The 67,587-nt window shown below is 57.3% G+C and overlaps 5 protein-coding genes across 9 annotated transcripts; 2 read left to right on the top strand and 3 right to left on the bottom strand.

Annotated features, from left to right (window-relative positions):
• Window positions 1-19,543: 19,543 nt before the first annotated feature.
• LOC117650670 (ataxin-1-like) lies at window positions 19,544-35,661 on the top strand. 4 transcript variants are annotated; one of them, XM_034394242.1, is made up of 6 exons: window positions 19,544-20,019; window positions 29,678-29,873; window positions 30,615-30,701; window positions 30,860-31,555; window positions 31,633-31,798; window positions 32,937-35,661. In XM_034394242.1, the coding sequence occupies exons 2-6, from the start codon at window positions 29,686-29,688 to the stop codon at window positions 33,567-33,569; spliced, it is 1,770 nt and encodes a 589-aa protein (XP_034250133.1). In that variant the 5' UTR covers window positions 19,544-20,019; window positions 29,678-29,685; the 3' UTR covers window positions 33,570-35,661. The 4 variants fall into 4 exon arrangements, with proteins under 4 accessions (XP_034250133.1, XP_034250132.1, XP_034250135.1 ...); XM_034394241.1 differs by having other exon boundaries at window positions 30,836-31,555; XM_034394244.1 differs by lacking the exon at window positions 29,678-29,873 and having other exon boundaries at window positions 30,836-31,555.
• A 1,102-nt stretch (window positions 35,662-36,763) lies between these two features.
• Window positions 36,764-39,662, bottom strand: LOC117650533 (homeobox protein Wariai-like). Of its 2 annotated transcripts, none has more exons than XM_034394035.1 (8): window positions 39,508-39,662; window positions 38,965-39,170; window positions 38,781-38,865; window positions 38,592-38,693; window positions 38,355-38,505; window positions 38,139-38,254; window positions 37,816-38,036; window positions 36,764-37,703 (listed from the first exon to the last, which is right to left on the bottom strand). In XM_034394035.1, exons 2-8 carry the CDS (start codon window positions 39,019-39,021, stop codon window positions 37,230-37,232), a joined length of 1,206 nt encoding a protein of 401 aa, XP_034249926.1. In that variant the 5' UTR covers window positions 39,022-39,170; window positions 39,508-39,662; the 3' UTR covers window positions 36,764-37,229. The 2 variants fall into 2 exon arrangements, with proteins under 2 accessions (XP_034249926.1, XP_034249927.1); XM_034394036.1 differs by lacking the exon at window positions 39,508-39,662 and adding an exon at window positions 39,261-39,476.
• A 217-nt stretch (window positions 39,663-39,879) lies between these two features.
• On the top strand, window positions 39,880-41,606 carry LOC117650535 (phosducin-like protein). Its single transcript, XM_034394038.1, has 2 exons — window positions 39,880-40,025; window positions 40,127-41,606. The coding sequence occupies exon 2, from the start codon at window positions 40,136-40,138 to the stop codon at window positions 41,003-41,005; it is 870 nt and encodes a 289-aa protein (XP_034249929.1). The 5' UTR covers window positions 39,880-40,025; window positions 40,127-40,135; the 3' UTR covers window positions 41,006-41,606.
• On the bottom strand, window positions 41,229-43,690 carry LOC117650534 (phosphotriesterase-related protein). Its single transcript, XM_034394037.1, has 7 exons — window positions 43,321-43,690; window positions 43,078-43,237; window positions 42,806-42,996; window positions 42,551-42,709; window positions 42,312-42,476; window positions 41,945-42,162; window positions 41,229-41,858 (listed from the first exon to the last, which is right to left on the bottom strand). The coding sequence occupies exons 1-7, from the start codon at window positions 43,340-43,342 to the stop codon at window positions 41,718-41,720; spliced, it is 1,056 nt and encodes a 351-aa protein (XP_034249928.1). The 5' UTR covers window positions 43,343-43,690; the 3' UTR covers window positions 41,229-41,717.
• A 9,190-nt stretch (window positions 43,691-52,880) lies between these two features.
• On the bottom strand, window positions 52,881-58,961 carry LOC117650936 (LDL receptor repeat-containing protein egg-1-like). Its single transcript, XM_034394587.1, has 3 exons — window positions 58,835-58,961; window positions 54,525-54,674; window positions 52,881-54,009 (listed from the first exon to the last, which is right to left on the bottom strand). The coding sequence occupies exons 1-3, from the start codon at window positions 58,915-58,917 to the stop codon at window positions 53,721-53,723; spliced, it is 522 nt and encodes a 173-aa protein (XP_034250478.1). The 5' UTR covers window positions 58,918-58,961; the 3' UTR covers window positions 52,881-53,720.
• Between the last annotated feature and the right edge of the window lie 8,626 nt (window positions 58,962-67,587).

Here is a 67,587-nt window from a genome sequence, read left to right as displayed (position 1 = left end):
TTATGTACACGCCGCGTCTCAATAACAAAAAGCAGCATTGGGGACACGCGGCGTGTATATAATATCGGTCTTCGGCGAATCGCACAGTCCACAAAATCCGTCGTGTACAAAACGTTTCGCTTGCTTTTCCCTTGCTTATTTGCTATAGCGCTACGGCGCCGGAAACATCTTCTTCAATTGGCAACCAAACTTTTCACCGCGCTCGAGCGCCACCGCCACGCGCCGCGCGGCGCACCCCTTCCAGGAAGATTCAATCACCGTGTTGTGATTGCGTCCCGCTCGGCTCCGCGGCCCCGCTCGGCTCCGCTCGGCCGAGACCGAGGAGCCGCTGCTCGCTCAGCCTGCTCCCCCAGACGGGGACGAAACGGGTCGAGATAGAATTATTAGATTTTGGCCTAAGCAGCCAATTACGTGGCAGACTGTCCCTCTGGCGCGCGGGGCCTGGCGGGCCTGGCCGGGCATCCGAGATTTCCCCATCGTCGCCCCTCGGGGCCGCCGGGCCTCCCGCTCCGCCCAGCCCGTCGCTCCGGGCGAGGGGCGCAATTTCTGGGACGACATCGAGGTATCCGGTGCACAGTGGGCCGGAAGACCGGTGGAGGACGGTCAAAATCCCGGACGCGTTTTGAGCTCCAGAGTCACCGAATGGGACTCGAACCGAACGTGTGACCCCACCAATGGATTGCTCTCCGAACGAGGAATCCATTGGTGGGGTCAAACGTTCGGTTCGAGTCCTGTTTAGCGACTCTGGAGCTCAAAAAGCGTCTTGAGTTTCGACCGCCTGCGCCGGCCCCCTGGACAACTGTGCGGCCTGATTGGCTTTTAACCGGAACACCGACAGTGCACCGCCGGCATTGTCCAGGTGTCCACTGGTGTCCACCTCGGCCGCCTCCACGCGCCTCCACGCCGCCGCAGAGACACGCGGAGCCGCAGACGTCACCCCGACAAACAGCTGTCAATTGCTGTGACAGACCGGACAGTTGACGAAATGGAAGGGGCGGCAGCGCCGGCAGCGCGGCAATATCTGCCGGCTCACTTTCCTCAAAGCGGCGCTCCGTCCACGGCGTGCTGCGCTGCAAGTGGGAGGTTTCTCTCTCTCTCTCTCTCTCTCTCTCTCTCACTCACGGGGCGCGCCGTGTAGGTGCGAGAGAGACAGACCGACGGGACCAGCCCCCCTTGGAATCCGCCTGCAGCCGTCTCCAGTGGAGTTTCCCCGAGTTTCGCGAAGAGCCCCCCGACGCGGCGACGCGACGACGCGCCGCCCGCACGCTGACTGCAGCGCGCCGCCGTCTCTTTCCCACTCTTGGGGGTTCCGCAGGGGCGCGAGGGAGACGGCGGCGACGGCGCGGCTCGGAGGCAGCCCGACGGCAGCAGCAATACGCGTAGAGAAGAGCTCCTGGGAGGCAATAAGCTCGCGAGTCTCACGAGGCTGCTCCATTTTGAGTGGGCGGTTGGAGCCACCAAGGCGGAGCCCACGCGGAGCCTCGTTCGCGGCCTCGGCACCACAACCACAGCCAAACGCGAAGGGTGTGCGGTGCACGCACCCTCGACACCTGCACCAGAAAATCATGTCTATTAGTACGTCGTGTTGCGCTCCGAAAAGTATCGAGTTTCGGCCAAAAACTGCCCAAATTGGGTCTTGTTTGCTATGCCAAGAGTTAGGGGGCCTCTGTGAGTAGCACTACCCCCTTTCTCTAAGCCTAGTCCACACTTGAAATGTGCAGACTGCAACCTCCACCCGCACGCCGAAGTGTGGAGAAGTTACTCCGCTCCAGGCAGCGCGGAGTTGACAGTGCAGCAGCCCTTGCGAATGTGTTTTTCGCGTGCTGTGAAAGGGACAAGGGATGCAGGTATAGCAATCAGGCCCAATCAAACTGGTGGCGACGCAGGGACGCGTACACCGCGTACACCGCACGCGGCAGCGCGGGCAGCGCGCGCTTCCCGCGGCATGATTGGGACTATTGACCAATTTGTAATCGATACAAGACCATACCAAAACGAGCTCGTGACTCTTTTCACTACGAACGCACCACCGAACTCCTCCGCGACCATTTTACGGTGCTGTGAGTCGAGACGAAAATTGTCGGTCAAAACAGAAAAACGAGGCGCGTGGTGCATGATGCGGCCGAACGAGACACGCTGCCCGGGCCGCCACAGCCACAGGCGCAGGCCGCCTGCCTGGACTTCGCGGAACACGGGTGCGCCTGGCGCCACGCCATCCCCCGCCCCGCCCCGCCCCACCCCGCCCGGTCCAGCGCTGCGAGACCACGATGCTGAGTGAGCGGGCGAGCGGACGGACCGCGGCACGATGCGCCTGCACTGCAAGGAACGGGAGCCGTGGACGGGAGTCTGGGGAGGAGAGACGAGTCCAGCTGGACCACACGACGGCCCAGCCGAGCCGGCGAGCCGAGCCGAGCCGGGCCTGGCGCGCGTGCAGGGCGCAGGGCGCTGCAAGGGCACGGCTATGCACAGCGCCTTGAACGCTGCCAGCATGCCCGCGGGTGGAGGGACACTGCCAAGTACCTTCTCAGTTTCGAGCATAGACATAGTACTACTGGTTTCAACTTGAACGGAGTAAATTCTCCACACGTGACGTGTGGAATATTCAGTCTCCACACTGTACAGTAGCTCACAGAAGCCCCAGCTCATGGCATGCTGCAACCGTGGACAACTCCAGACTGCAAACCCCACACCTTCCCATTTCGAACGTGGAGTTCTCTGGTTTCACAGTGGGGGCGTGCCGGCATGCCCGCCCAGCGTTGATAACCTCGCGTGCGAGTCGGGCCGTGGTCGAGCCCCCCGGCAACTGAGAAGTATGAGAAGCAGACGTGACTGCGGCACTCCGGCCGCCCCATCAGGCTGCATTCGGCCTTTGGGCTAACTCGGGCCACTGCACTACACAGTCACACCGCCCCGGTCCGCCCCGGGGCGTTAGTTTGGTTGGGCTTCCCTGGCGGACAGTGCCACGCCGCACCACGCCGCGCCCCGGCCGCGCCACGCTACGTACGCCACGCCACGCCACGCCGCGCCCCCCGGGCAGTCCAGCGCTGCCAAGCCAAGCACCGCGAGTAGGCTAATGGCACGCTATCGCACTGTGAAAGGCTCAGTGTGAACGCTCTTGCTGAGAGAGAGAGAGACAGAGACAGACAGACAGACAGACAGACAGACAGACAGACAGACAGACACAGACAGACAGACAGAGACAGAGATGATGGCTGCTGGCCACCTCCCGGGGGCGTATGGCGGCTGGGCGCCGCTCGGGCCACGTACGTATCGCGCTACTATCGCCACCAATATAAGTTTCGGCGGCTTTAGCTGCGCCGCGCTGCGCGCTTTGCGCGTCTGACCGAGGGGGGCCGCGGGCGCCGCGAGAAGGAGACGCGGCCGTCGATCGGAGTCTCCCAATAAAGGTGATGAGCACGCTGATTCCGCACGCAGCGCTTTGGTCGCTGTCTCTCTCGCGCTCAAGGGCCTGGGCCTGCCCGACGGGTGCGAGAGAGACAGGGCGGTTGGTCTCGGAATCCGCCAGAGCACGGCGACGGCCGCGGAAGCCACGAAGCCACGCTGCGGCCGGGGACAAGCAGGGACAACCAGGAACCGGCAAGCAGCCTCGTTCTGGAAATTCGTGCCTCGGCCGTCGGCCCACTGCGCCCGCTCCACTGCACACTCTGTCTCGCTCGCACCTCCGCGGGATGCCCCGCGAGGGTGACAGAGACGGGGCGACGAAAACGACTCTCGGAATCAGTCTGCAGCTCCGGCGTGCGCAGCGTGCGTCCCTCTCGCTCGTTTGCCAGTAGCTGGAAGTCGGGGGCTTAGTGGAGCCCTGTGTTTCGAGTTGCTGGGGGCGCCTCCGCCTCGGTCGCCTCGCCGGACTGCCCTGCTGCCCTGCATGTCGCTGCAGAGAGAGGGAGAGAGAGAGAGAGAGAGAGAGAGAGAGAGAGAGAGAGAGAGAGAGAGAGAGAGAGAGAGAGAGAGGCGGACCCGTCTCAAGCTTGGGCAGTTCGGCGAGCCGGGATTAGCCAGCCGGAGTGCTGCTGCTGCATTGTCCTTCGGGCCTTCGCATGAAAGGCCCGCCCGGCCCACTGTTAGCGCAAAGTGAGCGAGGCAGGCGAGGCGACCAAAGCGCTGCGTTTCGTTGCCATTGCCATTTCCAGAGAAAGGGAAAGAGACAGAAGGCTGAGCCGGGGGCAGCGCGGAGCGCATGCGGGGGCGGTGACGAGTAAATATTGTGATTCGGGTGCCCGGCCCGCGCCCCGCCCGGTGGCTATGCAGGTCGTGTTTGCCGAGGCGGGGATTCGTTCAGCCCGGCCAAAACGAGTTCGGCGAGAGGACCAGCGAGAAAGTCCGCGTATTATTTCATATCAGGCGGACGAATATTCGTCCCTCCGGAACTGCGAGTGGGAAAACTTTGCTTCACTGCGAGAAAAAAAACGACAGAAAAAGCATGGAACATGACCGTCCGCACCGTCCAACCATACGGAACTGTTGTGCTTTCTTTCCGGACCCGATTACGTCACTTCATAGGGAGAACCACCACCGTACTTCCATACTTTATTCGTCTGTGCACGTTTTCCACAAAAAAAAGTACGTACGGAATTTTTAACCGTGTCTAGAGCCGAGAGCCTGTCAACGAACATTTATGTCCTTAGACACACCCAACTACGTACGAACTCGAAAACGTTTCGGGTTATGGTTCGGTGGACGCCCTCGCCGAAGTCCAACGCTCCGTCGCGCTGTCTCTCTCGCACCACGCGCACCCCCGCGCCAGCCTTGCCTCTGGGCAGAGTACGTATCAAGTGGTGCCGGTCAAGAGATATCGCTGGGAAAAGTGAAAATGCCGGCTTGTCTTTGATGCAAGACCCTTTTGGTTGATCGAAAGTTAGTCCAATGTAGGTCCGGGTCCAATAGGTAAGGGTGTGGTCGAATTGCAATCGGAACCCCACATGGCTCCCCCACGGTCTGTTCGTTGACGTAACTTCGAGCCTTTCGTAGCCATGACGGCAAATCCCTACAAATCCACAGCTGCCAGCGTCAAAGTGTTCATTTTTCGCTGCCCGCTGTTTAGTCCAAAAGCGAGCGGCAACGACATCAACTGCTTTTTGTTTTTGCAGTGGCGCGTCAGGCACCAGTGTGGGGACCGGTGTACCAGAGTGCACTCTGCGTCCTCGCCGCTCATTATTTTCTTCTGGAAGCAGCGAAAGCCTCGTCGAAAGCAAGCGCTCTGTGCATTAGCATTGGCATTGTGTGGACGGGGGCGGGGCCGGCAGGCAAGCCGGCAGGGCAGTTCTCGAGAACGGCGAATTTGGAGGGCAGGCTGTAGGGCAGCAGCCGGACTGGTCGGCAGGTATCGCCTCTGTGTGCACACTGTAGGCGCGCGCCCTTTTGTTTTCGGAAGGCCTTACAGTGCACTGTCGGGCGCTTCGCCGTACTGCCCGGTGCGCCGCCCTTCGCGCGGCGGCGGCCCCTTTCCGAACGCGGCCCTCGCCGCTCCGTCTCTCTCGCACCCCGCAGGCCGCAGGGAGCTCCGCGCGAGAGCGAGAGAGACGGAGCGACCAAAGCACTCACTGTTCGGAAGCAGGCTGCAGCGTGGGGAACCCCCCGGCCCGGAGTCTCTCCTCAAGAGAGGGGCCAGCGACTCTCGGTAGCAGCGAGTTCCGCGGAAGGGGCGGCCCGGGCAGGGAGGGGCAGGGACGACGACGGACAGGACGGTGGCCCGGAGGAGTCAGCTGACTGTCGGTTCGGCAGGCCACGCCACGCCGCGCAGCGCAGTGCCACGCCACGCCACGGCCCCGATTGCTTTTGTCCTTCCTTCCCTCTAATGACTGTGGATCCAAGTAAAGCTAGCCTACTTCGAAAGGGCCGTCCCCTCGAACGAAATAAGCCCGTCTTATTAAGCCCGTCTCTCTCGCACTCCATGCATGGGGCGCCCCGCGGACCTGCACGTTTACGTATGTCCCACTTGTCCTTCCGTGTCCGACCTGCGGCATCCATTATTGAAAGATGCCTCTGCGACTTCGGTCAGGTGGCATCGACCCATCCCGTTCGACCGGCCAAATTGGCCCCGTTCGGCTAGTTAGGCCAGCCTTTGATAGCCTTATTTGGCTGGTCGCTGCTTGGCCTTACCTTACCTCGTGTTTCCGCGAGTTTTCCAAAAGCATTGGGTTCCCAGAGTCGTTTTCGTCGCTCTGTCTCTGTCGCACTCACGAGGCGTGCCGTACAGGTGCGACAGAGACAGAGCGACGAAAACGACTCTCAGTCTGCAGAGCGTGTCGATGACGATGACGCCGAGGGTGTCCGGTGGCGGCGCAGCGTGGTCGCAGCGTGGTCGGGGCGCGTAGGCGCGCGCCGCGCCAGTCCCCCGAGACCGTCCCGTACGCGCAGAGGGCGTTCGCTTTCCTCTCTCTGTCCCTCTCGCACCCACGGCGCTTCCCACACGAGAAGGACAGAGCGAAGAGGCTCCGGGTGAAGTCGGCACGGCGCCGAACCAGCCCTGCTGGCCGTGCACTGGCCAGCAGGCCCGGCCGGCGTGCGTGGGAACCGCCACACTGCAAGCTCTGCAAGCCGCAGACCGATTCCGAGGGTCTCTGTCGCACTCACGGGTCGTGCCGTGGTGGTGCGACAGAGACAGGGCGGCGAAAACGACGACTGCAAGGGAACACCACTGGAAGGCCACCGAGTCGCCGCACGCCGCGGACACTATCCGCGGACTGCATCCGTCAGCGCGGCGGGCGCGGCGGGCGTCGCGTTGCGGCGGGTCGTGGGACGAGGAACAGAACTACCCTCGGCCGAAAAGCGCCTCTCCTTTCGTTTCGTTTCGCGTTTCCGCATTGCTTCGTCGCGACACCTGATCCAGTCACGTACACGGGCACGTCGCAGGCACGTCCAGCGGCCCTTCACCGCCAGGGCGACGACGCCACGCCCCTCGGCGCGGCGCCAGCCAGCACACTGATTCTGAGAGTCGTTTTCGTCGCTCTGTCTCCGTCGCACCTGTACAGGACGCCCCACTCTTTTGGGGGTGCGAGAGAGACAGAGCGACGAAACGATCCTCCGGAGTCAGTCGGCAGCCCGCCGCCCCACCGCAAATCCCTTCGTTGTAACGTTTCCTCGCCACTCCAAAGGCTCTCCTTGAACTTCTTTGAACGCCAGAATTTGGCCTTCCGGTCCCGGATGGCCCTTTAGGTTGTCGCGGCGGCGGCGCGGTGGCCCTCGACCGCGAGCACCCAGAGTTTTCCCCAGTTTGGCATGCTGTATAAAACGAAATGCCTTTGTAAAGTTTGAACAGTGTCCCCCGCAAGGTGGAGACCGCCGAGGAGCTCTGCTTTGCTCTGCTCTGCTTTGCTCCCGTTGCCATGGAGACCGAACCACAAGCACGACCAGGACGACCAGGACGGCGCTCCTGGCAGTGCGGTTGCGTACCGCCTGCACCCCGCACCCCGCGCCGCGGCCGCGGCCAACCCCTCGCTGCTGGAGGGACCTATTTTCCCACAGAAAACTCTTGGCCACGGCCACGGTCTGCAGGGGGGGGGGGCAGAAGACCAGCACCAGCGGCCAAAACTCTAGAAGCGTTTTGAGCTCCAGAGTCGCTGAACAGGACTCGAACCCAGAACGTTATCCCATCAATGGATTCCTCGTTCGAAAAGCAATCCATTGGTGGGGGTCACACGTTCGGTTCGGGTCCTATTTAGCGACTCCAGGCTAAAACCCGTCTCGGATTTTGACCACCTCCACCGGTGTTCTGGCACACTGTGCTCTCCAAGGGAAGATCTTTTCTCCCAGAAAAACCCTGGCCAATCCCCTGAAACAGAAAGAATTTTCACCATGATATGGAAAATCTTCTCTATAAGACTTTTAGAGTGGACGAGAGTGTTTGCACGTTCAGATTCCAGATTCCCTGGCCCTAATCCACACGTGACTTTCCGCCTGAAGTGACTGCACACGTGACTTGTCAAGCCGCCGGCCCAGGCTCTGTTCTTGAACCGCGCCTCCTCCAAGCTCGGCGCAGTGATCTTTCCGCGTGCTAAACGCACGTGCACGGCGCGGGGCCGCGGGGCAGCGGCTAACAGTGAACAGTGAGTACGTACGGAAACGGCATTCCGAGAAATCCGAATCCTTTCAGATTCCCCGACTCCAGCCGCCGCCTCCAGCTCCACAGGCTCCAGCAGGGACCTCGGCGGGGCCGGCCAACCAAAGTGCACGAGGCGGCGAGGCCGAACCGGAGCTGGCGAGCTGGCGGCTGGAGCAGCAGACAGACTCCGAGCGTCGTTTTCGTCGCCCCGTCTCTCTCGCACCCGTAAGGGACGCCGCATGAGTGCGACAGAGACAGAGCGACGAAGACGACTCTCGGAATCAGCCTGCAGTCCCAAAGAGGAGAACACGTCCCAGACCTCTACGCGAGCTTACGATAAAAACCGCATTCCCCTCCCCCTCCGCCCCGCCGGTCCCGCCGGCCCCGCGTTCCTTAGAGCCCCTCTTTCATTTCAATCCGCATTCCGCGTCCAGACCGTGCCGCGCCGCCGTGCCGTGCCGAGGCGGCGGGGAGGCGTGGCGGCGCTGTGGAGAGGCGCTCTGGAGAGGTGTGCTGGAGAGGTGTGCTGGAGAGGTGTGCTGGAGAGGTGTGCTGGAGAGGTGTGCTGGAGAGGTGTGCTGGAGAGGTGTGCTGGAGAGGTGTGCTGGAGAGGTGTGCTGGAGAGGTGTGCTGGAGAGGTGTGCTGGAGAGGTGTGCTGGAGAGGCACGGTAGGCGGCCGGCAGGTGTGTAGGCGTCACGGCACAATCCCTGCCCTGCTCGCGGCCCTGCCAACTGCGGTGCTATTCCATGCTGATTCCGACCCCAACAGAACAGTGGCGTACGACGTTGTGTCTCCGTCTCGCCTTTGACGTGGCTGCCGCGGCCACTGCCATGGCTGCGGTGGCGGTAGCTAGCCCGTCCAGGCCGCAGCCGCACAGCCTCCACGGGCCAGCTTTTGAATACTGTACCACGTCGGGGAAGGAGGACGGCGGGGCCTCCCCGATCACGGGGGCTTGTCTAGACGCCTTGATCCCAGCGGCTATGGTCGGCACTGTCAAAAAACCAAGTGTGGGGAACTCCTCACATCCTGGAGTTGGGGGTTTGCAGTCTCCGCACTGACAGAGCCCCTGTCTATTGGCACGGTGCAAGCGGGTAGAACTCCACACCAGGTGGAGACTGCAAGCTCTGCACTTCCGAGCGCGGAGACTGCAAATTCCACACCTCCGCGTTTCAAGTGTCGAGTTGTCCGCACTTGGAGTCAGTTCACTGGTCGGCTCGGCGCATTGGCAAGCGGAGACAGGCACAACCCACACCCACCCCGCCACCGCTGCTCCTGCCGCTGCTACGCGACAGAGGCAAACGGGCACGACCCCGTCGTCGCCCACACTGCCAGCCATGCTGCCAGGCCTCTCGAGACCCCTCGTCCGCCTCCGGAGCATTCCTCAGCGAATTACCTCCCGAAAGCACGGCAATATCAAATATCTTTCTGGCGGAATTAAAGCGCGCTTTTTAATTCCGCCGTCTCCGTCTCGTTGCTTTGCTTTGCTTTTCTGCCTCGTCTCGTCCCGAGCGTCTCAAGGGTTGGCGAGCTTGGCGAGGCACAGATTAGCAGATTCCCGTCCCGCCGTCGTCCTGCCGCCGTCCCGCCACGGCCGCGGCCCATTCCGCTGTCTCTCTCGCACCTCCACAGGACAGGCCTCCCCGTAAGAGAGAGAGAGAGAGAGAGAGAGAGAGAGAGAGAGAGAGAGAGAGAGAGAGACAGACAGACAGACAGACAGACAGACAGACAGACAGACAGACAGACAGACAGACAGACAGACAGACAGACAGACAGACAGACAGACAGACAGAGAGGGCGGCGAAAGCGCGTTCGGCATCGAGGACGCCGCCGAGGCTCAGCGGGTTTCGGGTTTCACCTTTTGTATGACGAATCGAACGGGCGAACTCGATTACTCGATCCGCACCTCAGGGGCCCCCTTCGAGCCTTCGGGCCCTTCGGGGCTGCGCGTCCCTTGCACCGTCCACACGCACGGAGGCCCCCCTGCCACTTTTCCATCTTTGTCCTTTCTGTTTTACTCACGGCCCGCGGGGACGAAACGGAGCGACGCCCGCGGCCGTCCGCCGCCGGCGTGACGTGGCACCTGTATTCTTTGGTCCGGTGGTGCGGCAGTGTAGGACCCGTAAAGGACATGCACCCCAGCAGCCAGACTTCTCAGCGTGGCGCCTCGCCCTGCGGGAGGGAGAGAGGGGGGGGGGCACGCGGCTCACCTTTTTCTGCCGCGATACCTACGGCTCTTGGTTGGTGTTGGTAGTCAGGTTGTAGTTGTTTTGCAGGTAAACGCGGCGGTGACGCACATCGCGCCCCTAGAGAGCCTCTATTTTGAAAGAGAGGTGCCAATGTCACGTGACCTATACGCCTTCTGATTGGTTCCAACCCAACCGATCCCCGAGCCGTAGCGAGCCGAGCCTGAACTCGCGTCTGTAGCGCTGCCAAAGACCGAGAGCCTAGTCCACTTCGGGATTTTTATACTTAATTTTTAAAAAAATAGAAGTCGTCAAGTGTTTGTGTGTGTGAGGTTTAACTCTACTGGTTTGCAAATCCAAGAAAAAATACTCAACTTGCCCTGAAACTAACGCTATTTTACGAAAATAATAATTTTAACCAACATAACCTCACTTTCTTTCCCGTGAAACACAGTGGCATCTACTCTTCTATTCGGGGTTTTCCTGTATTAATTAGTCTTAAATTTGTCTTTGCTTTACTAAAATACATCGCTCAGCCCATTTGAGTAATTAATAATCCACCTGACTCCTCGCTTTTAACTTGACAGCATTACATTTTCCCGCGTTACTGAGCTCTGCCGCCAGAAAAGTGGGTTTCGACCAATCAGAGCGCGGCGGAGAGTCGTGGTGGGAGAGGTCACGTGACATTGGCACCTCTCTCACAAATAGAGGCTCTCTACGCGCCCCTTGCAGCACTTGCAGTGCGGCACCCTGCCTGTGTGCCCAGCGCCTGGAGCGCCGCCCAGCGTGGTGTGTGCGTTGCTCTCCAGAGGCACCACGAGGGGAAGGGCGTGCCGTGGCCTGCGGCCTGCCCTCGACGCACAGTGGGCCAGAAGACCGGTGGAGGCGGCCTAAACTCTGAACGCGTTTTGCGTTCCAGAGTCGCTAAGCAGGAATCGAACCGGTCGTGTGACCCCATCAGTGGATTCCTCGTTCGGAGAGCAATCCATTGGTGGGGTCACACGTTCGGTTCGAGTCCGAACTCCACTTTTCGACACTTTCGTCTCAATGTCTCCCTCGCACACAAGGGCCGTCCCCACACGGGTGCGAGAGAGACGGAGCCACTGGAAGGGACGCAGCAAGCCCCGAAGACCCAGACAAGCCCGAAGATTTTGCGCGATGTTTGCGCACCGAACTGATTCCGGACTGCGCTTCGTCGCTGCCTCCCTCTCTCTCGCACTCGCACGGAACGCCCCGGGGCCGCCCCTGGGCCCTGTGTTCGGCATGGGTCTGCAGGTGCCCGGGACCCACGGCCCAACCGGGCCCAACCTCGGGCCCAACACACCCGACAGTCCTCCAAGCGCGCCTTGCGCGCCGTACGCGCCGCCGCCGTGCCACACACCGCCCGCTGGGGCTCCAGGGCTCCAAGGCTACTCCAGGGCCCAAGCCTCGCGCTGACTGGGGGAGGGGGAGAGGGGGTGGGGAGAGAGGGGCAGGGAAAGGGGACAGGCCGCCCGGCCGCAAGGCCTTCTCCCTCGTGCCGTGGCCTTGCTTACGTACCTCGCTCATTCCAAACGCCATTTCTTCGTCGTTTTTGTCGCTCTCTTCTGCGTTATCGTTTTCTTTCTGACTGGCGGCTCGGCTCGGCTCGGTTTGGCTCGGCTCGGCCGCGGGGTTGCCGTGGAAACACCGGCGTTCCGTTCTGCGGTTCTCCTCCTCCGTCCCGTCCGATCTCGAACAAGTCAGTCCAGGCGGCAGGCACGTCGCATTTCGCGCGGCGCTGTGCCCCGGCGGCCCCGGCTGTGCCATACGCCACGTCAATCCTGGCTTCCCGGGGGCCGGGCCGCAGAGATTGACTCCGCCAGTCGTTTTCGTCGCTGCGTCTCTCTCGCACCTGCACGGTTACGCTGCGAGTGTGAGAGGGACAGAGCGACGAACAAAAACGACTCTCGAATCAGACTGCCGGGCCGCACTGGACCGTCACATCCCAGCGCTCCACCACGCTCCGCCTGACAGCCCCTCACTGTCAACTCTCCGAGTTTGAAGACCGCTAATTGGTGGCTCCATTCGGAAATAACTTCGGATTCGTCTCTCCGTCGCGCGGCTTGCCACTTCGCGCCTCGTGCCCGGAACGTGGACCGCGAGAGTGCACTTTTGTGTGAGTGTTTGTGTGTGTTAGTGTGTGTGTGTGTGTGTGTGTGTGTGTGTGTGTGTGTGTGTGACGCTATTGTTGGAAACGCACACACGACATGCAAACTCCGCCGGGGTGGTCTGTGATGACTGACTGCCCTCTCGAGGGATGAATCAGGAAAGTGCACATACAGTATGTGTTCACAGGGTTTTTTTTTTTTTTTGGGGGGGGGGGGAGTCGGCTTTCGGCGAACAACCAAAAGTTTTCGCGGCCGAGTTCGTGCGACGCTGCGACGCGGCTTCTGCTATACGACTTCACGAAATTCCTCACCTTCCATTTTATTTTCCTTTTTCTGGGGCCCCTTTTTCTCGTTTTTTATCTCCGTCATTTTTTTACGTTTTTGTTCTTTTTCTTTCTTTTCGGGGTCGCCCTCCCTCCGGGCGGCTTGAATGACCAAGGGGCTGACTGACTGAGCGGGACCGGGAAGGGAACACAACAGCAGCGGCAAGCACATCGGCGCTCCTGTGAGGCGAGGTGGCGCCGCCCCCGCCGCCCCCGCCGCCCCCGCCGCCCCCGTCGCCCCCGCCGCCCCCGCCGCCCCCGCCGCCCCCAGCAGAAAGAGGCTTGGCTGAGGCTGGGCTGGACCTGCCTGCAGACTGATTCCGAAAGTCTTCTTCGTCGCTCTGTCTCTCTCGCACTCGATGGGGTGTCCCGCGTCGGTGCAAGAGAGACAGAGGGCGACGAAAATAATGACTCTCGGAATCAGTCTGCTGGCTGGCGGGAGTGTAAACCGATATAGTATCCCCTCCCACGACCTCACCTGCCTCGGGGTGCCTACAACGATACTATGCACACACACACACACACACACACACACACACACACACACACACACACACACACACACGGCAATGCAGTTGGCTTCGCGCTCCGCTGCTCGTGAAATCAATAACCAGGACAACAGGACAGCGGGGCATCCTGGAGCCCATGGGTCCGCCAGGGGCACCAGGGGCACCAGAGGCACCATCCTCCCTCGGGGGCTCTCGCAACGGCGGGACGCACAGGTACGTAAGCGCACTACACCGCAGGACTACAGGTGGGCGCCTTCCACTGCCCTGCTGGTTGCATTCCGCACACACGGACCTTCGTCGCTCTGTCTCTCTCGCACTCATGGGTGCTCCATGGGGGTGCGAGAGAGACAGAGCGACGAAAACACGCAATCTCAGTTCGATGCCCACGAGTCCCAGGTTTTATCGAAAGTCCCCACGCTCTCCACCTAGTACGTATTAGCAGGCTGCAAGCATCCGAGTAGAAGTTCCTGCGGGTGCTGTCTCTGTCGCACTCGCGGGCGATCCGCAGGGGTGCGAGAGAGACGGAGCGAGTAGCGAGTCGCAGCTACACCCAGGTGAATGGTTTCTTGAATAATGTTAAGTAAAAGATTTGAGATTCATGTTTTGAAATTTGGGCGTGATTCAAATCACCCCATCTTGTGTCAAAACTGGCCGAAATCAAGTCCGCGCCCAGACATCAGCCGATATTTTGGCTGCCGACCCCGGAAACCCCTTAAATTTGCCCATTACAGGAATCCTTTGACAGAATCCAAGTATAAAAAAAATATAGTGTCCTGCTTCCGACATATCCTAACTGGCGACCGGGGCTGGCCCCGCGAGCGGACGGCAGCACAACGCGCGCAGCGCGCTCCTGCGGTAGCTGGCGGAACCACGTCGGGCGGTGACAAGGCGCCAAAGTCGTTTCTGTGGTGACCAATCTAATTCAGCCATATTTCCTGTCGTTTTCTGTAAGGAATCGTCACAGAGTCTGCCATTTCAATTAATCCCAGACGCGTATTTCACCGCAGGCTCTATATTCAAGTCAACCATAGCCTTGGCTGCTTCAAGTCAAATTTCTTGAAACAAGCCCTAACGGAACAAGGCCATGATAGACTAAGAACAGATGTGAGAAATTTCAAGTCTGAAAAATCTTGAACACTGTGTCGCTATCAAGGCTCCATCGTGCCTGAAACAACAAAAAATGACTTGTTTCAGGCTTCTCGTGGACTTGTTTTAAGTCCGAAATGACTTGACCCACGACAAGACGAAACAAGGCGATATCTGACTTAATTCAAGTCTTTTCTGGCCTTGAAGCAATCAAGGCCCAGTTAGCCTTGTTTCAGCCAGCCCGACTTGATTCAGGACACCTTTTTTCTGGGTGTAGTCGCGGCGATCCGCACCACCAGGGCGTGCGGCAAGGCAGCAAGGCGACATGTGATGCAGGCGACACGGGCCGGGCGTGAGCGGCAGGCTTGCCATGGGGCTTGCCATGAGGCTTGCGGTGGAGGGGACCTCGGTGTCTTGGCCCGAGAGGGGGGGGGGGCGTAGTAACACTGTAGTATACACCGCGCGGCCATTGTGTCCGGCCGGCCGGGCCGGTCCTGCTCGAGGTGGGGGAAGGGTTGTGCCTGCCTTGGACTGCCTGCACACTGATTCCGAGCTCTGCTTTCGTCGCTCCGTCTCCCTCGCACCTATGGGCCCTGCCGCCCGGCCGCCAGGGTGCGAGAGAGACAAAGTGCTCAGCCCGCTCTGGGCGCTCTGGGCTGCGGACTGATTCCGCCCCGTCTCTCTCGCACCTGTGCGGGACGCTCGATGAGCGAGAGAGAGACGGAGCGACGAAGACGACTCTCGGAATGAGTCCGGGGCCGCACGCTGCCGCACGCCGCGGGGCCCAAGTCGTGGATTCCTCGGAGCGTGCTGACACAGGCCGAGGCCTGGCTGAGGCTGACGCCGCTCGGGACGCCGTGGCCACAGTGTGGCTGCCCCAGGCTGCCCGGGGCTGCGGTGCTGCGGTATGCGGTGTAGTGGCTCTGACTCGGATTGAGAGGCGGACGGACGGACGGACGGACATGGGCCTGCAGCCGCCTGATTCCGATGGATCTTGTCCGTCGCGTTGTCTCTCTCGCACTCCTGGGGCGCACCTCAGAGGTGGAGATGTGGTGGAGGGAGAGGGACACAGCGACGAAACGACCCCTCGGAATCGCTCAGGAGGAACGCGAAGGAAAGGTGTGTCTGTGAGTGTGTGTGTATGAATGTGTGTGTGTGTGAGAGAGAGTGTGAGAGAGAGAGAGTGTGTCTGTGTGTGAGTGCGTGTGTGTGTGCGCGCGCTCTCTCTCTCTCTCTCGCGCACTTGTGGTGCAGCGAGCGAACTGCGGCATTGCCAGACATTGCCAGGCATTGCCTTGCCGCCTCGGTGTGATTCCACGAGTGTGCTTGGCGCAAAGTGTGTGAGTGGTGTTCTCGTCCGTGTGCGCCCGTGTGCGGTGGTGTCTGTGCGGCGGGGCGGAGTGCATGCAGCGGGCGGGAATGCACCCCTCTGCTCTCGACGGACGGGGCGCTGAGCGGGGCTAGCGGGGCCGCGGGGCTAAGCGCGCAGATCCGCCGCTGCCTATCACTCGAATGCCTGCACTGCAATGCACTGCAACGCACTGCAGTGTTTGGCTGTTGATCAGAGCGACACACGGTGAGCTCGTTGTTCTCCTGCTCGCCATAGTTTCGAACTGAACTTTGGCCCAAGCTGGCGTCTGGCCGTCTGTCTGCGCCGCTCAACAACGAACCTCCCCCTCCCCCCTCTCTCTTCCCTTCTCTCTCCCTCTCCCTCTCTCTCTCTCGCACACCAGGTGCCGCGCGGGGCGTAGCGAACGCGCGCGCCAATCTGGGGATTATTTTAGAGCTTACCAAACACAAACACACACACACACATACATACACACACACATGTACACGCACACATGCACGGGGTGCTTCACGAGCTCTTCCGATCTCTTCAATAGGCCCTACGGTCATCAGCGTAACGTTACATTGGAGTTTTACCGATGAAGCTCACCCCCCCCCCCCCCCCGTCTCTCTCTCTCTCTCCCTCTTTCCCCTCTCTCTCCTCTCTTTCACACACATTCGCACACAGAGTGTGGGTAAATGGCGTGCCACTCCGTCAACGTTCGCGGGGCGGAGTGGCCCGAAGCCACCGGCCGCGGGGCGGGGCGGGGCAGGGCGTGGCGGGTTGGGGCGGGGGGAAGGGCACTGTGCTTTGCTAGGCCTTCTCTATTTTCAGAACTCGAGTGTGGCAAACAAAAGGCCGATACCGACTCAACAGCGCGAAGCGCGAAGCGAAAGCAAACGTCGCGTCGCGAGCTTTTGGCCGCTTGGGCCGGGCAGCCGCGCCGACGACGAGCCCGCCTTTGCCGCCGCGCACCGCGTCGCCATGGCGACAGAGAGCGACAGGCAGGGGCTGTACAGTGCAGGCGTCAACACACACCGAGTTGGGGCCAGCCCTGGGCCAGCGGTGGTGGCCGACCGTCGCGGGCACTCACAGGGTAGGGCACTCGGCACTCGATGCTTTCTCGGGGGAAGCAGCGAAAACAAGGATGGTACACACACACAAGTGGCGGGGCACTGTCAAACCGAGGGAGCGTATGCGGCGAACGCTTCTCCACGCGTGGAGTCTGCCTGCAGTCTCCACCAGAGACTCTCTGTCCTCAGTCAGTCTCCACCGAGGTCTCCACACTGCATGGCTATGCCACCGCCAGGCTATGCGCGCAGTTTTCCGAGCACAGCCTGAGCCGTGCAGTGCAGGGCGAGGGCGCTTTGTCGTGGGCGTGGCGCTCTGAACCCATGTCGCCCCCCCCCCTTTCCCCCCGGTCCGGCGTCAAAGGAGCCCCCGCCCGGCTTACCACGGACCCGACTCTGGCGGCAGGGAAGCGGCAGCGGCGAGATCTCTTTTACCAAATCGACCGAATCCTTTCGGGACACTTTGAAAGCGTATCAAGTGTTCGGCGGAGGCGGGTCTCGTGTGGTGCGGCAGGGCGGCGGGCGGGGGCTGGGCTCAGGACGACAGAGTGTTGGTGTGTGCGGGGGCGGGCTCAGAGGGATGTTATCAGAAAACCGTTACAGTTTGATTTTTTAGGGCACGAAGCTGTATAAGTGGTAATTTGGGGAAGAAAAGTATACCACGTGCGTACCGGAGAAAGAAAAGAGTCCAGGCGTGCGTCAGAGGCAGGGCAGGGCAGTACTACTCGCGAGTGCAGCACGGGGTCGATCCGCACGGGGCAGGTGTACCTTTGGTGTACCAGTGGAGTGCTGGCGCACTCGGGGGGGGGGGGGGGGGGGGGGCTGCACTTCGGGGCCACGGGGACCAGTCAGTTTCCTCCCGCCGGAAAGGGGAGGACACGCCGCGAATGACTTGCACAACGTGCCCGCGGTCGGTCCCCCTATATTTTGCAAACAGGCACGTTGCCCTGTTTGCACCGTTTCGTGACTCGGGTCACATTTTTCCTGCCGCCGGCGCGGTGCAGTGCCGCAGTCACGCGGCCATGGTCACGGAGTGTGTCACGGAGGCTGCTGCCGTGTGTGCACTACCAGTGTGCACGTGCTGGCGGCGTGCTGCCGCGTTGGGCTGCCGGGCCGTCGCGCCTTTTCGGCGCACCTGTACGGGCCGCCCCGTGAGTGCGAGAGAGACGGGGGGGGGCCCCGCCCTTCGGGGAGGCCCGCCCCCCGCCCCCGTGTGGGCCCCCTCACCCCCCCGCCCGCGCCCCCCGCTCCCCCAAGGCCCCGTCGTTCGGGGAAACCTTTTAAAGGCCCCGCCCCGCCTCGCGCCCCCCCCTCCGCCTGAGGCCCCCCCGGAATCGGAAAAAACCCCCGTGTTTTTTTTTCAAAAGGCCCTTTTTCCAATAAAGCCGGGCCGCCCCCGCTGGCTCCCCCCGCTCCCTCGCCACTGTTTTGCCTTTTTTTCCGGCAAACACCCCGCGAGTGGGAGGGGGAAAAAGGGGGGGGGGCCCTGGGGTATTTCCCTTCGCCCCCCGAACCTTTTCAAAACGGTGGCTTTTTCCCGGAATGAAGGGCCTTTTTGAAAAAGGGGGCTCCGCCCCGTCGTTCCCCCCTCCCCCCTTCCCCCTTTCTTTTTTCCTTTTTTCTCTCCTTAAAAAAACCCCCCCTTTCACCTAAAGGGGGAAAGGGAAAAAAGGGGGGGGGAACGCGGGGTTAGAAAATTTCCGCCCCCAACCATGGCTTTTAAAACCCCGGCCCCGGCTATTTAAAAATGCGGGGCCCCTTAAATCCCAAAAGGGGTCGGCCTTTATTTAATTGTAATCCCGGGGTCCTGTTCCTCCTCTTTTCCTCTTTCCCCCTCCCCTCCCTCTTCCCCCACCCACCACCACTCCCCCCACCCTCCCCTTGCCGGGTTTTTCCCCCTAAAATTTTCCCGGGGTTTTCGGGCATGGTTGGAAAAGGGGGAAATTAGTACAATTCATTACTATCCTCTTCGAAGTGCAGAGTTTCCAGTCGCCATACACTTCACGTGTAAAATTCTCCGCGTTTGCGTCATGCCCAGAGATAGTACATAGGGGCTCTGTCTCCACACTTGAAGTGTGGAGACCGCAAATTTGGTTTCGCAGTGTACCCACTGAATACTGAATGAATCCGCAGCTGGCTAATTGCGAACTGTCCTAATACTGTACATACACACGTCGCTCCGTCTGTGTTCGGCGTGCGTGAAGTGTGCTCAGAAGACTGACTCCGAGAGTCCTTTTCGTCGCCCTGCCTCGTCTTTCTCGCACCGACACAGAACGCCCCGTCAGTGCGAGAGAGACAGAGCGACGAAAACGGCTCACGATATCAGACCGCAGGTTCGCGCCGTCCGCGACGACAAGCCGTCTTTCTCGCCCTCACGGAGTGTGCCGTAGGAGTGCGAGAGCGACGGAGCGGGTTCGCTCGACGGGGTCAGGCTGGGCTGGGGCAGGCTGGGGCAGGCTAGCTTCGCGAGGCGTGCCCCCGTGTCGCGGTGCGCGCAGCCAGGCGCAGCCATTCACGCCGGCGCGGCGGGCCTACCGTGTCGCCGCCGTCTGGGCCGCGATTTTTGAGCCTGGCTATACTGGTGTAGTACGGCACGGCGCGGCACGGCGGGGCACACGGGCGGCGGCCCGGCGAAGAAGGGGCGGCTGGCGACCACTATGCATTCTACTACAGACAGTGGCGCGGGGCTGCGGGGCGGGGGGCGGGCGAGAGGGGGCGGGGGAAAGGGGGAAAGGTGCTGATGCTGCCGCCACCACCGCCGCCACACGCTTCCCCCACTCCCGCTCTCTGCACAGCGCCGCCCGGTCGCCGCGCCGCCAGCCGACGCCGCCAGCCAGCAGGCAGCCAACACGGCCCAGCAGCAGCAGAGCAGCCAGCCAGCAGCCAGCCAGTCCAGTGCTGAGTGCCGCCGTTGTAAGACGTGTCTGGACGTGCCTCTCGCTGCGGATCTGCCGGAGAGGAGACCGGAGTGCCACCCGTCGTGTCAGTGTGTTTGTCAGTGCGTGTGTTTGTGTGGCGTGAGTGAGCGAGGCGGCTGTGGTCCGTTTGCCCGCGACCCCGACGACTTTGGATACACAACCCGTCGAGCCGCGCCGTTGTGCGTCGCGTCGTCTCCCCGAGGACCTGCGCTGAGACCTGCTTGGAGGAGCGCCGGAGCGGCTTGCGTGACGCCAGCCAGAGTGACAGTGCGCACCTGTCGTGCCTTTGTGTGCGTGTGTTTGAGTGAGAGTGCGGATTCGGATTCGTAGCAGCTCGTCGCCGGCAGCGCGACTCTACAGTGCTGCAGACGCGGCAAGGATTTTCTCGCTGAACGGACTATGCTAAGGTGAGTCGTAGGGTCGACCAGACTAGACCAGACCTCGTCGCCGTCTGTCTGTCCTGGCCGCTCTGATCGCGGCTTCTGCCTCGCTGTCTCTCTCCGTCTCGTCGACGGCCGAGCGATTCGGATGATCTGGTTTGTCGCTCTGTCTCTCTCGCACCCCTCCGGAAAGCCCTACGAGTGCGATGGAGACAGAGCGACGAAACTCCGCTTCTGAATCACTCGCCAGAGAGGGCAGAGAGATAACTCAGAATCGGTGCCTTGCACGGCGGGGGCCGGCCGGCCGGTCACGCATTCGTTGTTTTGCGTGGAAACGTTTGCCTTAGAGAGACCAAGTCGAGCAAGTTGCCTGGAAATGGGAATTGCATGCGTTGGGGGAAGTCCAGCTGGCGGAGTGGCGCGCGCGCTGCTCTGCGCCGCGCAGGCCGATTTGGGCACCGCTCTCATCGCTCCGTCTCTCTCGCACTCATGGGGCGTCCCGCTTGGGAGCGAGAGAGACAGCCTGGAAAGCAGAGGGCGCAGTGGGCGCGAGGGTCGTGTATTTTGCTGGCGGGTGTCAGGCTTCACTCTGCCATCCGTCCTGGCGCCCAGCGGCGGATCCAGAAGCAGCCCGAGGGGCCAGGGAGGGTGCCAGAGCGCCCTGAACGGTCTCAACACAGCCTGAACACGGGTGGAGGCGGATTGCTCTCCGAACGACGAATTTATTGGTGGGGTCACACGTTCGGTTCGAGTCCTGTTTAGCGACGCTGGAGCTCGAAACGCGTCTAGAGGTTTGGCCGGCCGCGCCGGTCTTCTGGCAAATCCACAGTGCGCCAGTTGGCGGCGGCGCGCGGCGCCCTTCGCCGTTCTCGGATTGTTGTCTGTGGCGGTGATTTTGGAAGAGGATGGCGGGGCGTGGCGCTAATGGATATCGCGACGACGCTGCTCTCGTCTCGTCCCGAGTAATCAGCTTCGCTTGTTTTGGGTTCCCGGACCAGCGCAGCACAGCGCGGACCACGGAGCCGCTCGTTCGGAGTAGAGCAGCCTGCTGCAGGCAGGCGGCCATGTAATCCGCCTTCCGAGAAAGGGCTCGGGGGCGGGGCGGGGCGGGGCCGGGCCGGCCCTGGAGTGACCTATCCCCTCTGCATTGTCTGGCGCGGCCCGGCCCCGGCCTGCTTGGCCTGCTGCACAGCCCTTCGCGATAAGGCCGATGGACTCCCCGCCAGGACCAGGACCGCCAGGTCGGCAGGTAGATTATGGAGGTACAGGGTGTTCTGGGAGGCGCGCTCGAAGGTCAGGCGGCCAGCAGACTGATTTCGAGAGTCGTTCTGCCTCTCTTGCGCTCATAGGGGGACGGGCCAGCCCCGGAGGCGGCCGCAGCGAGACGAGGTGCCCCCGCCGCCCCGGACAGCAGCAAAGACAACTTCGGCCCTCCGGTCGGGTCGCCTCTCGAGCTCTCCGAACTTGCGTCACGGGCTCCGCTGCGTCCCGCGGGCTGATTCCGAGTGTCGTTGTCGTCGCGCTGTCTCCCTCGCACCTGTGCGGAACGCCCCGCGAGCGGGGTAAGGAAGGAAAAGCGACGAACACGACTCTGCCGCCGCGGCCGCCAAGTTGGAGAGTTCTTTCTTGTTGGGGGCACGCATACCGCGCGCGCTCCTCCACCTCGACAAGACCACCGCGCCGCCGCCGCGGACTTCTGTTTCCGCGCGGTGCGGCTTCGCCCTGTCTCTCTCGCGCCTTACGGGACGCCCCGCAAGTGCGAGAGAGACGGAACGACGAAAGCTCTGCCCGGAAGCAGCCTGCAGCTGCGCGGGCATCTTGACTATGTGCGCCGAACTGGTGAACTTTCTTTAGCGACGGATTTTTCCACCGGGCCGGCCCTCGGACTACCCCACCAGCTCATCCAAGTTGGATGTGGAGCCAACGAGGACTGTGAGTTCGAAACCCTAACTTGAAATCGAACTTGCCCCTCCCGCAGGGTCTCAGACTCGGCCCCGATGCGGTCCGTGTGCAGTGTGGGAGCGAGCTTGCACGGCGAGTCGCACTTTGCCCCTGTTGGTAGGCAATCTTCGCCCGGATCCGCCCCTTGCAGGCCGATTTCACACTGCACAGCACGTGGTCGCTATGTGTCTCACAGGTCGTCCCGTGAGTGAAGGAGAGAACTCGTCATGCTTTTACGATGGCCCTTACACATCATCCCCGCGCCAAGCCAGTGCACTGTGAAAGTTTGTAATGCGCGGAGGTGTGGCTAAGTGCAGAGTTTGCAGTCTTCACACTCGTGTGGATCACTCCACGTCTGCACCGTGCCCAGGGATAGGGCTCTGTGAGCTGCTCCACACTTGAAGTGTGGAGACTGCAGCCTCCAGCCGTCTCTGTGCAGTTCTACACTGGTTTTCAGTTCTACACTGGGTTTGACGGTGTTGGAGGGGCTTGGGAGGGGCAGGCGACGAAAGCGCTGGTCGGAGTGGCTGCGCTGGACCGCGGCACGAGAGGCGTGGGGCGGCCTCGGGGGCGGCCGACACGTGGCCGTCCGCTTCCTCGCCGACGTGGAGGAGGCCGCGGCCTTGGACACGCTGCTGCAGGCGAGCGCGCCTGCGTGACCCGGCCAACGCCATGTCGGCTATCACCGGCTATCACCCCGCCAGCCAGCCAAGCAATGTGCGGGGCGGTGCGCGCGGCCGGCCGCGGGGGCTTACTTATAAATAGCGAGATAACACACGTGAGTCACGGGGCGCGGTACATAGTGTTGGCTGGCTGCAGGGCTGGCCGGCTGCAGGGCTGGCCGGCTGCAGGGCTGGCTGGCTGCAGGGCTGGCTGGCTGGCTGCCGGTCACCGGAAGCCGAAGAGAAAGCCCTGCCTCGATAACGGCCTGGCCGCCGGGATTGGCTGGACGGATGCAGACTGCCCCTGGCAGATTGGCTGGAAATGACGTCATCCCTCGGCTCGGCCCGCTTGCCCGCTTTGTGGCGTCACTGTGCAGGCCGCGGGCCGTCAGCCGCACCCGGCTGCATTACCAATTTTTCCTTGTTCGGCCCCTCCTTTGAGGAGGTTTCTTTGATCGCAGCGGCACGCCATGGCCAGTCCAGGGCCGGCCTGGGGAAAGACCAAAGTAGAACTTTTTTGTCTGCTGGCGCTGACAGGGGCAAAGTGTGTCTCTTTTGCCTGCCCTTGAGGCAGCTATCTAGGAGCCATGGCGGGCCAACTTTCCGATCTCGCAACCATGTTTGAAATTTGACCGTTTTTCGGTTTTCCCAGAAGGCACGGCAACCGTTTTCCGACCGATGGGGTTTGAACTCGCCTTGTAGTCAAGATAGTCAAATCGGCCAGAGTGAGGGAACGGGTGCTTGCCGCGCCGACGCGTTGATTGGGACAGCCCGAAGCGTTGCCCCGTGCCGGCGTGCCGGTGTGCCGGTGTAGACACACGCACATGTGCGCCTCGGGCGTGTCTGTGCGTGCGTGTGCGTCACGCGGCAAGCGGTGTGCGCGCGGGAACGCCCCCGGCGTCACGATGACGTGATCGGAACGCGGCGAGGAGTCTCCCTCTCCCGGAGGAGAGAAGTTGCCGGCGGGGATGGGATGCAGCAGGAGTCAGGCCCTTTTTCGTTGGCCGGCGGATTGTTTGACTTCGCATTGGCGGAGCCAGAGGTGTCCTTTTCTTGCCCGGCGGGAGGGGGTGAAGTATCACATTTCGCGCACTCACAAGGGCAAAGTATTGCCTTTTGCATGCCTTTCGGGCGTCTATCTAGATGCCGTAGCGTAGAAGGGAAGTATAGCATTTTTACGTGGGGTTTTCACTTCATGTGTTCTCCCCGTTTGCATCCTGCCAAGAGATACGGAATCCGTGAGCTACTCCACACTCGCAGTGTAAAGACTGCATGAAGTGTGGAGAAGTACTCCGCATCATGAAGTGTGAAGTGTTGGCATTTCGGCATTCTTCCTGCAGGGGATTGGATGAGTGGCTTGCTGGTTCCGGACGCGGTAGCGCGGTCAACCACTCCGCGCGCCGAGCGCCGTGCGGGTAGGCAACCGCTAAGCCTCGGCGCTGGCGCGTGGCGCTTGTTGTCTACGCACACGGCGGCCACCCACCCCCTTACGGTGTGCGCGCCTCCCCGCACCCCGCCGCGCCCTGCGCCATTCATGGCGCTTCCGTCCCTCCCTCGGGGCCTTCCGCGGCGCGCTGGCGCAGGTGCGTTCCGCATTGATCCCACCCCGCCCCGCCCCGCCCCGCCCCACCTCGCCCTGCCCCGCCCCCCATTCATGTCGCGTGAGCCGCACGCTAGGCGCGTGTCTAGTGCCGCTGGTCACGCTGGCGCTGGGCAGGACGACGACGTTGGTGGCGATGCCCCCGGGCTGCCCTGCAGACTGATTGCGAGAGTCGTTTTCGTCGCTCTGTCTCTCTCGCACCGCTACGGGGCACCCTATAGCAAGCCAGTGCGACGCAGACGGAGCGCCGAAAAGAAACCCCCGGAATCAGCAGCGTGCTGGGCCTGCCCCCCGGGGTGGGGCGACGACCTGGAACGCGGCGGGGCGCCTCCAAATTTGGCCGCGTCTGTCGCTATTTTGGTGCGGCGCCGTGTGACGCCGTGCGACGCCGTCGCGATAGCGACAGACTTCCGGGGCGCCGCCGCGCCGGGGTCACGGAGGGGCCGAGAAAAGGGGTTGATTTACGGAGGCGGGGTGGGGCGAGCCCTCGCGGCGTCTCGGCAAAGAACTTGACGCTCCCCCCTCCCCTTCCCCTCCCTCGACCCGATCTCATCGACGCCGTCTTGCGCCGGCCACCCCTTGGAGAGGCCCAGGGCGGGAGGGGAGGGGGCGGAGGGGGGAGGTCAAATCTGCATCCATCATGTGCAAATATTGTGGGCAGGATTGGAGGAGGAGTGAGCAGTGGCGCGGCAGCACCGCGCCTTGGGCTTGGGTTTGCTCAGGTTTGCCCCGCAGCTGTGGCGTTGGGGGTCGCTTTGGGTTGGCGGGTGCTAGCCCTCCCCCCTCCCTTTCCCTTCGCCCCGCCCGGCCTGCCCGGAGGGTGGGCGTGTGGGTTGGAGCGTGGGTGGGTTTACTACAGGCTTGGCCCAGTCCTGGGGGTTGGGGTGATGAATGGCCGTGCGCCGCGCGCGGGCCGCGCCCCACTCTACGCCACCAGCGCTCTGTCTCTCTCTGAAGGGGGGGATCGTTGTTGGAGAGTACGTGAATTTTGTTACGAAGAGAGGAGAAAGGGAGCGAGGAGACGCAGAGAGAAAGAAAGAGAAAAATTGGAGGGAGGGGGATGGGGGATTTGCGGAGTGCTGGAGTGTCCAGAGCGTGGTGGGCGTGCTTTTAGCTGCAAACTGATTCGGAGGGTCGTTTTCGTCGCTCTGTCTCTCTCGCGCCTACACACAGCACGCCCCATGAGCGCGAGAGAGAGACAAAGCGACGAATTCGACTCTCGGAATCAGTCTGCTGGTAAGCCTCGCCGCTCGCCCGACGCCCACGTTGCGCCCGGAGGCGACATTGTCTGCCTGTCCGCCTGTATGCCGCGCATTGAGCCAGAGAGGCGGCCAAAACTGGGCCTGGAGGAGCCCTCGGCTGCCCTCGGCCCGTCATGTCACCTGCAGGGCGCGGCGGCGAGGCCTTCTCCGCGGCGGCCAATCGGACGCCACTGCGCACGGCGCCCCTCGCCTCCTCGCCCACCCTCCCTCTCTCTCTTTCTCTTTGGCGCCCACGCGCGCCTCGGCAACCCTCTCCCTTTCTCTGTCCCTCCGTCTTCACCTTCTTTCTCTATGCTTTTCTCTATGCTTCTCGTTAGTGTATGCTGTTCTCTCTCCTTTTCTTCCTCTCCTTTTCTCTCTCTCTCTCTCTCCTTTTCTCTCTCTCCTTTTCTCTCTCTCCTTTTCTCTCTCTCCTTTTCTCTCTCTCCTTTTCTCTCTCTCCTTTTCTCTCTCTCCCTCTCTCCTCTCTCTCTCCTTTCTCTCTCTCCTTTTCTCTCTCTCCTTTTCTCTCTCTCCTTTTCTCTCTCTCCTTTTCTCTCTCTCCTTTTCTCTCTCTCCTTTTCTCTCTCTCCTTTTCTCTCTCTCCTTTTCTCTCTCTCCTTTTCTCTCTCTCCTTCTCTCTCTCCTTCTCTCTCTCCTTCTCTCTCTCTCTCTCTCTCTCTCTCTCTCTCTCTCTCTCTCTCTCTCTCTCTCTCTCTCTCTCTCTCTCTTTTTCTCCTGGCGCCACCTCGCGCCGCGCCCCCTCTCAAAGGCTCCGAGAGGGCGTGGGCGGCACGACCCGGGTTTGTCTGGCTGCAGCTCGCTCCAGCTCGCTCCAGCTCGCTCCAGCCGGGTCCGACTCCGTTCCTCGTCCGAGAGGCCGAAGGGCGCCGAAGGGAGGAAGGGTGGGCGGGAACTTCTTTCTCTCGTACTACTCCACGACCCCCTCCCCTCGCGCTTCGCGCTTCGCCCTGCTCCCCCGAGTGAATGGGCCTGCAGGGCGTAGCGGCGTAGCGGAAGGGCGTGACGGGGAGGGCGGGTCGATATACGGCAAGGGCAAGGCCGCCAAAGGGCCGCCGAGGGCCGCCCGGTGAAGCGGCCAAAGCGGCGGGCCCGGCCCGGCGGCGCCCCTCCCGCGGTGACGTCATGCGTGGTAGGCACCCCTCTGGCGCCACAGCGGGCCGCTCTCTGTGTCTCTGCCTCTCTGTCTGTCTGTCTCCCTGTCTGTCTGTCTGTCTGTCTGTCTCGCACTCATTAGTCTCTAATGCGGGGTCCGGAAGGGTGGGGGGGCTGAGGATGGTTCCGCTGATCGCTGAGGACCGTCTCCCTCGCACTCATGGCGCGTTCCGTGAGGAGGTGCGAGAGAGACAGACCGACGAGCAGCGATGAGCGGAATCAGTCCGCGGAGCGGCGGAACGCCGGTCGGAATCAGCCTGCAGAGGAGGGGGGAGGGAACACCCGTGCGGCTGTGGGTTGAGGCGGCTTGAAGGGGTGCTGGTGAATCACCGACATGAGATAAACGATCAATTGCGGTCAAGTCGTTAATATAGGTAAGGGGCGGCACTTTTTGCCTAGGGGCGAAGTGCTGCTCTTTGGCTATGCCTTTCAGGTGGCTGTCTGTGAGTCGAGAGGGATTGTCCTGTCCTAGTGCTCTCCCATGAGTGCAGTCGAGTGTAGGTGCGGTCGCTAAATTGGACTGCTGGCCGTCGCAACCACTTATGCTTCGCCCCGCCGTCCACTCTGACCGTGTCCCCGGCGAGGCTGGCCGAGGCCTGACCTGCCGGCTGCCGGCCAGCGCTGCCCTGCTCGCCCTGCTGCCGCTTGACGGATCATCGGGCCGATAAGATAGCCTCGCGACAGGCTGTGGGGCTCCGCGAGCTCCGCGTGGTGCGGCGCGTTATCGGTCGGGGCGTTTGTAAACGCGTACTCTTTTGCTTTTGTTGCTTTTATTATTGTCATGTTGTTTGCTTTTTTTTTCGCGCCTTATCGGGCCGCAACGCGCTTGTGTACTCGGAAGTTCCTCGGCAACTGTTATCGCGCGGCCGTGCCGAACGTTCAGGAGGAGCGCGCGCTAGATAGAGGAGGCTCTCGAAATGAATTGGCGCCTTGTTGCAAAGGGCGGTGGTAAAACCTCAAGCCCGCCAATAACTCACCCTGGAAGCTCGACGTGACAGGCGGTGCCGGGCGGTGCCTTACATTGCAGCCAATCACGTGCCCTCCCTCTGCGAGGCAAGCTTGAAAGGCGCCTCTCTATTGGCGGCGAAGCCTGGACACCGTCAATGCAAAATGACGGTCAGTGGAGAACGGGAACGTTGTACAGTGGGCCAGAAGACCGGTGGAGGCGGCCAAAATTCTAAACGCGTTTCGAGTTCCAGAGTCGCGAAATGGGATTCGAACCGAACGTGTGACCCCACCAATGGAGTCGTCGTTCGGAGAGCAATCCATTGGTGGGGTCACACGTTCGGTCCGAGTCCCATTTAGCGACGCTGGAGCTCAAAACGCGTCTAGAGTTTTTGCCGCCTCTGCCGGTCTTGTGGCATTGGCGCCTTAGAGTGTAGTGCGGGGCGGCCGGCCTCTGCGCCGCTGCAGCTGCGACAGCGCGCTGCGCGTCAAAGACGAGACTGTCAAAGAGGGGCGGAAATGGAATTTGTCGATCCGTTCGCGCTGCGCCGCGCTGCTCGCCACTTTGCCGGAAGCTCCCCGCTGAAGCGCGCCATGATTATGCAGGGGCACGAGGGAATCGGGTTTTTGTCGCTGCTGCCCCCTCGTGCCTCTTTTCGGGGCAAGTCTATGCCCTGCCGAGACTGAGGCGCCACCTCGAGGACTGGGCGTGGCGTGGCGTTTCGGGATTGGTGCGTGGAGTGGAGACTCGGATGGGACGATGTTTGCGGCGACACTCGCCCCGTTCGGTGTTTGCTGGCGGGGGTTCGCGGGGGCTCGAGACGCTGAGCCGCTCCAGGGGCCTCTTGCTTCGTGGATGGAACGTCTCGCTTGGGATTGGTTTCCAAGGGTGCACAGTGGGCCAGAAGACCGGTGGAGGTGGCAGAAATTCCAGACGCCGTTTGAGCTCCAGAGTCGCTAAATGGGACTCGAACCGAACGTGTGACCTCACCAATGGGTTGCTCGCCGAATGACGGATCCATTGGTGGGGTCACACGTTCGGTTCGAGTCCTGTTTAGCGACTCTGGAGCTCAAAGCGCGTATAGAATTTCAGCTGCCTCCGCCGGTCTTCTGGCCCACTGGGATGGGAGTGCGAGAGAGAGAGGGGGCGACGAAACGATATCTTTCGGAATCAGTCTGGTGGTTTGGACTCCGCATTGATCAGTCGGTCTGCTGGGGGGAGCATCGTCTTGCGCAACTGCCCTCTCTCACGCGCCCTCTGGTGTAGGGCAGTCTCTCTTTCTCGCCCCCATCGGTGTGAGAGAGACGGCCGGGTGGTGGCTGGGTCGCTCGGCGGGCTGCGCGTCGAAAGCAACGTGGCTGACCCTGGCGCGCGCCGCCGTGTCGTGACGGGTCACTCGCATCCAAACCGTGGTCGGCTCGGCGCGAACTGCAAGTGCGTGGTTCCGTGCGTCGAGTGAGGAAACCTTGATTTGGGTGCGTTCTCCGCACCGTTTTGCTCCAGACACGTTCCATTCGGCCAGGTTGCTCAGAGTGACGTGCGTTCAAATTTTGAATAAGAGGGAAGGAGTACGCCGAGGTGGAATGTATCGCCATTTGTCAACAGTCCAGGCGGCTGTCTGGGGGGAGGTCATGCCCCTCCTGCCAACCCCTTGCGCAGTTCGCGCTCGCCGCGGCGTCGCCACCCGACACGGCCAGGACGGGCAGAAGCGGCGAAGCGGCCCGCACAGTGGGCCCTCTGCCGCCGTGACACCATGGTGACACCCGAAGCGCGGCCTCACACATCAAACAATGGGCCCCTTTGAAACTAGGAATCCATCGGCACGCGTGTGTGATGCCAGCCCCAATTGAGAACTGTACACCAGCGGTCGAATTCGAGTGTGGGCAACTCCTCGCTTCCTGGTGCGGAGTAATTCTCCACACTTTGGTGTATTGCAAAGGATTTTGCTCCATAGTGCGAAGCATTTCTTCGCATTTCATGTGTGTGGGATTCTCCTTGGCTTCACAGTGTCCGAGTTTGCGAGCGAGTTAGCGCTTGCCAGTCACATTTGGCCGCCTGCTTGCTTGCTGGCTCGGTGTTGCTGCCTCTCTCCTTGACCCTCGTCGTCCTCCTGTTGCAGGCTGTGAGATGCTGTCCGCCGGACTTGCAGTGGAGCCGGCGCACCGGGTGAGCCATGGCCTGGGCTCCTCGCTGGGGTCGGGCCTGGGCTCCGGCCTGGGCTCCACGCTCGGCGCGGGCCTGGGGCCGCCGTCCCACCACCCCATGCTGCAGGCCTTCACCGGCGGCGAGTTTCTGCGGCCGCTGCCCCCACACAGGTGAGAGTCGCCTTGCAACCGCCAGCGGACTGAGAGTCCGTCTCTCTCGCACTCGTGGGGCGGCTCGTGTTGGTGCGAGAGAGACAGCATCTGAAAGATCTGAAATGACTCTCGCGGAATCAGTCTGCAGACGATAGACTTTGTAGTGCCCGGGTAGATTCAGATTCGATGTGCAGGATACGTTGAGGCGTGTCCGTGGACTGCACTGGTAGAACTGCTGCGTACTTTGGCGCGTAGTGCGAGAGGTAACCAACAAATGTGACGTCATATTCGTTCGAATGTGAATTTTGTCACGTTCGTTCGAATGTGAATTTTGTCACGTTCGTTCGAATGTGAATTTTGTCACGTTCGTTTGAACGTGACTCGGCCGTTCAAGTAGGGTGTCACATTCGTTTGAATGTTGGTCAACATTCATACGAATGTGACATCATATTCAAACGAACGTGACAAAATTCACACTCCAACGAATGTGACGTCACATTCGTTGGCTACCAGTGTAGTTAGTTCTCCGTGCCGGTCCTCCCCGGCCTGTCCAAATGCATGGAGGATTTCCTCTGTACGCTTGACTTGATGCGTCAAGTCTTCGGCGTGCGGTCAAGCGTGCGGTTCTACTAGTGTGCCATCGCATGCCATCGTAGTGTCGAGTCGTTCGTTTACAGTATTGTCGAACATAGTTTCTTTATTTTGCTTCTTTTATTTATTTTTGCCCTTTTGCTTCTTTTTTTGGCCTTGGTCAATTAGACCTGGAGAGCCTGGTCCAGGGGCTGCGATGTTTTCACCACCCAACCTTTATTGGTTACACCACCAGCAGCAGCAACACATAGCAAGGTGAGTTTCCCCCCCTTCTTCTAGGCCTGCTCTCAGTTTCAGCAGCCCTCGCGTTGTGTCTCTTAGTGGCTGTCTTAACTCTAGTATTTTCTTTATGAATGATTTTTGGCAGATTTCTAATCTGTTTTCTGCAGTGTGACCAACTTTGTTCTCTCCAGGTACGCCGCCACCTCGCACCACCATCGCGTCTCGACGGCGACGCCCAGCCCCCAGCAGTCACCAGTGGACCGGCGCTCGGCGCCGTCGCCCGCCCCCGTCAACCTGACGGCGCACAAGGAGGACAAGGACAGGCTGTCGGGGCACAGTAGTCACAGCAGCCACAGCAGCCACAGCAGCCACAGCAGCCATAGCAGTCACAGCATGGGCTACTACCAGCACTACCCCATGTACCCGCCACCGTCGCCCTACTCGTCGTACACCAGCCGGCTGCCGCCGCCACCGGACGCGCCCACCACCTTCTCGCCGCCCGCGGCCTCCACCGCCCCCGCCGCCCCCCTGGCGCCGCCGCCCGCCCCCAAGCCGGCGCCGTCGTCCAGGTCGACGTTCAAGGTGCCCGTGCCGGGGCCGGCACTGTCCTCCAGCCGCCACGACGCCAGGCACCGCGTGATGGCGCCCCCGCCGCGGCACCTCCCCTCCGCCGCCGCGTCGTCGGCGTCCGTGGCCGCGGCGTCGTCCAGCTTGCCGTCCATGCCGTCACCCCCCATGACGTCCATGGCCTCCCCGGCGCCGGCGGCCGCGTCCAGGGCGCAGGACTACCGCTCCCCGCCGCCGCAGCCACAAACGCCGCCGCGGCAGACTTCACCCGGTGTGGCTGCCACCACCCTGCCGCAGTTCTGGAAGGGCTCTCTCATCAGGTAAGGATGGCGTCCACCGCGACCGCCCGCTCGGCCATCGCCACGCGACGTCCCTAACCCTGACCGTGTTGCTGCAGGCTGGCTACCGGGGAGCTGCGGAGAGTTCAGGAGATGAAGGCGGAGGACTTCGTGGCCTCGGCGAACAGGAACCCCACCGTGAGGGCTGACCCCGCCACCGTCGTCAGGATCGTCACCCAGCTCAACTCCAGGGTGTCCGTCACGCTGAGCGTCGACGGCAACGAGGTGAGTAGAGTACACTGTGCAGGCCCGTGTCCGTCGTGATGTCCGCGGCGGCAGTGGACAGCCAGAACCGTTTCAAGTGGCACCGGCTCGGCGCGGCGACCTTCGTGACGCGGCGCACGCGCGCACGCCGACGGGCTCTCGCATTCAACTCCTTTGCTCCGCGGACCGCTGAGGTGCCATTTGGTGCATGTGCGTCCAGCTTGCCTCGGTTCCCTGCACCCTTTCCCTTCCACCGTCTCCCCGCCGTGCACCGCATTGCACCGCGTGCACCGTGCCTCTGGGATCCCCCTCTCCCTGCTGCTGCGTTCCTTACTGCCTGGTGCAGGCTGTGCAGGCGGCGGCAGGTCTGCAGGCCGGCAGGATGGGTTGATGACCTCTCCTCTCCCAGTTCCTCTCTCCGCCGCCCCCCGCCCCCCGTCCCCCTCTCTTCTCTCTGTCTCTCTTGTGCCGGCGCCGCGGTGCGCGGTGCCCGCGCATCACGTTGCACCGTCTCGCGGTTTGCTGAATTCCGTCCTGGGCGTCCTTGAAGACGCACAACAACTTCCTTCCGTCCAGAAGGAAGATTCTGGACATCCCTGCGTTTTGCTAGTGCACGACGGGTGTGCTCAGTGGATTTGCCAGAAGACCGGTGGACGCGGTCAAAGTCCCGGACGGGTTTTCGGCTCTAGAGTCGCTAAATGGGACCCGAACGTCACTCACGTTCGGTTCGAGTCCTGCTTGGCGGCGCTCGAACTCAAAGCGCGTCTAGAGTCTTGGCCGCCTCCACCGGTCTTCTTTCTGGCCCACTGTGGTGCGTGGAGCCAAGTGTTGCACGGAGGGTGTCGAGCGTGCAAGGTCAATGAATCGGAGGAGCGGGGAGGAAGGGCCGAGATGGAACTGGAATGTGGTAGTCACTGAGCCCGGAGTGTGTGGAGGGGGAGGGGAGGCAAGGCGAGATCGGAGATACGTTCTCCGTGGAATGCGGATCGAGATTGAAATGAAGATGGCCGGGCACCGGCCAGGCCGACCTCTCCGCCCGGTGCAGCCCGGCTCTCCTGGCGATGCGCGATGCGGGCCCTCACAGTGGAGTGACTCGACCCACGTCGCTTTCGTCCTCGTTCCTCGACCTCTGACTGACCGTCCTCCTTGTCTGTTTCAGTCGGAAATCGAGACCTCCTCGGAGCACCCCTTCTTCGTGTACGGCTTCGGCTGGTCGTCGTGCTCGCCCGAACGGGCGCTGCAGCTGCTGGGGCTGGACTGCCGGCAACTGCACGTGGGCGACGTGGTGGTGTCGCTGACGCAGCGCCATCAGGAGGAGCAGCAGGAGCAGCAGCCGCAGCAGCCACAGCTACAGTTGCAGCCGCCACCGAGGCCGGCGCCCAAGGCACCGGCTGCGCGACGACCAACCAAGAAGCAGCAGCAGCAGCAGCAGCAGCAGCAGCAGCAACTACAGCAGCAACAGCAGCAGCTGCAGCTCCAGCAACAACAGCAGCAACAGCTTCAGCAACAGCAGCTGCAGCAACAGCAGCAACAGCTGCAGCAGCTTCACCAGCAGCAGCCACCGAAGCAGTACCACCACCACCTGCTGCTGCCGCCGCCCACAGGACTGCCGCGGATTCTGCACCTTCCGGGGCCCGCCTCCACCCCGACGGCCTCCGCGACCTCCTCCAGCGTGGACGCGGCTGCGGCCTCCAAGAAGCGGCGCTGGTCCGCCCCTGACCAGCTCGCCGCCGCCTCCGAGGAAGGCCCCTCGGCGGTGCCAGCCTCCAAGCTGGCGCGAGTGCCAGAGTAGGGCACCTCGCGTCAAATCCGCTTCGCTATGACGCGTCCTGGCGGTCGACCTGGCGGCCACAGCCAGGAGCCAGAGCCGTCGAGCGAGTGTTACAAGTGCCCTCGGCTGCTGGTTCTGGCACCTCTCATCAACGACGCTGTGGAGTTCCTAGCATCGCATACCCAATGCTGTGTTTTGTTGTGATCTCACTGCTCTAGAGTCCCTGGCTGGAAACTGACACAAAGAACGCTACCCTCTCAGCCTTTCCAAAGCAGGGGAGTGACGACAAGAAGGACAGGCCAGGGGCTCTGATCTCACCGCAACCTTTGTTTTGTTTCTTCTTTTTTTTTTAGTTAGTGCTGTGATGCGTTTATGAAACGTGTTCCAGCTCATGACTTGATGCCATGGTCATCAGACCGCATCTCTAGTGATTTTATTCAAATTCATCTGTTCGCTAAGATCCATTGGAGAATAGATATTGAACCATGTGTTGGTAATCCAGTGATTGCAGAGATATTAGTAAGTTATTCTATCTACATATGTATAAAGTCTGTGTAGGTGGCTTGATTCTTTTATTTTTGTTTTTTATCTTTTGCTCATCAAACCTGATAGAACTGAAGACAACATCAGGCTCCAATGTCTGGTTTAGTTGTCAATATTGCATTAATTTGTAGAGGCTCTCTTTATTGTTGTGTAATGCATTTTTATTGAAATCGTACAAAGACTTCCTTTTGAATATAAATATATTGTGTTTTAATTTCTAACTGTAATCATTTATTTTGACTGAAAAATGCCTGTGTTATTATTTCTTCTGTTGCAACTTGACCCTTTTTTTTCTTTTTTTTTTTTTTCTGAGCAATATTTTTAATTTATCATCTAGTGTGCTGATGTTGATCAAGCCCTTGGGCAATACCTGGTGAATGACTGTGCCAAATCTATTGCCATACAAAATGCCTCATTTTAAGTTTAGATCTGTGAATGCACTTAACATGGATTGCGTACTTTTAGTCTCCTTAATTGAAATATGTTGCTCTGTTCACGCTAAAATACCTCATGTGTTCGAGTCTTGATTTATTACGCTTTCTCTGTTAGTTGTGGTGCTTCTGAATTTATGCTTCTTATTGTTCACATAATATTCTATGCTAGGAATTTGCATTCAGTGTCAATATTTTAGAGTATACATTTCTTCTCAATGTTTCTGTAATTTGCTTCGTAGATTTTTTCTTAAATAATCATTTTAAAATTTGTAGGAGGTGGTGTAGTTGATTTGAGGCTGCAGAGCTTTTGGTTTTGATGTTGTGTGCAATTAGCATTTTAAAGGATCTATGCAATTGTAGAAATGAAATTTTGTTTCATAATGCAGTTACCAAGTGCATCAATATCTAATAGCTTTTAAATTCTTTTTGTAGGTATTCAATTATCAATCTCCTGTTCCTTAGACTTTGTGTGTCAAATGGTTTAGCAGATGCAATGTCAATGTGGCTTAAGAATCATAATTGTGAAGCTTCTTAATGATGACTCTATGGGTGGGTAGCCCCTTCTCTTGTGCCATGCAATAGGATTTAATTGTGAGCAGCAGCTTCAACCAAATTATTAAATGGATATTTGTAGAGCCTTGTGGCCTCTTGGGTGATCTCATTGCTGAGTTCAATACTCTTCTTTATTTCATACCTATGTGGTAGATTTTGGTGCTGTTAAGTTCTTACGATAAAATATTGAGTATTTGTCTCCTTGCTAGCTATTATATTGACAATTATGGTCGCTAAATTTTAAAAAGTTAAATATTTATAAACTGTTAGTTTATCATAAATTTAAAAACACTAAGAATGCTAAGTAGAATTAATAAGAATCTGTACATAAAGCATAGTTATGTAACTTTTACCTTCTCCATGTTTTGTTAATTTCTCATTGCATGTGTTGATGTCTGTGATTTACATTATTTGTAAACTTATTGTTGCGACTCGAGTTACAATGTTGGGTCTTGGCCTGCAGGAAGCTTTGGACAATTATAAGACCTTTAATTGTATTTTGATGGAACTGATTGTACATTTTTGTTTATGAAGCATGTAAAGTGTTACCCACCATTAAAGCTTTATGTTAAATTCAAAGAGTACACGAAACTTCAAATTCATTTGCCATGAATCAAATCCCTTACAAATGTTATACCCAAGGCACAGTAACTTAACTCCCTGTGATACACCCTGTGATAATTCAGGGGTATTCCTTAAGAATCTCTCAGAATCTAAAAATCTCATCATGTTAAGATGAACATAAATCAGTCAGTGCCTCTGGCTCAATGGGCTGAGGTGTCGGTGTTCAAATCCCGGCAGGATACTGTATGGCTTCTATTTTCCACCGCAGCGCTGCTTTTGCAGCAGCGTGTCAAATGGGTGGCCTACCATGACGGCGCGGCTAGCACTTCCAGGCTACAATAAAGACGCGAAGCAAACACTCGTCCGTCCTCTCCCTCTTAGGGTGCAGAAGAGTTCCTGCCGTCGGCTCCCACTCCCCCAGTGTGTCAAATGGGTGGCATGGCATACCTTGGTGGCGCGGCTTTAGCCTCTAACACACAGACGTCATGTGCCCGAACTTTTTTCACATCTTCAGCAAAAAAATTAATATGATCCTAATTTGGAGTACCATGTGCTGGAGTACTCCCTTAGAACTCCTGACACCATTTTGATGACCATTTCGGCCCTTTACAGTCTTTTTCTGACAAAACTTGAATTCTTTGAGCGTGCGCCGGAAAGGCATCGTCCACAGCCTCTTCACCGCAACTAGAGGGCCCACAGGCGCCCCAGGACGGTGAAATAATGGTGTTGCTGTTTCTTCACGATATCTTTGCATTCTGTCTTGATCTTACGGCCTGATCAACAATTAAGCGAGATGAGGGAGGAGGGACATTCAATGTGTAAGGAATAAAAAATAACAAATGAAATGAAATTTATTCAAACAAATGACATTGGGAAGAGAGGAATGTTCACAAAGCAGTTGAGTAGCAAGCGCTCAGAGAAACAATCATCTACAATAGTGTATGGCAGCAGCTTGATTCCCCGCCATTATTCCACTTTACAATTACACATTAAGAATCAATAAGTACATAATTAACTACTTACTGATAAATCCTTAAGTTCAAAACAAAACAAAAAAAAAAAAAAACTCTTAAGGCTACAATGACATTTTTGAAGGGATAAGAAGAAAAGTGACAAACTTGGTCAGCATGTGTGAAGAGTCTCTGAACAGTATGTCTTTATTTAAGTCTTGATTAATTGGTTGGCCTCTATTCTTGATGTCCAGAATTTGAGCAAAACAAGAAACTCTACAAAATGAATTATAGTCATAATATAAGGATTCAGTACAAGATGAAAACTCATTACACGAAGAAAACATTCTTAAAATTATCACAATGATTTTATGTCTTACAGATCAACAAGAGTTCTTAAGTATGTACAAGACAAAGACATATTTAAGAAAGGGCAAAAAGGGCAGGAAAACCAGCTTAATGTCATTAGCAGACAACTTAAGTGGACTCAAAACAAGGTTGAGGTAAGAAACCAAATATCACTGTCTTTCCCCCAAAAAAAGAGATGACACTATTAAGCTGATTTCACTGCAGAAGGCAAATATCACAAATAATGTGCTAAAATGCACAAAAAACTTAAACACATCAAGTAGATAATTTCAGTTGTTATCATAGTTTTTCTCCCTTTCCCGTGTATGGTAGAGTTGAGCCACCCCTCTCTCCATCCGGCGCATAGCTCTTCTACGAAATGTTCTATGCCGCATTGGTCCTGCCTGCGAATCTGAATCAGCCGATGGCATCAACGAGCAGAATGGGGTACTCGGCACACTGCTTGAAGGTGAGAAGGCATTGGAGAAAAATGAAGCACCAGTAGGGCCACTCGTAGTGCAATTGTTATTAAATACGCTTGTGGCATTTGCTGATCCTTGGGTTTCATTGGCACTGCTTGCACTGCTTGCACTGCTCATACTATTCAGACTGAGACCAGATAAGCTGTCTAACAAGTCCCTGACTTGAGTTTCCACTTGCTCTTTCGTTTCACTTAAGTTCAAGCGAGATGAGAAAGCACTCAAAAGATCAGCCTCAGCTTCTTGCCCTCTTTTCTGAAGAAAGAGTTTTATCATTTCAACTATCTGTAAAAAGAAATGACACTTTTGAAAAAACAAGTTACATTGTGCTGCATGCAGCTGCATATAAGACAAATATTCGAAAGCTGTATTTAATTATTAGGTAGTACATACACACCTGCAAAGCTTGATTAGATACATATGCATTATCATATACAGGCATTTCTGCAATAGTTTCAAGGGACTGCTTAGGAGGGAAAACAACTTGAAAGGACTGATTTCTGGCACAATTTTCAGAAGTGCCATCACCGCTCATATGTTTCTGAAGAAGTTTTAATTTTGACTGAGCCAATTGCAGTGGGCTGCGCCCGTGCAAGTCAATAGTGCATACATCAGTTCCTACAGTAAAAATAAAAGAAATTTACAAACAGTACAAAATGCCCTGTTACAGTAAAGAATTTAAAAAAAATCAGAGAAGAAAATCCAAAACAAACTACACACCTGCTTTTAGCAATAATGTAACAACAACAATGTTATTAGTGCAGGCAGCTAGATGTAAAGGGGTATTGCCTAGTCGGTCACGTTGATTGGGGTTGGCTCCATTCTCTAAGAGTAACCTTAAAAATCCAAATAAAACGATAAATAGAATTATACTAATAATAAATACAATAATCTTAGGCCAAGTGAATTTGTAGAAGAAGATGAAAACCTGTTTACCTTACTATGTCTGAATAGCCACTGCATGATGCAAGGTGAAGGGGTGATCTACCCATGGAGTCCACACAATTTGGGTTCACACCAGAAAATAAATAGCTTTGAACTAATTCAATATTGTTAGTAGAGACAGCGATTCTCAACTTGCGCTCAACTGTAAGCAGCAGTAGAAGGTTTTAAAAACATATTTAGATAAGAATGTTGGGAAGCAGACCACAAATATCAAATAAAGTACAATACCTAGACCATCAGTCCATTCCCAATTTTTCCATTCACTTCGTTTTTTAGCCTGATCTAATAATGCCCCTTCATTGAGCCGTTTCATCATTAACAAAGATCTCCCTGGAATAACAGAAGCAATAGAAAAAAGGTGATGACTGTTTTTCAAGAAGTGTAACAAGTTCAAAGCATCCATCATACAGTACTTACTTTCAGGGTCTCTGGCAAATCCTGGAGGAAGACCAGATGATGGCAGCTTAAAAGGTGGTAGGCCAGGCCCAGATAAAAAGCTTGTCTAAAGGAACAGATAATATAAAGAATAAACTTCCAACATATTTTGTGATCTTAGAAGTTACAAAATAGTTTAGTAGTGAAACCTTTAGGTAAAACTCACCATTCTCACTGCATTTTCTGTGCTACTGAACACATTTTCAGGGAATAATGGAAACATTTTGGACACACCTACGGTAGATATTTGTTCAATTTTGTCGATCTTGTCTTCTGATTTGCTGTCAAAAGGTCCATCATTGCTTTCATTACCAGTTCGACTCCAGAGTCATTTGAGGCCATGGCCCCTTTTATGACAAATTGTGATTATTCCTGAAACATTGGGAATAGTTAATAATGCTGCAAGTATGACTAAATGGAACATATATAATCTGAAATAAAGAAACTGATTCCAAAGTTTACAGAACCACAGTCCACAGGTAAACATGATAAACCGATATTCGAATAGGTCGAGAACGAAGACTGTGAATACAGCAGAAACTGCAGTCAACTAATGTAACTAGGTGTTGTGACTGAGATGTTTGAAGGCATGAGTGCAACTTAAATAAATAACAAATTTTCATGAGAGGTAGTTTCTTAGTTTGTTTTCACAGTGGCCGTATCCCTGTGCTACTTCACATATATCCGCACCCAAGTCAATAGGACTGACCTAAATTAAATCTCGATGTTCCTGAGAGAAACCAGACACCACACAAAGTGACTAAACGTTTCAAATTTTCGTTTGAACATCATAAAAAAAACATTAAAATAGGTTTTGTAACATGAAAATGAGAACACAATCAGTAACACTTTGCGATTGCGATTCCGCCCAGCTAGCCTCACGAAAAGACCCATTTACATGACACCAACTTTACGGAAAAACATGAAAAACTAGGCTATTTTAATCTGCTTCCAAGTCATTGTAGCAAAAATCCTTTGTTCACTGTTAGTGTAAAAAAGTGTGCGTGAAGGGCTGTCGCTGTACTTTGCTCTGAGATCCAAAACGGGAATGTGGTGTTTATTGCTTGTTAGTTGGGGGTAGTGCACTCTTGGTGCTCGATACTATCGAAGGAGAAGGGGAAGGGGTGTGTGAACTGGTGAACTTCTTGATTTGTAAACAAAAATCAATCGAGGGTTTGACTTGTTTTGACAAGAAGTGATCGGTTCTCTTCTCATTGCAAGCCCATTGTAAGTTCCTCGCTGTTTGTTCATAGCAGAATATTGTAGTGCGACCCTTGTTTTCCAGCACAGGTAAACCTCTGAAACTGTAAAGTGTCTCTTACCAACAGGCAAGGAAAATGGCCACACTTGAAGACAAGATTCTAGGAGAGAAACTTCACAACTACTGCAGTAGTAGTGAAGACGAAGACGAGAAGTCAGGCTCTGGAGATGAAGAAACTGGTGGCAAAGAGACTCAGCCTTCCAACTCCAATGCCTTGCCACAACCTGAGCCTTGGTCTGGCTCATCGACAAACACTGGCCCGAAAGGTGTGATCAAGGATTGGCAACGATTCAAGCAGTTAGAAACAGAGAAGCGTGCTGAACAAGAAAAAGAAAAATTGGAGCTCATTAAGAAATTGTCTCTTACATGTCAGTCAGCTTTAGATGATGAGAAGGATAAAGCCAAAGCTGAGCAGCTAGATCCGGAGCTTCAAGAGCTTCTTGAGGACAGCTTTCTTCTTCAGTATCAAGAGAAAAGGATGAAAGAGATGCTTGACCAGTACAAAAACCTCCCGTCATTTGGGAAGCTGATTTCATTAAATGAAAGTGGAGAATTTTTGGAGGTCATTGATAATGAGCATGCCGCAGTGACTGTAATCATTCATATATGTGAGAATAATATTTCAGGATGTCACTCTATGAATAGTTGTCTTGAATGTCTAAGTGAGAAATTTCCGAAGGTCAAGTTCTGCAAAATATTAAGCTCTGTCGCTGGAATGAGTCAACGTTTCAAGTCTGGAGGGCTTCCTGCTTTGTTGGCCTACAAGGGAGGGCAGCTTATAGGGAACTTTGTAAGAATTACAGATGATCTTGGCTCTGACTTTTCTGCCGAGGAAGTTGAAGCATTTCTTATTGAGCATGGTGTGATACCAGACCAATCTTGTATTCCAAAAATTATACAGCAGTCATCATTAAATGATGACGATGACGATGAAGATGATGACTAGAAAAATGCCTCTTCTTAAATGTTGCTTTTAGACATTTTAAACTGTATAAATCTATGATTTTGTAAGTGATCTCTTGTTGATGTTGCATGTTGTTAGAAATAACTATTAGATCTTTTGTACCAAGCCTTGTATAACTTCGAACTGCACTCTCATTATTATATCCATACAATTACATTCTTAAGTATTATATGTAGTACTAGGTTTAAAGCAACTTCTTCCAATGTGCGTTTCAACATTTGTCTTTTATTCTCTTATTGAGTTAAGGAGTGGTAGAGTTTTTGGTTTGCACAGTGCATGCAAATTGAGACTGTCGGGACCAATCCTCGTCCAGAAGCCAAACACTTAAGCCTTATCTATGTATTCTTACACGTCTGCCAAATTTTTTAAAATTGTGAAGCATAATATGGACCCCTTGAACTAGGTACTTCAATTGAGCTAAATGTAGAAATTTCTAAGGACTGTTACTTACATGTTCCCCTTTTAAGTTTAGGTTGTTCTTGAAAATGAAATTTTCTTACCTAACTCTCTAAAAAATATATTTCTATGTATTCTTCTACTGTCAAACTTAACAAATAAAAAGATTGCTATATCATCAAGGCAACTGATGCTGTTATTAATTTCCCTGACCCTCCTCTTCCTATGTTACATATATGACTCCTGAAGCATTCAACATAGTTCCAATAATTCTACTGAGTACAGTATAGCTTTAGCTTCATACTCTGTGACCAATTAGCCATGCTTTTGGGTTTTCAATAGAAATGGTGTCAACATCTTGCTGACTGAACCCTTTCAGTAACATTTTTGGTACCACATTTGTAAAAAGATGTGAATAACCATGTCCTCCATATTTCACCTGAAAAATTTTGAACACTTTAAAAGATAAGCCTACAATATTAATTTAAAAAAACAACAAAAAAACAAAGAAATGTTAACACCTACCAGTCTATGTCGGGTGTGAATATCATGAGACCCAAGAAGTTGAGTGATTTTTCCCTCAGCTTTCAACCATGAAAATATTTCCACCCTCTGAGCATCGGATGGCATATCCTGGGTGGGGTTTAGCTGGTACCATGAACATTCTGTGCCAAATAAGTCCAGTTGACAAAAGCAACCTAGCTCAGCAAAATCAAGGAAGTGCTGCTTTTCATCAAATGTACCTGTAATTGAAATAAAGCGACATTTTTGAATTTTTAGAATTAAAAAAAATGGCCATAGCGACCAAGGTTAGAGAGAGAGAGAGAGAGGACTAACTGAGACAGTTAAATCACGAAATGTCAGTATTATTATCGATCAAGGAATGACTTACGATCCAAATGGGACATAATGGCTCGATTTGCTTTGCCTCCTGCCTCCAAATAGAGGCGCATGATTTCAAATGGAGCCTTGTTATGCCGGCCTGGATGAAAAGTAACAGCGCATCCAAGAGTGTTTTGTGCTTGGGCTGTAGCTCGAATGGCCCGTTTCTCAAAGTCTAAAAACGGAAAAATTTACAAATGGCAACTTAAATAAAATCCATTTATTGCACATAAACATAGGGTGAAGTACCTGTAATTGGCCATACGCTGCCCACCTCTCCAATAAATCCACATTTAACACTGGGGTAGTCGATACACCCTACTGTCATCTCTGTTATGATAGAGTTGTATAACTCTTCTTCTCTCATGCAGCGGACACTCTCAGGCTGAAGGTTCTCAACATAGTATCCTAGACATTTTTAAAACACTCATAGAACAAAAATTCTTTGGGTTTGGCATATAAATTTTGAGGTTTGTACTCCTGGAGATAGAAAAATAAACATACCACATCCAGCCAGAATATTCACTCCTGTTTGACGGCTAACGGTTTCCATGAGTTTAATCTTTCGTTGAATTCCATGGCTTGTATTTTCCACAATGGTCCCACCTCCAGCAGATTTAAAGAGCTCAATATCAAATAATACTGCAGCATCAACTTCATTTCCATAGAAAGCAAGATTCTCTCGGCTTCCATACCTGCAACAACCAAATAAAAAGTTCTGGTACACCTTTAGCAGAAACAATGAAGTATATTTCTCCACATAAGAGAATACATACGGGTACTGCTTGACCAAACCAATGTTCTCAAGACACAGGCTTTTTTCTATGAACGGCTTCAAAGTGGGCGGGGGCGGTATGTAGAATTCATCGAAGTTCAATGACAAATGCTCATGCGTGAGAGTTCGTCCAAGCTTGCCAGCGTCCACTGGCCCCAACACTGTGAGCAGCCGTATTTGTTTGACACATTTCAAGACCAGTCCAAATGACAGCGAGCGTGAAGGGTTTCAGAGACCAATTTACCTGTCTGGACCACAGAGGCCATAGCGGCGCGTTGGAGTAGGGCAATGTCGCACTGTCACCGTCCTGCTCGTCAAGTGGGCGCGTCGCAGGCTCACCTCGCCGATGGTGGACCGGTTCAGCGGCAGACTTGGTGGTGTGGGGATTGGGATTGGGATGACGGGAGGCACTGACTTGGCCGGGCTGCCTCGCTTCAACGCCACGTTGCAGGTTGCAGCTGTCGCAGTGGACGCCGCCACAATGGCAGCACCGCAGAGAGAGTGCCTACATTCAGGCGCCTTGCCTTGCCTTGCCAGCCTCCGCGACTGCCGTCGTCCGTGCCGGTGCCTGCCGGTGCCTGCCGGTGCCTGACAGCTCTGCGGTCCTGCCCTGCCCTGCCTGTCGCTCGACGCGGAGCCTGGCGGAGCCTGCGCCCGCTATCAGTCCGTTATCGCTGCATGACTGCGCAGTCATGACTGTCTTGTTCTACTGGGAGTGGTTAAGACTTAACGTCGAACCCGCGGTGCAGCCTCTGACCAACGCCCTATCGTGTTAGTTCGGCATTCTCCTTGGCCTACAGAGATTCAGAAGATCGCTTTGTCGCGCTGTCTCTCTCGCACCCTTACGGAGTGCCCCATCAGTGCGAGAGAGAAAGAGCGACGAAACGACCCTTAATCGCTCGGCAGGCGCGCCTGCGGGGGGCTGGGGCCGCCTGGAGCGCGACGGCAACGAACATGAAGTAGTGTAGTGTCCACAGTCCACGAACCCGGCCCCGCCCCCGCCCCTGCCCCGCACACCCCGCGCTGGCAGTGGCGGATCCAGAGCCGGCCAGAGGGAGAGGCGAAGCGTGTCGCTTTTTGACTGCCTACCTTTCAGGCTAAAAAGGCACTCGTGTAAATTTTTGTCAGAGTGTCAGAAACATGTCTGAAATCCTGATCAAAATAAGCGCACCTCTGAAATCTGACTCTCTAAAAACTTAGTCTGACGTTGATGGCTCGAGTTCTACAGAATGTCAGAATAAGTTTTCATCTTTCAGAGGTGCGTGAATTTTGATCAGGTTTCCAGACAGGTTTCTGACATTCTGACAAAATTTACACGAGTGTGTGTGTGTGTGGAGGGGGGGGGGGCATTGTCCCACTGGATCCGCGTCCGAGTATGCCTGACAGCTGCTCCGACCAACCTTCCATGTGACTCGCAACCAGAAAAGGAGGAGAAGGGGGTAAAACCACGTGTCGCAAAAGTACGACCCCTTGGCGCAGTCTGTCCCCTCAGTCTCCCTGCCGGCGGCCGCTGCCTGCGCTACCCGCGACCCGGAGAGCCCCCTCCCAGCCCCCTCCCTGTTGAGGCCCGGTGGCGCGGACGGACGGTGGTGCTCAGGGCTGTGGACAAACTGGACACGGAAAACCACTTAGTCACGCGGCCAGCAGTCCGACTCCGTTACAGAGCTCCCCGTCTGGCAGTCCCTCTCGCACCCCTACCCAACGCCCCGTGAGTGCGAGAGAGACAGAGCGACGTAGTATTCGAGCATAGAGCATAGTATTCGAGATTCGGGAATGAGCCCGCTGCAGGACATGGAGTGGCACGGTTCTGGCGGGAAACGGGACGTTCCGCGCCGCCGCTTCATCCCACCAGTCGAGCGCTCTGTCTCTCTCGCGCCCTTAGGGGGTACCCCGTGAGTGCGACAGAGACAGACTGACGACGCGCACGCCACGAAGAGCCGTCCCAGTAATGCAGACTGTGGCGAGCAAAGGTTCACGAGTGTCTCGCGGGTCGCGCGGTGAACCAGGCAAGCCAGCACACTGAGATTCGGTTCCGTCGCTCTGTCTCTCTCGCACTCGAGGGGCGTCCCGTATGGGTGCGAGAGAGACGCAGACGACGCCCAGCCTGCAGGCCCCGTCCCCGTTTTGTCCTTTTTATGGAACCGGAAAGGGATGGAGCGCGCGCGTTGATGGCGAGATGGCTGTCACGTTTTCTGAGGGAAACTGAAACAAGGACGACATTTTCAGCCTCTGCAGAAAAAAAGGATGAGTGTCTTGACACTGGCAGAGGATGGCGCGAGGCTGGCGACGCTTTTTTCTTGTTTGTTTTCAACGAGAGCAAAAGTGCCGGGAGGTTGGCAGCCGCGCCTCGCGCACGCTGATGGCCCGGCCCGGCGCGGCCCGGCCCGGCGCGGGGCGGTATGCCTGGGAAACAGTTGCTTTGTGTACACTCAACCTCAAGAGCCGCAGCCGCCCGCGCCACTGGGACGCGCGGCGCCTCGCTTGCGTCTTGTGTGGTGTGCCGAGTCCCTGCGACGCGCCGAGCCCTGCAGACTGAGAGTCGCTCTGTCTCTCTCGCACCCATACGGACCGCCCCGTGAGTGCGACAGGGACGGAGCGACGAGAACGACTCTTGGAATCAGTCTGCAGCCGAGAGGGCCAACCCCTAGGCCAGCCCCTAGGCCAGCCGAGCCGCGACGGGCAGGCCAGGGCAGGCCGTGCTTGACGTGCTGCTTGACAACGAGGCGAGGCGGGCTGGGGAAGCACCGGGCGGGAAGCGCTTCATCATGGCCGCTTTTTGCTCATTAAAAATAAAATTCTGTACCAGTGGGTCTGAGAGACAGCCTCAGCGAAGCTGGAGAGCGGCGGCGGCATGATTGTGTGTACACACTATAGATATTTATGTGCTGTCATTCACTGTTAAAAATCCACTGTAATATTACAAGACAATCACCTACAGTAATGCTGTTAAAAAACAGCAGTATTGTTTTGTGTCTGAACAGGAAACCCATCCAGAAACAGCACTTTCGTTTCATAACAATTTCCTTGTCAAGTAACAACAATGAAATCGTGATTCAAAATAGTTGAGTTGTCGTTGAACAGGTTTCATGTTTAGAAACAGCCTTTTGCAATCTTAAAACATACATTGTTGTCAGGTTACAAGGGTCTTGTTTAATAACAGCACGATGAAATCAACAAAAATGTTGGGAAGACATCGTCGAAGACTCCAAAGAAGTATTGTTTTATTACAATCGAACTGTCAGAAAACAGCACCGAGGGCTACAACATGCTTGTAATAAAACAAGTCGTGCTGCTATCAAACTTAACAGCAAAAGTGCTGTTAATTTACAGCACTTTTTTTAACAGTGTTGTCCACAACTATTGCCATGTTTGTGTACATGGGTGTGCAATTTAAAACGTAAATTAGGGACAATATTTCCTCCATATATTGTGCTCGTTTCCCTCTCTGCTTGCCGCGGTTCGTTCAAGTGCAGGTGAAGGAAGAGGTGCCACTCTCCTTCGTGGCGTTGGTGGCGTGTCGAGGGGGCAAAAACTCGGGATTTTCGTGTACACATGATTCGGAAAACGAATGATTGCGCATGGTTTTAATTGATTTCATGGCTGATTTTGCCTTATTTCGCGACGCACCAGGGTGATGTTGAGCGTGATTGCGTTTGATTGTGTTCGGAAAGAAATGATTTCGGACTGATTTGGCCTGGTTTCGTGTGATTCTGCCTAATTTCGGTCGATTTTAGTGATTTTGGCTGATTTTGGATTGCTTGATTTCGCGTGATTCTCAATGATTCGCGTGTGATTTCGGGGGCCGTGTACACATGATTGCACGAGTTTTTGCCCCCTCGTGGCGTGTTCCTGGCCTCCCCGTCGTCCTGGCCAGGTCCTGGCCAGGTCCTGGCCAGGTCCTAGCCTCAATGGCCTCGCGGTCCTCCAGACGATTCCACAGCTTCTCTCCTCCATTAAACTCACCTTTGCCTCGGATTGCTTCGCTCTCGCCGCAGCCTGCCACGATTCCGGCCGCCCCGCCCCGCCCCGCCCCGCCACGACTTGTCAGCAGGCCGCGCTTCCCGCCCCGAAAGAGTAATGAAGCAATGCAATTTTTCTCTCCGTTAAACTTTCGGCGACCGAGAAAGAGAAACACTGGGCGCGCATTACGTGGCGCGGCCCACCGAGGGCCAGCCCACGAGCAGGCGGATTCAGAGGGTCGTTTTCGTCGCTCTCTCTCTCTCTCTCTCTCTCTCTCTCTCTCTCTCTCTCTCTCATGGAGCGTCCGGTGTGAGTGTGAGAGAGACAGAGCGATGAAAACGACTCCCGGAATCAGTCTACACTACAGAAACCACCACCACCCATTCCCATCCTCGCCTCGCCGCCGCCGAGGGAGGGCCACCTGCAGACTGATTCCGAGAGTCGTTTTCGTCGCTCCATCTCTCCCGCGCTCACGGGGCGTCGCGGCCGAAGGGGTGGTGCGAGCGAGATGGAGTGCCGAAGCACTAGATTACCCGGAGGTGGCGAGGGCGTGCCCCGCGCCCTGGCGGCCCCGGCCGAGATAAAAGATGTAGTGGCGTTGTGCGGAGACAAAAGAAAGCTCCAACAATGAAGCAGCCAAGGAGTGGCGAAGTCGGGGCGCGGCTGAGTGTGTGTGTGTGAGCGCACGTGTGTGTGTGTGTGTGTGTGTGTGTGTGTGTGTGTGTGTGTGTGTGTGTGTGTGTGTGTGTGTGTGTGTGTGTGTGTGTGTGTGTGTGTGTGTGTGTGTGTGTGTGTGTGTGTGGAGGGGAGATGCAGGTCTTGGTGGCGCGCTTGCGTAAGGTAGCGGATACCACTCCACCAAGTGCGCACGCTGTCTACCTCGGCCTGCCGAGCGATTCAGAAGAGTCGCTTCGTCGCTCTGTCTCCGTCGCACTCGTGGGGCTCTCCCTCGCCGTGCGAGAGAGACAGAGCAACGAATAGCGGCTTTGCTGCTGCACCGCGCGAACCTCCGCTTCTCCGCCTACGCCATCATCGCGGTTCAGTTGGTACACTGCATAGCGCCCGCGAGTCACGGGGTAGGCCACCCGTTGAGCACAGCGGAGCACCGGGACGGGCGCTCCCCGGCCCGGGCCTACAGTGTGAGAAGGCCGACCGCACGGTCTTGTGCGCAAATTGGGGAGGGGGAGGAGTTGGGAGGGGGGGAGGTGTGTGTGTGTGTGTGGGGGGGGTGCATTGTAGTGATACAAAAATAGCTTCCAGCGCGACGCGCGGATCGCTTTGCTTTTGTGTTGGCCGACTTTTTCTCCTCTTTTTGGTGTTTGCTTTTCCTTTTAGCGTCGGCTGCTACGGGGCGCAGTGGATGTCAATCGGAGCGGAGTGTCGCGCCCTACGTAGGGATCGCCTGGCTGGGCGTTTTGTCCGGGCCGCAGGCTGATCGCTCTGTCTCTCTCGCACTCATGGAGCGGGTCGTATACGAGCGAGAGAGACAGAGCACTCATGGAGCGGGTCGTATACGAGCGAGAGAGACAGAGCACTCATGGAGCGGGTCGTATACGAGCGAGAGAGACAGAGCATTCATGGAGCGGGTCGTATACGAGCGAGAGAGACAGAGCACTCATGGAGCGGGTCGTATACGAGCGAGAGAGACAGAGCACTCATGGAGCGGGTCGTATACGAGCGAGAGAGACAGAGCACTCATGGAGCGGGTCGTATACGAGCGAGAGAGACAGAGCACTCATGGAGCGGGTCGTATACGAGCGAGAGAGAGCACTCATGGAGCGGGTCGTATACGAGCGAGAGAGACAGAGCACTCATGGAGCGGGTCGTATACGAGCGAGAGAGACAGAGCACTCATGGAGCGGGTCGTATACGAGCGAGAGAGACAGAGCACTCATGGAGCGGGTCGTATACGAGCGAGAGAGACAGAGCACTCATGGAGCGGGTCGTATACGAGCGAGAGAGACAGAGCACTCATGGAGCGGGTCGTATACGAGCGAGAGAGACAGAGCGACGGAAACGACTCTCGGAATCAGTCTGGAGCTGGCCTTGCCCCGCCGCCTCGCCTTGCAATTCACACAATCCCCGCCCCGCCCCACCCCGCCATCACCCCCCCCCCCCCCCCCCCTCGCCCCACTGGCCCGCCCGCCCCGCCCCGCCGTGTTGGGTTTCAAGATGATCAAAGCCAGGTGCGAGGATGCACGGGGCACGAGTCTGACGCCAAACCTGCCAACCCCACCGGGCTCGGGGAGCGGCTCGGGGCGCGGGAAAAAGTCAGGCCGAAAGTAGCGTGTTCGCAGGCAGGGCGCGGCCCATCCGCCGACAGTCCGTAGACCGTCCGCAGACAAAAAGGTACCTTAATCGGTCTGCGAACTGTCTGCGGACGGCAGGGTGCACCCTGCACATGTCGGAGCGGAAGGTGTGTTGAACGTCTGCGAACCGTCTGCGAATAGTCGGGAATCAAACAACAACACAAACAAAACTAAAAGTGTACCCGCGGTCTGGGCGACTCGAACCCGCAGCCTTTCGCCTGCCAGTCAGAGCCGCTACCCACTCGGCCAGAGTGGGAAGTCTGGGACATAAGATGCGAGGCTGCGTCAAGTTCCGCGCAGCCACCCCGACTTCGGTCACCGGACTTGCAAAACAATGTGAACGCTCTACAAATCAAAGTGTTTTACTTGTGCGCTGTAACTGGAGCGTACTTGTCTGATGTCCGCTTCAAATATTGTGTACGTACTACGTACTTGCCAAGTACGCTCTAAGAACAGCGTACATAGACAAGTACGCTCCAGTTACAGCGTACATAGACAAGGTTCCGCGAGTCGCCGCGAGATGGCGCTGCGCGCGCCGAGCCGCCGCACGCTCGCGGTGGCGACCTCGGTTAGCGTAGTAAATAGTCGTAAGCAAGGACGGCACGTTGGAGTCTACTTCGCTTCGAGTCTACGCTCCCCACGTCCTGAGCGCCTGTCACAGCAGTTCTACTGAGATACTTCTCGGACCACGGTGAGCGCCTGTGCGTCCTCTTCCCGAAAAGGACGAGCGCTTGCAACGGCCGCTGCCGCCGACGGCCGCTCCCTCCAACGGCGTAGCGCCCAACTGGCTACTACCCCGGTCGACTCCATCGCTTTCGCCGACGACGACATGTACTGGTGGCGACCGTGCCGACGGTCACGCGGTTACATTTTGTACCTCCATTTACGGACTTTAGGGTGCGTAATCGGCGTGCTCCCAGAAATCACCTTCAAAAAGACAGGCCGTACAGATTTTACCACCTCCACGACACCATGTGTTCTGCCAAATGAATTTCGAGTGACAGACTTGCAACTGACTTTTCCCAGCAGGCAAGTGGTGCCAAATTTTCCAACTCGCATGCTGGTCCCTTCCCACCAGACACACGGCGGCGTCAATTTACATGCCAAAGTGGCAATCGGCGGACAAGAGAAAATTTGCCGTGTTAGAGCACGGACCACCGACCACCGGCGCGGGGAAAGTCTGTGGAGGACGGATCTGCCCGAAGCCAGATGACGGCAAAATTGGATTACGTTGTACAGCTACCCTTGGGTCTGTCGCTCTCCAGCGACGACCGCGAGGGGCGCTCGCTGTGAGGCTGGGCCACGGGCTGCTCCACTGGCTGGGCGATACTCCGCGCCGCGCAGCCGAGCGGCATGGGGTAGCGGCACCTGCACAGGCGGCGTGGGCGCACTCAAAGTCTTGCGGTGAACATTCTACACGATCTGTCGGTGCGCACCCGCTGACTGTGCAACTTACCTTGGAAATCCCGTCGCACCGAAAATGAGACAATTGTTACCATTAGACGCCGATGCGGCCGGTGCCACCGTGTAGCATTTGGAGTGTGGGGCGGCGAAGAGCTGCGGGGAGCGTCCCTCAAGACCCGCTCGTAATGGGCCACCTTGGAGCACCTTGCGAGGTACTAGGGAGAGAGAGAGAGAGAGAGAGAGAGAGAGAGAGAGAGAGAGAGAGGGGGGGGAATTCCCATTTAATTGCGTTTGTCTGCATGGGCGCCAGCAATCGTTCATTAAGCCAGTATTGAAGCAGATTGTGCTTTCGGGCGTTGGGAGGTGGGCCAGAGACTGGAGGGGGAAAGATGGGGGCGGAAAGGGCCCGGGGGTTAATGGCGCAAGCGAATACCGCCACGGAGCTTCGGAGTCGTTTTTTATCACGGCCTTCTTCCTCGCGAGCTACTGTACGGATTCCAGAGCGGACTTTCCGACTCCCTGATTTCTTTTTTTTTTTTCGGGAGGCCTTTCTTTCGGTCGTTGTTTGTGGCCCGGCCCCGGCGAGGAGGCTAAAGTAGCTCGGGGGCGGCGTCCTCGGGTCCTAGGCCTGGCAGGGTCTGGTTGGTCACCTAGCGGCGGGGCGGGGTGTTGCCGCCTCGCAGGTATCTTTCTAGACAGGACCGCTGCCTCCCCCCCCTCCGGCTCCACACGCAGCCCCGGGGAAGAAGGCTCTGCTGGTGTTAATTAAATCATCCGTCTGAGCGTGTGCGGGGCAGGCCGAGCTGCCACTGGCCACGGCACGGCCATGCCACGCCACTGGGGCGGCCACGCCACTGGCCGGACACTGGCCGGCCACGCTGCGAGCTTAGTAGACCGGCCGCGCCGGCGACGCCCGCGGCGGAGAGGAGAGGCGGTCGGTGCTGGCGGTGATGGCCAGCGCGAGAGAAGAAAAAGGAAACACGTTGGACGAAAAATAATACGGTGTGGTTACTGCGCGCTCCCCTTGGAAAGGAGTTCACACCATGTGGTGTACTGTGCGACCGGTACAGAAGCTAGCATGAATGACATCTGTCTTGACGAGGGGACGGGCAGCGTGCACGGCAAATCCATCAGGGAATGAACCGATATTTTTGAGAATCCCAGTAGACGTTCCTAGTAATGTACTGATGATATTCCTGGAAATCTGGAGACCGAGCAGCGCGTAGGTCTCAGTTCACACAATTGTGGACACGTCGAAAAAACATGCGCCCGCCCTTTGATCTGGAAGAACTACCTAATCTCACGCAATGTGTGAAGTATGAAAGGCAGCACTCGCTGCACGCTGCGTTTCTATACTATCAGTCGATGTTCTCTTTTAGTCGAAAAGCGGCGCCGGGTCTCGTGGGCTTGTCCAAAGGGCCCGTGAATTTGGCTCGACGTAACGAGTATGCGTTTCTTGGGATCCTGGTTCCATCGGTGCGGTTCTGAGAAGGCCCCGGGCGGCGCTCAGTGAGCTAGAAGACCGGCGCCAGCGGCAAAAACTCTACTCTAGACGCGTTTTGAGCTCCAGAGTCGCTAAACAGGACTCGAACTGAGCGTGTGACCCCACTATAGATTGCTCTCCGAACGAGGAGTTCATTGGTGGGGTCACACGTTTCGGTTCGAGACCCATTTAGTGACTCTGCACCCCAAAAACGCGTCTGGAGTTTTAGCCGCCTCCACCGGTCTTCTGGCTCACTGCGCGGCGTCCGCTTTGTCCCCTTTGTCTTCTTTGCAGGCCGGCAGCACGACAAACATGCACGCGCACACCCACGAAAACGCTGTATGAATTTCTCAGAAATGGGCCTTTGCCTTTGCTCGCTGTCGCTAGCCGAAGAGGGAGCGCCCGACGGCGAGGCGATAGGCAACCCCAGTGCTTGCGTGCGTTCCCGCTGCCTACCGGCCATTACCATTACCATTAAGGGCTAGACCACGGCTGTTCGCCGCGCCGCTACGCTGGTAGAACTGGTAGGTGGTGGTGGTGGTAGTGTAGAGGGCCCTGGGGGTAGGAGTGTCAATCAGCAACACAAATGCCCGTGTTGCTTCCGTGTGATCGACTGAAGAGAGAACGAGGCAATGAGGCAAAAAGATCTCGACAGGTTGGGCAGTGGGCACGCCAGCAGGTGTATTCGTCTCCGGCGACGCGTCTCGAGTAAACACGGGGAAAAGTCGCAGGACGTACAGTGGTCACTCCGGGACGGGCTCCACACTGTGAAACCACTCCACTCTTAAAATGCGGAGGTGCTGAATTTACAGTCTTCGCTCGTGGGAGTGCAGAGTTTGCAGTCTCCACGGCCAGGGCAGGCTCCAGGGCAGGCTCCAGGGCAGGCTCCAGGGCAGGCTCCAGGGCAGGCTCCAGAGCAGGCTCCAGGACGGGCTCCGGGACAGGCTCGGGGCAGGAGGCTCTAGCGTCCGGCCCGCTGGAGCACTGGAGGATGGAGCGGGCCTAGCCTGGCCGGGGTCCGGCCGGCAACGGAACGGAGGCAACGGCAACCGGCGGGGATACGGCCGCAAGGGGGATTGTCTCCATTACGGACGCCGGGCATCCGTTTTCATTACTGCCCCGTTCCGCCCCACCCCGCCCCGCCCCGCCCACACTGACTGCCCCTCTGCCGGCAGGCGCGCACAATTTACGGTGTCGTTTTACAGCTGTAGAGCGTTGTCGAAAGACGCGGCGGTGCAGCGCTGTGCGGCGTGCTGTGCGGTGTGCTGCGCGCCCCGTGGGATGGCCGATGGCGCGGCGAGCCGCACTCCAGGGGGGCGTCTGCAGCACTGCACTTGACGAGGAGCGCCACGGCGACACGGAACAGCGCCAAACAGCCGCTCCCTCACTCACTTACTCACACTCTCCACCATTGTCCAGACAAAACAAATTTATCTCAGGGTCCAGCGGGATTCGAACCGTCGCTCCACGGTCCGGCGGGCGGTGCCGCTACGCGCTCGGCCACCAGGGGCAGCCCTTCTCGTCGGCGCCGTCCGAGCACCAGACGACGCGGTCGCAGCGGATGGAGGCGGGCCAGCAGCGGTTGTCGCAGTACACGGCGCCGCCGCGGCAGTCCTCCGGGAAGCTGCAGCCCTCCTCGTCCTCGCCGTTGTCGCAGTTCATGATGCCGTCGCACTGCTTGGAGGCGAGCACGGTGCGCGAGTCGCAGGCGAACACGGGCCGCGTGGGGCAGCCCACCTCGTCGGCGCCATCCTCGCAGCGCGCGATGCCGTCGCACCTGCAACAGGGGGAGCTTGGTGACGCCGGGGGAGCCGCGCGGAGCCGCACGCCGCACGACCCTCTCAAAGCCTGGAGTCGGTTCCATCTCAACGCGGCGGACTCGGCGCCAGCACACGAAGCAAAATTCTTTTACGTTCTGAATCTCTCTCCAAATTTCCCGAATGATTGCTCCCTCAGCCCCATCTAGCCACCCGAAAGGTTCGAAACGGCCTCTGTAAGTGGGTAAAATGTGCGGCCACCCGGTCGGCGGCCGGACCTGAGACCGCACGGTGGGCCAGAAGACCGGTGGAGGCGGCCAAAATTCTAGACGCGCTTTGAGCTCCAGAGTCACTTGATTGGCCTCGAACCGAATGTGTGACCCCACCAATGGATTCCTCGTTCAGAGAGCAATCCATTGGTGGGGTCACACGTTCCGTTCGAGTCCAATTTAGCGACTCTCTAGCTCAAAACGCGTCTGGAATTTCGGCTGCCTCCACCGGTCTTCTGGCCCACTGTGGACCGTCTGGGACTCACTTGTGGGCGCAGCGGCCGCCGCAGAACACGGCCGTGGCGGCGCACGCGGTGCAGTTCCTCTCGTCCGCGCCACTGTTGCAGTTGATGTTGCCGTCGCACACGTACTTCTTGTCGATGCAGCGGCCCTCGCCGCAGGAGAAGCCCACCTCGCTGCAAGCAGAGACGCGGTGAGCGGGCGCGGACCCGGCCGGGGCCGCACAGTGGGCCAGAAGACCGGTGGAGGCGGTGTCGGCGTGTAAGTGTACCCCCCCGACCCAGAGTACCCCCGGGTACACAACGCCTAGGGCCAAAGTACCCTGGGGTACATGACGACTAGGTTCAATGTACCCAGGGGTACAATTCGCCTAGGTGCCAGGCGAATCGTACCCCGGGTACAATGCGGCTAGGCGAAATGTACCCCGGGGTACATTTTGCCTAGGCTTATTGTATCCCCCGCCGGCCGGAGGAAGATGCACGTCGCCTAGGCGCAATGCATCCCCCCCGGATACAAAGAGCCTAGGCGAGGAGTATCCCCTCGGCCGGCCGGAGGGGGATACAATAAGCCTAGGCGCAATGCATCCCCCCCGGATACAAAAATCGAAAAAAAAAGAAGAAAAAAAGGGGGGCCCTTCTCCCACCTCCGCACACAGGTCGGAGGGCCGCCTGCAACTTCGGTGGATCGGGGGAACCGGTGCTTTACAGGCGGCGACCCCAGGGGTTCTCGTCTGTATATGGGCCGGGCTTGAAGGGCGGGTTTGACAGTCTCTCTCTGCCTTGAGAGCCTTTGCTTTTCGCGGGGTGGTCTGTACCAAATGTACACCCGCTGTCCGGCGCTCTCTACCAAACATACAGCTTGTTTAAGGGCCAGCTTCAAAGGACTTATCATCTCCTCCCGTCGAATCAAGGAGGACCCACCCGCGACCAATTACGGGTGGCTGGATTGACGGATCAAATACTCCGTCGCTCCAGTGCCGAGGCCAACCCGCCGAAGCGCAGTTGCTTTTTAGACACCCCAGCGGAGTGGCCAGGTGAATGTGACTCTGACCACTACGCTATCAAGCTTGTACGTCTGGCGTCGTGTTGGACGACGGGTTTGAGTTGCAGTGGAAGGAAGCCAGTCGAAAAATGTAATGAAATGATGGGAGTCGATCCCAGGACCTTACTGCCGGGACCGCACGACTTTTGCCGCTCGCCCACCACGGCCCATGACGAGTAGAGCGGCGTGAGGCGGGCTCTTGACGCGACAGAAATGGACCGACCCGGTCAAAATTTCACAAGAAGTTTGGGGAGTCGAACCGCCGACCTCAGCACGGAGGAGCGACGCCTCTACTCCCTAGACCACCACGGCACATGCAGTTTGTTGGCTGAAGTCACGGTTTTCAGCCACACTGGGCGAGGCAGTAAAATTAAATTTTAATGTTTGTTAGGAATCGAACCCCGACGTGTGGGACTGTTCTACACGGCTCCGCTCTGATGGCCTCAAACCGTTCCACAAGAGAAAGGAAATCGAAAAAAAAATTTGAGATGCCGGTATTCGAACACCGCACTGTGCAAATGCGATCGAACGTCTGTAACATTTGCACAGTGCGGTGTTCGAATACCGGCATCTCAATTTTTTTTTTCGATTTCCTTTCTTTTGTGGAACGGTTTGAGGCCATCAGAGCGGAGCCGTGTAGAACAGTCCCACACGTCGGGGTTCGATTCCTAACAAACATTAAAATTTAATTTTACTGCCTCGCCCAGTGTGGCTGAAAACCGTGACTTCAGCCAACAAACTGCATGTGCCGTGGTGGTCTAGGGAGTAGAGGCGTCGCTTCTCCGTGCTGAGGTCGGCGGTTCGACTCCCCAAACTTCTTGTGAAATTTTGACCGGGTCGGTCCATTTCTGTCGCGTCAAGAGCCCGCCTCACGCCGCTCTACTCGTCATGGGCCGTGGTGGGCGAGCGGCAAAAGTCGTGCGGTCCCGGCAGTAAGGTCCTGGGATCGACTCCCATCATTTCATTACATTTTTCGACTGGCTTCCTTCCACTGCAACTCAAACCCGTCGTCCAACACGACGCCAGACGTACAAGCTTGATAGCGTAGTGGTCAGAGTCACATTCACCTGGCCACTCCGCTGGGGTGTCTAAAAAGCAACTGCGCTTCGGCGGGTTGGCCTCGGCACTGGAGCGACGGAGTATTTGATCCGTCAATCCAGCCACCCGTAATTGGTCGCGGGTGGGTCCTCCTTGATTCGTCGGGAGGAGATGATAAGTCCTTTGAAGCTGGCCCTTAAACAAGCTGTATGTTTGGTAGAGAGCGCCGGACAGCGGGTGTACATTTGGTACAGACCACCCCGCGAAAAGCAAAGGCTCTCAAGGCAGAGAGAGACTGTCAAACCCGCCCTTCAAGCCCGGCCCATATACAGACGAGAACCCCTGGGGTCGCCGCCTGTAAAGCACCGGTTCCCCCGATCCACCGAAGTTGCAGGCGGCCCTCCGACCTGTGTGCGGAGGTGGGAGAAGGGCCCCCTTTTTTTCTTCTTTTTTTTTCGATTTTTGTATCCGGGGGGGATGCATTGCGCCTAGGCTTATTGTATCCCCCTCCGGCCGGCCGAGGGGATACTCCTCGCCTAGGCTCTTTGTATCCGGGGGGGATGCATTGCGCCTAGGCGACGTGCATCTTCCTCCGGCCGGCGGGGGATACAATAAGCCTAGGCAAAATGTACCCCGGGGTACATTTCGCCTAGCCGCATTGTGCCCGGGGTACAATTCACCTGGCACCTAGGCGAATTGTACCCCTGGGTACATTGAACCTAGTCGTCATGTACCCCAGGGTACTATGGCCCTAGGCGTTGTGTACCCGGGGGTACTCTGCGCCGACGGGTACAGTTCGCCTCCTACAGCGGCCGAAATTCCAGACGCGTTTTGAGCTAGAGAGTCGCTAAATTGGACTCGAACGGAACGTGTGACCCCACCAATGGATTGCTCTCTGAACGAGGAATCAATTGGTGGGGTCACACATTCGGTTCGAGGCCAATCAACTGACTCTGGAGCTCAAAGTGCGTCTAGAATTTTGGCCACCTCCACCGGTCTTCTGGCCCACCGTGCGGCGAAATTATCGCCTGAAAGGCAGGTCAAAAGTCGGACTTGGTCTCTGTCAAGCAACTTTTGCAATATCCCCCCTTTTCTCTGAACCTGTCTCTGGATCCGGCCTGGTGGCGAGACAGGCGGTCGGAACGGGATCGCGGCGACGCTCGGGACGCTGCAGCGCGCTGCCTCGCCTGTCAGGACCCGTCAGGACTATGCAGCCGCCTGGACAAGTCCGCGACACTGCGACGTGCTGCAGAGGCAAGTTTGCTTGCCACAAAATTGACACGCCGTTTTCACCGCCAAAAATCGGCAAAACTGTCTCTAAAGCACTCTCCGTATCGCCAAAATTTTGCATTGCACCAAGCGAGGGGGTATGCACTCTCTGAACCTGTGTACCGACTATTACGCTATTACGCTCTATTACGCCACAAATTAATCGGAATTTAACTAAAAAACGGCCTAAAACACTCCAAAATTGATAAAAATGTGACAATTTTGGCTATTACGCGACTATTACGCGTCTTATTACGCGTGCTATTACAGATAGAGTGAACCGACTATTACGCTAGTGCATACCCCCTCGGCACCAAGGCTCCAAATATTGGCAAGCTGACGAAGATTTCAGGTCGATGCTTTGCAGCGGACGGCGGCTCAGAACTCTCATTGTAAATCACTGCTCCACCAAAACTGTACGAAATTCGACAGCCGCCCGGAAGAACCGCTTATCTGTGTGGACAGAACGGCTAATCTGATCGGAGCGCTCGGGAAACCACTTGAGATTTTGATTTCGACCGACACCTTCGGAGCGCTTTTCGTACAAAGAACTTTATTCGAAAAAAAAAAAAATACCTGGCTCGTATTTTGACCGTCGGAATGTGAAGTTAATTTTCCTGTGAAAAGTACGGCTTTATTTTATCAGTGTGGTCGCATCGGCAGCTCGGCTTTCCTGATTTGTACCAGAACCGTGTTGTGCCAAACATTTGGCTGTCACTGCATCGACAATCCTAGGGGGTAAAGACTTATCCGGGGCACCGGCTTACAGCGCCTGGACGGCACACCAGTAATCCGGGTCAATGTTGGCCAATTTTAATTCACAGGTAATCCGAGGGGTTATCCGGGTACCTCGGTAACCCGGCTGACACGAAACCAAACAGTCGTTATCCCTCGACAATCTCGCTCTCTCTCTCTTCTCTCTCTCTCTCTCTCTCTCTCTCTCTCTCTCTCTCTCTCTCTCTGTGTGTGTGTGTGGTACTCTACTCACGGGTCGCAGCCGGCGGCGTTGACCGAACCGACGGCGAGCATCACGACGGAGAGGGCGGCGGCCAAGGCGGGCAGGAGCAGCATGGTGGCGGCTGCGACTCGGACTGAGGTGGCGCGCAGCGCGCACGGCCGAGCGAGCAGCGGGCCCAGCGGGCCTCGGCCGGCCGGTCGAGCGATTCTCGCTCTGTCCCTCTCGCGCTCACGGAGCGTGCCGGAGGAGTGCGAGAGGGACAGAGCGAGAAGTGCAGTGAGCGGAATCGTTCGACAGGGTTATCAGGAAGACCCCGACGACCGCCGGACCGAAACACGGAGGCGCCTTGAGCGCAAAACGGTGGCGGAGACGGCAGTGCTATCGCAAAGCGCCTATCAGAGCAGTGCAGCGCGAGACTTGAACCAAGCACTGCCCGTCTGTGTGCCTGTCTGTCTGTCTGTCTGTCTGTCTGTCTGTCTGTCTGTCTGTCTGTCTGTCTGTCTGTCTGTCTGTCTGTCTGTCTGTCCGTCCGTCCGTCTGTCTGTGTGCCACGGTCACCGCGGCCCCGCCCCGCCCTTGACCCGTTGATGGCGAAGTCTCGGCGATACCGGCGTTGTTTACACACAAACCGCCAAATGAGCATCCACCACACTGGCCACGGCCAGCGCCACCACACCCGAAAACGGTCGCCACTTTATCTCCCCGAAAGTGGTGATGGCCACCGTTTTCCAGTGCAACTGTTTTTAGCGCGGGGACCGATGCACGGGCCGCGGCGGGCCTCACGCACACATTGAAAAGTATTCAGCAGGAGAGTAATTGTTTTCTCTTTGGGAGAATGTTTTTCTTGACACCAGCCCCTCCCCCACGCTGCCGCGCTCTTCCACGGGCCGCTGCCCCCCGCCGGCCCGCCGCCCCCGCGGGACTCGTATGTTGTCATTTGTCCACTATAACCTGCGACCCCACTGAACTGCCCAGGCTTGGCGGCGCCATGGCGGCGCACTGCGCGGCCGTTCCCTGCACCGCGAAAGCCAAAGCCAAAAGCAGGGAAGCAGCGAAGCAGCCCCAAACCGGGAAAAATGTTTCATTCGCAAAGTTTTCTTCGGCGAACTTCAGCGGTCCGGCCAGAGAGAAAAGGGGAAAGGGGGGGGGGGAGAGAGAGAGAGAGAAGAGAGAGAGAGAGAGAGAGAGAGAGAGAGAGAGAGAGAGAGAGAGAGAGCTAAACTGTTTACGTGCGGGGATAATAGTGCTCCAGGTCCTGGTCAACCCGACAAACGCCTTGGTCCGTCCCTTGTCTCAGGACGAGGCTGATGCCTGATGGCCACGGCCACCCAATAATGCAAGAAGCGAATTTCCTGTTGCGGAACACGGATGACACTGTGGGCCTCCATTGGTGAGGACCATCGCTAAAAATGCCTTGCGGTAAAAGGCTGCTGCCCCAATATGCATATTATGGTGGAGACTTTTTTCCATACTACAAAAGAAATTCGACAAAATGTCTAGGGTACCCTGAATTTTTAAAGCTAGGTGGCAAAAGTCACCTGCCTCGCACATAATGTCGAGAAGTTTCATTGCGGTATGGAGAATTTTCATCATGATATGGGAATTACCGTCATGATATCGGGAATTTTCACCAGAAAGAGAATGTTCACCATAATATAGAGAATTTTCATCATAACATGGATAAATCTCCACAAAAAGACTTTTTGTCGTTAGGCCCACGTGCAGCGGTTTTGCCTGCACTTCCGAACGAAGAATAGGCGTCGTCTCTCGGTTTCATAGTGTACCGTTGATTGGTTATTCCGGCTCGTCACTCGGCCGCCCATGCACTCGTTCAAAGGCCGTTTCAGGAAGTCGGGGCAGGCCGTCGACGTCCTGGAAGCGCCGAAACACACACACACCACCTGGTGCTCCTCACATAGCAGCCACGCAGCCAGCCACACGCAGCCAGCCACGCCCCGTCGCACTACATCGCCGAGGCAGAGCGCCGGGCTCCCCAAGCCGTCACCAGGTAAGGGGTTGGGGGCTCGGGGGCCAGCAGGACCTGGCGGGGCGGGCGGGGCTCCACTCGCTGTAACTGCCCCGGTGGGGGCCGTACCAAACGTTAGCGAGGCATATAGTTTTCGCCCCCGCCACCCTCCGCCGCTTCCCTGACGTGGGGCATAACTCAGTCCCCGTTTTGACGTCCTCGGAGGGAGGAGTGCAAAATGCTGAAAGTTGAGCGACAAGGCGCGGCGACGACGACAGCCCGAGGGTGCCTGACCCCCGAAACAAAGGAAAAACCGTCATCGACGTGAAAAATCCCCGCAACAATTTCGGAACGGAACCTTTTTTTTAGTATTCTCGCAGGCTTCTCTGTATCGAGGTTTGACGCTGTGCACAAGAGGGAGCAGGCAGCCCGCGGGAGAGGAAGGGGGAGGGGGCAACAGGGATTAGCGGGGCCCCCAGTGTATAGACACGGCCAGTGTGTGACCCATTTCAATGAAAAATAATTTGGGAAATGCACGCCCAGGGCGGGGCCATGAATCAACGAGGTTTTACCTGCAAAGACCTTGTCAGACAGCGCGCTCTCTCTCTCTCTCTCTCTTTGCTTCCCTTTTCCGCCTTTTCATTTTGCCCTTTTCCCCACCCTGACACTGATGCACCGCTCACTGGAGTTAGGACTTTGGCGAAGGGATAACCCGAATGTTAAAAAGTCGAAAGTCTGCATGTGCCCGGCCCAATCTGCAAACATCGATTCCGACTATGGTTCTTCACTTTTTGAAGAAGACGGCTGCGTAATAAAAATAAAACAAACTAAAACAAAATAAAACAAAACAACAAAAAAGGCCTTATTGGCATTGCTGGAAGGGCCTCTTCGCATATTTTTCCGTCTTGGTTAAAAGCCTTAAAGTCTGATAGTTTAGATCACTAATGACTTTACCAAAGGCCATCCTTTTTGCCGTGAGGGAAAAACTCGGGTCGAGTTCCGCTTTCCTGCGAGTTGAAACGAAACAAGTTCTCATTTTGAGGCCATTTTCTGTCTTGGCGGCGGTGGGCCCGGCCAACTTGGTCGCAATGAGCGTGTGGTCTGCGGCAACTCTACCCAAGCAAACTGTCGGCCCTGAGGACACTGCATTGAGTTCCCCGCTGTTTGAGGGCGTGGCCCGTCGGGCCCGCGGGGGGCCGCGGGGGCCCCGGACCCACTCGGCCCCTGACGCCAGGGCCGCCAACTTGAAGGACCTCCTACATGTTCGCTAACTACCGCTTGGCCGAGGCGAACCTCGGGGTGGCGGCCTCACGCCCGCCCGGCCCGGCCGAAGGCAAGGCCCACGGCCTGGACAACAATTGGAGTCCGGAATAGAATAGAATAGAGTGGAGTGGAGCGTGAACCGAACGCCGTGTGCCGCCGGTCTATTTCTCTTGCTGGCAATCCGACGTGACGTCGCAACAATGACGCTATCGGACCTTGCCCCCCTCCCACCCCCTCCTCCTCCCCTTCCCATTCCTTTCCCACCGTTCTTTGCCTCGTCCGATTGGTGCCGTAAAGTGTAGAGGGGCGTGGGGTGGTTCAAAAACTCGGCCGGACGCGCAAAAAATAAATTTTTTAAACAGGGACTAAAATAAAGAAAACAGCTTATTTGGTTTCCTGTCGACACACTATGGTAAAACAAAGGCGTATCATTGCGCCTCTCGTGAGGCGTGTACTGTCCGTGGCCCTTCAAGGGCCTCGAGATGGACGTAATGTCTCCGAGCGCAGGTCGATGCTCGAACGAAGCTTTAGTTTCGCAGTGTCGCGGAGCATAGCGACGTGGAGGGGCGGCCCTTCGCCAGGCCGTGCAGCCCGTCCTGGTGGAACACGAAATTAATGCCCCACGGAGACAAGAAGCGCGCAGGTCGCCACACTTCCCCACTCCGAGGGCCATTGCATTGTGTTTGGATGAGATGCACACCACTCCCACGGGCTCGGGTTCCCGGGTCTCACGCCAATCCATCTGAGGAGCTGTTTTTGTATCAAAGAAGAGATTTCCGCGCTGACTGTGGTGAACGTACCCCACAGCAAAAACGGTTCCTGGTTTCCCCAGGTAGGTGATCCAGGGAGATCCTGAGGAATTCAGCTTCTTTAATACAAAAACAACTACTCAGATAAACTTGGATTGGAGACGCCGCAAAACAGCACACTCTAAATGTCTTACGGTGAAAGGCTGCACCACCATATTATTGGTGAAGATTTTCTCCATAATACAAACGAAATTCGTCAAAATATTAAGGTAACTTACAGTGAATTCTCAATGGTATGTTATAAAGTCAGCTGCACCACCATAATATAGGGAATATTCACAATTTTACAGTCAACTTTTAGAGCGCTAGTCGACGCATCTTTCCTTCTTTTTCCGCGTTGCCGAACCCCATTTGCTGTTCGCTTCCCGGACAACGAGGCGTGGCCGCCGCTTGTCCCGTGTCGCCTGGACGACGGCTGAGGGAATGTTTTATTTCTCTGCCAGCCAGTCCAGCCAGGGTCGGTCTGGGCCGGTGGAGGGTTGCCGAGTATACATTCCGAGCCGCTGGTGGCCGTGAACCCTCTGCCGGGATGGTACGATGGTACCCCGCCGTGCCGTGGTGTGCCCCGCTCACATGGACAAGTGGACACGACGGGACACGAAGTGCCCCCTTATCGCCAATCTCGCCCACAGCGACCCACCATACCGGTAGCCCACCACACTGCGACCCACCACCACACCGTGGCCCACCACTACACTGTGGCCCACCACCACACTGCGACCCACAACACTGTGGCCCACCACCACACTGCGGCCCACCACCACTCTGCTGCCCACCACCACACTGTGGCCCACCACCGCTCTGCTGCCCACCACTCTGCGGCCCGCCCCATTGCTGCGACCGGTTGCGGTGCGCGAGGCTTTATTACGCGCCAATAAAACTCAGGTGCGGCCTCATCTACCTATCTATCTGGCGGCCGGCCGGCCTGTCCATTTATCTGGCTGACTTATGGCCCGGCCCGGTGGAGGGCCCTGCTGCCCTGCCCCGTGCGACGCGGAGCGACGCGGTGCGGTGGCCGAGCGCCACTTTGCCGCCGGGTTTGTTTCGCAAAGGGTTTGTTTCGCCGGTAGACTGGGAGTCACTTTTCTCGCTCCGTCTCTCTCGCACTCATGGGGCGTCCCGTCGTCTCTCTCGCACCTGTACGGGACGCCCCATGAGTGCGAGAGAGACGGAGCGACGACTCTCCGCGAATCAGTGTATTGCGAGGCACTCCGGGGCACTCGAGTGACAGTCAGTGGCCGCAGCATGCCTCATTGCCCCCTTGCCCCCTCCACGTCCCCTGCCGGTGTACAAATGTACGACACACCGACACTGCGGCGTGGCCGAGCCAGGCCGGGCCAGGCGTGGCGTGGCGTGGGAGTTTCCATTTTTCAGGCTGCACGTCGAGGACGCTCGCTGGCGGCACGACGTAGCACGGCCGGGATGGAGCCAGTTTAATTTAATGCCGTTGCCCATCCCCCTCCTCCCTCCCCTTCCAGCGTGGCGCCACCGCCGTGTGTGAGCGACGCCGGCGTGAGGGATGACTTGAAAAATCACGGCCTTTATAAGGTGCGCTGCCAAATGGGACGGTGTTCCATCTTGTTGCCTTGCTGCCCGAGTCGTGGTGCCGCCCCGCCCCGCCCCACCTGCCTCGGCCCGAGTCCCGGCCCGCCCTTGCCCACTCCTCCTCGGCCCTTCGGCTCTGCCCTTCGCTCGGCGAGGGCTGCAGCCTTCTCGCTGCAGCCGCCAAGGCGCGCCAAGGGATGAAACGAGGCTGGCTGAGGGAGAAGGGGGGGGGCACTCGCCAATTTGGCGGCCGGGTCTTGTTCCAGAGCGCTACTACTGTCAAACCGAGTGTGGAGAACTCCAACTCCAGACTTTCTGGCGCGGTAATTCCCCACACTTTGACGAGTGGAGTTCGCAGCCCAGCGCCCTTCTCCCTTGACATGGTGCAAAACGTGGAGAACTACACACTTGAAAGTGTGGAGACTGCTATGCAAACTTCTGCACTCCCAGGAGCAGAGACTGAGAATTGCCCCGCCGCGGTTCAAAGTGTGGAGTTCTCCACCCTGGGTTTCACAGTGCAACGGCGTTGCCCCTGTGAGTCGCCCAGTCTGCAGGCATGATGCAGGCACTCTTCAGGCGGCCACCGGAAGCGGAAACCAGGCACCCGCGGCCCCGCGCGGCCCCCTAGCAACATAGCAAGACGGTCGGCGTCTCATGTCCTTGCCGCCACCCTGCCCTCCCATCCGCCTCCCCCCTTCCCTCACCTTCCCCTTCCCCTCTCGCTGTCTATCTCGCACTCTCAACTCCCCCTCCACTCCCCCTCTCGCTCTCACCCGTCGCGCTCTCCCCTCCCCCCTCCACCGGACAGGACGCATTACACGATGTGGCACCACAACGCCGAGGGCGGCGGGCGCGGCTCACAGTGTAAGCAGAGGACCGCGCCGCCGTCACCCCCGCCACCCCCACCGTCGCACTTTGCCGGGCCGGACGGCGGGGCGGCGGCGGCGACGGCGTTGTGGACGTTGTGGTGGACGCAGACGGAAGCGCGTTGCTCGCGGGGCGTGCGAGAGAGACAGAACGTCGAAAACGCACGCAGCGCTCTGCACAAGTCGAGCCCTGTCGAGGCGCACTACGGCTAGGAGTAAGAGAACCGCGAGGTGCCATCGTGCATTGGCCTAAGTACTTTGTTGTGTGTGTGTGTGTGTGTGTGTGTGGTGTGTGTGTGTGTGTGTGTGTGTGTGTGTGCGCGCGCGCTCGCTCGCTCGCTTTTCACGTCTCAATATTTCATGTCGGTCGGCGCGGAGCCTGCGAGGTGAGGCCATGATCTGATGCCACTAGCCCCCCCCACACACACACACTCGCACTACCATTCAACCCCCCCCCCCCCCCCCACCCCTCACACGCACATGGTGGCTTGCGCGGTGAAACATTTTACAGCGCCTCCGCCGGTGCAGGCGGCCTAAGGGCCTCGCCATGGCCTCGCCGGGCTCGCTGGCCTCGCTGGCGCGGCGGCGGCCGGTAGACCGCGGAGGCTGCGGCCTGGAAAAGCGGTGAAAACAGCAGAGGCCGCAGGAATAAGACCGCGAAGGGGAGGGAGGCCTGCGGCCGCGAAGCTGCGATGCAAGAAAGGCCTCGGCCCCACCTCGGCCTCGGGCGGGGCGGGGCAAGGCTTGGCGGGGCCTTCCCACGCGTCCACCGCGACCTTCCCCACGGCCTCGACGGCCTCGACCACGGCGCCTTACCTCCTTTGCCGGCCCGGCGGTTTCGCTAATTAAAACCTCGGCCGGCGGGCGACCGGCCTCGGCTACAAAGCGCGCGGGGAGAGAGTGAGACAGAGAGAGAGAGAGAGAGAGAGAGGAGAGAGAGAGAGAGAGAGAGAGAGAGAGAGAGAGAGAGAGAGAGAGAGAGAGAGCTCGGTGAAGGCAACGGCGCCGGACAGCCCGTGGGTGGCGTGGCGGCGTGGCGGCGTGGCCGCGCGGAGGCCCCGGCGTCCCTCGGGGCGTTCCTGCTCGAGGCCGCGTGTGTGTACAGAGGCGCGCTCTAGCCGCCCCCGGCGCTCACCTCCCCTTCCAGGAACCGCCCAGCCATTAGCTACCTGCAAACACTGGCAGCATGACGCGAGGAAGGGTCTGTGGCCGCGGTGCGTTTGGCCGTCTGACCCGGTCCGGCCCGGCCCCGCGAGTCGCTCTGTCTCTCTCGCACCTTCGCGGGTCGCCCCTGAGTGCGAGCGAGACAGCGCGACGACTCGCTCAGAATCAGTCCGCACCGCAGACCCACCGAGGCGGCTATTTTCTTTTCCGCGAATCAGAGATCGGAGGTGCGCTCACACTCCGTCTTCCCCGAACCCCTATGGAACGCCGGAACGCCCGGAACGCCCGCGCGAAGGCGAGAGAGAGGCGGAGCGAAGAAAGCGAGCGCTGCGTGTTTGTTCTCGCACGCGTGGTACACTGTTACACGACCAGGCAGCTGGCCTGCAAGTAGCCTGGCCCCGCCACTGTTGGGCTGCCCACTGTTGGCCCGGGGTCAATACGGAGAGCTCCCTGCACTGGAAGCCCTTCGCCCCCTTGTTCTACACGGGTCTCTTTCGGACTCCAAGTTCACGGGGAGCTTGTTCCGGCTATCGACTTTGTTCGGTAAGCTAAATTCGATAGCTGCAATCGAAAATCCGGTATACTCACAACCAAAAGCTGGTAGCCACGGCCGAACGTTTGAACGAGGACAATCAACAAGTTGCTTGCGGGTTTGTTGACGACGCACAAGTGTCCGGTCCTTGCAACCAGCTTTCGAATGTAGGTATTGCAGCCGTCGCATTTTCGATTGCAGCTATCGAACGTAGCCTAGCGAAGTTGACCATCTGAACACAGTGTCTTTTCCAGGAGCACGTGTGTGGAACTCCTCTCTCAATCGAAGGAGTGGAATTTTCAGTCTCCTCTCTCGGAAGTGCAGAGAGTTTGAAGTCTCCACGCTTCAAGAGCCGAGTTCTCCACGTTTGCGCCGTGCCAAGAGATAGGGGCTCTGGGAGCTGATCCACACTTTGAAGTGCGTCCAGACTGCAAACTCCACCACAGGTCCAAGTGTGGGGAACCGCTCCGCACCAATAGTTTGACAATGCACCTGCCGCGAATCGTTGAGGACAGAATAATCGCGACCGTCGTTGCCTCGGAGTCCCCGCGGCCCGTCATCATGTCGCTGGCCAGGGCCAGGGCCAGGCACCGACCGACGTGATGGCACGGGGCGACGGCGACGCGGAGTGAGTTGCC

This window comes from Thrips palmi, unplaced genomic scaffold (genome assembly GCF_012932325.1).
Source record: "Thrips palmi isolate BJ-2018 unplaced genomic scaffold, TpBJ-2018v1 HiC_scaffold_5, whole genome shotgun sequence".
NCBI classification, from domain to species: Eukaryota; Metazoa; Arthropoda; class Insecta; order Thysanoptera; family Thripidae; genus Thrips; species Thrips palmi.
This window is presented reverse-complemented; position numbering and strand designations above follow the sequence as displayed.

Bases quoted from the DNA above. Each gene is read 5' to 3' on its own strand.
- LOC117650535 (XM_034394038.1), top strand. From the start codon at position 40,136: ATGGCCACACTTGAAGACAAGATTCTAGGAGAGAAACTTCACAACTAC.
- LOC117650534 (XM_034394037.1), bottom strand. From the start codon at position 43,342: ATGGCCTCTGTGGTCCAGACAG. The intron at 42,710-42,805 runs GTATGTTTATTT...AAAAATGTCTAG, and splicing joins GAATATTCTGGCTGGATGTG to GATACTATGTTGAGAACCTT. The intron at 42,477-42,550 runs GTACTTCACCCT...TTCCGTTTTTAG, and splicing joins CAGCGTATGGCCAATTACAG to ACTTTGAGAAACGGGCCATT.
- LOC117650936 (XM_034394587.1), bottom strand. From the start codon at position 58,917: ATGCTGCTCCTGCCCGCCTTGGCCGCCGCCCTCTCCGTCGTGATGCTC. The intron at 54,675-58,834 runs GTGAGTAGAGTA...CTCTGCTTGCAG, and splicing joins AACGCCGCCGGCTGCGACCC to CGAGGTGGGCTTCTCCTGCG. The intron at 54,010-54,524 runs GTGAGTCCCAGA...CCCCTGTTGCAG, and splicing joins GGCGGCCGCTGCGCCCACAA to GTGCGACGGCATCGCGCGCT.
- LOC117650533 (XM_034394035.1), bottom strand. From the start codon at position 39,021: ATGTTTCCATTATTCCCTGAAAATGTGTTCAGTAGCACAGAAAATGCA. The intron at 38,694-38,780 runs GTAAGTACTGTA...CTGTTATTCCAG, and splicing joins ATTTGCCAGAGACCCTGAAA to GGAGATCTTTGTTAATGATG. The intron at 38,255-38,354 runs GTAAACAGGTTT...TGGATTTTTAAG, and splicing joins GGCTATTCAGACATAGTAAG to GTTACTCTTAGAGAATGGAG.
- LOC117650670 (XM_034394241.1), top strand. From the start codon at position 29,686: ATGCTGTCCGCCGGACTTGCAGTGGAGCCGGCGCACCGGGTGAGCCAT. The intron at 29,874-30,614 runs GTGAGAGTCGCC...TTGGTCAATTAG, and splicing joins CGGCCGCTGCCCCCACACAG to ACCTGGAGAGCCTGGTCCAG. The intron at 31,556-31,632 runs GTAAGGATGGCG...GTGTTGCTGCAG, and splicing joins TGGAAGGGCTCTCTCATCAG to GCTGGCTACCGGGGAGCTGC.